The 58,158-nt window shown below is 39.2% G+C and overlaps 2 protein-coding genes across 2 annotated transcripts; one reads left to right on the plus strand and one right to left on the minus strand.

Moving 5' to 3' along the window:
• Positions 1 to 4,911: 4,911 nt before the first annotated feature.
• golph3a (golgi phosphoprotein 3a) lies at positions 4,912 to 13,176 on the plus strand. The gene is made up of 4 exons (XM_054610706.1): positions 4,912 to 5,567; positions 7,407 to 7,538; positions 9,242 to 9,356; positions 10,750 to 13,176. Exons 1-4 carry the CDS (start codon positions 5,358 to 5,360, stop codon positions 11,172 to 11,174), a joined length of 882 nt encoding a protein of 293 aa, XP_054466681.1. The 5' UTR covers positions 4,912 to 5,357; the 3' UTR covers positions 11,175 to 13,176.
• Positions 12,884 to 19,626, minus strand: si:dkey-3h3.3 (uncharacterized protein LOC100144568 homolog). The gene is made up of 5 exons (XM_054610705.1): positions 19,564 to 19,626; positions 16,783 to 17,772; positions 16,059 to 16,276; positions 13,190 to 15,965; positions 12,884 to 12,966 (listed from the first exon to the last, which is right to left on the minus strand). Exons 1-4 carry the CDS (start codon positions 19,567 to 19,569, stop codon positions 15,896 to 15,898), a joined length of 1,284 nt encoding a protein of 427 aa, XP_054466680.1. The 5' UTR covers positions 19,570 to 19,626; the 3' UTR covers positions 12,884 to 12,966; positions 13,190 to 15,895.
• Between the last annotated feature and the right edge of the window lie 38,532 nt (positions 19,627 to 58,158).

Genomic DNA, 58,158 nt, shown 5'->3' on the forward strand with positions numbered 1-58,158 from the left:
ACTTCTGTTTAACTATATTCAGTCTGGTTCCTGAAGGTGGCAGGCTGGGAATGATCACTACAGCCTGGATGGCATGCAGCCTCTGGATGTAAAAGCGATTTCACATTATTTCATAGTGAAGTCATGGTGAAGCCGCAGCCAAAAGAGCTTGAGGAAAGCACTGAATGCAGTCGCAGAGAGCGGAGATTTCCTCGGCTGCAGGAATGCAGCAGTCATACTGAGCTGAAAGCAAGTCGCCTCCCTAATCTGGATCATGACAGAAAACAAACTGTGTAGAGTAGGGAGGGAAAATATTGAATTAGTTTTCTATCTTTAAGGGGAGACACTACAGGTGAATAGAGCAAAAATGAATCACTTATAGTTATAACCATGAAATTTCCCCTAATTGATTGCTTACATTAAGAAATGTACTTTTTGTATTACAAGTATGTATGTTTTAATATGCAAATTAAGGCATTGTCTCATCAAACATGTGCTAATTTGCATTCTGAACATTGGATAAATATAGGTTCAAAATTCTTGTTTCATCTTGTTGACATATTAGTCACCATTTTTTTTCTTTTCATATCACAATAAATAAATGGAATATACTGTTAACAACAATAAAATAATCATTTTTTTCTATGTATTTAGAAATAAAATTATGAAAAAATCTGTTTATGAATGATATATCAACAAACCCCTCTGTAAAAAAACTTTTAGAATATAGATAGGCATGAAACTGGAGAGTTTGGTGTTTGTAAGTGCTACCGAAGTGGAGATATCTGGGGAAAAACTAATACAATTACTTAATTGTAAAATAACTTACATTTTCAAGACATTAAAAAAAACAACTAATGAATATCAACATGAAACTTCCCCAGTATCAACATTAAGAGAATAACATTTTGTATTACAAGTTTTCTGAAATGTAATATTTGAATATGCAAATGAGGCATTCACTAATGGTAAGATTAGGTGAATTGTAAAAAATATATAAATGTTTTTTTCCTGTAGTGTCAATAGAAAACACAGATGTGGTCAGGGGAAGTGTACAGGCTGACGTGACACATAGCTTTAACGTACATTGTAATCTCAGTCGGTGCTCACAGACGAGACAGTCAGCAGTGGGCTGGTAAAGCTGAATGGAACTCCCGGTGCTTTGGAGTTAAAAGTCGGGTCTTTTGCGTCCTATTTATTCATCTATGTCTCCCAGTGAAAACCACGCACTTTTTTTTTATACATGCTCTGGTAGAGAAATAGTCATTTAAGCTGCACTAGCTACACTATTATCATACAATGTATGCCAATATAAACAACTGCATCACAAAGTCAGGTCTCTAACAGTGGGCTACATTAAAATACAATGCAGAGTAACGTCGGTACCTTTGGGCTACATGGCCATGCACTTCGAGGGCTCCCAACTCCGGGTCAAAGCACTAGAAGATTCCATGTGTCCAGGTTGGGAAAAACAGCAACAAAAACTTGACACCGAGGTTCACAGTGTATTTAAACGCGTCTTAACGGTTTAAATCCGCAGCGAGAATAAAGTAGCGTACGTTGAGATTAAAAAAAAAAAAAAAAAGTGGCAAGAATTCAAAACTCCATTCAACCAATATCCAGTGCAACGAAACCCCAACCAAGAAGTGACAAAAAAAAAAGAAAGTACAGTATTAGTTATTGTGGTGCTGCGTTTCTCTTTCTCCTCAGGTATGGATGATATGCTTCGGGGAGTTGATGAGCTTTCATTCGGCCGCCCTGGTCTCGGCTGCAGGCGGAGGGCGGAGTCAAAATGTCCATATTTTTTTGTCGAGGCGGCTGTTTTGCCCTGAACTCCGCCCTCCCCGGCACCACTTCCTCCCACACTGTACGCCGCCTCTGAACTCCCCGTGTGTGGACAGCGATGTGGCGGAGCCTGGTGGGTCCGAAGTGAACCACAGGGACTACGGCGTTAACGACCAGTATGAAGAGTATGAAGAGTGGCGACAAATTCTGAGCATTACACATTCAAAAATATGAATTTTAGCCAATGGGACTAATATACATTAAGAAGACATCAGGCTGTTTCAACATTTCATTATTGTTAATAATATAAATAATAATACTGCTATTATTAATAATATGGGACTAATATACATTAAGAAGACATCAGGCTGTTTCAACATTTCATTATTGTTAATAATATAAATAATAATACTGCTATTATTAATAATAATACAACTAAAAAAAAAACAACTTAAACAATACTTTAAGTATAATCATTATTATTATTATTATTATTATAAAACTACTACTACTACTAATAATAACAATAATAATAATACATTTTATTATAGCTTATAGCTATTTATAATTTATTTAGTATAGCGCTTTAAAATGTACTCTAGAGGCACTTTACGTAGTAAAAACAGAAACAGTTCAAGCAATAACATCATAAACAATGCAGAGATATTATTAGTATTTATTATTATTGTTCTGAATAATAATAATATTGATAATATTATTAATAATAATAATTACAAAACAATATAAACAAGACAGAGATATTACATAATTATTATAAATAATAATATGTTTTAATGTGGATATACCAGTTAGATGGGCATAACGCCAGCAGTTGTACCAACTTAAGCACCTGGCTGCCACCAGGAAGCACCATGGCTCGTCTAAAGATGGGCAGGCAGGAGTGAGTGAAGACCCACAGGGTCTGTTCCTCCCGGTCTCCTCCATCCCCGCTGCGATACCTGAGTGATGGTGGTGAATCCCAAATCCTCTAACCAATTTCTGGTGAGGACCAAAACCCACGAGGGAAGAGCTAGTCAGTACAAAATAAGCGTGTCCATTTCCTGTGAGGTTTTTGTTAGTGTTTTATAAAGTTAATCATAAATAAGTAATAGTTTGAACTGGTACAGACACATTTGAAATACAGGTGTTATTTTTGAAACACGGAAGAATAGTGACGTAATGATATGAAAAAAGCTTTGTGGCTAGAGGCAGAAGCCAGCATTGTTTGTCCAGACAAACACATGGCCAGAATAATGGGAGGAAATGATATGACCTCGTTCGACCTCGTTGTAGGCCTTAGCATAGGTTATTGAACCTCCTTTTTGTTGTGTGTGTGTGTGTGTGTGTGTGTGTGTGTGTGTGTGTGTGTGTGTGTGTGTGTGTGTGTGTGTGTGTGTGTGTGTGTGTGAGAGAGAGTCTTTAAAAGTTTGACAAAAAAAATGACAAAATGTCATCCTGAAACTAGGCGGTCAACCATCAAAACAGATTTATATTCAGCTACATGTGCAATTCATTCATTTGGCAGATGCTTTGTCCAAAACGACAAATAAGCAGACTTGCACTTCCTGTTTGTTTTATAGACTAGCCCTGTTCCTTCAGGAGCATCTAAAATTGTAGGGGATGCGTCTGAAAATTAATCTAAACGTACTTTTTATTGGTGGAGAATGCAATAAAGAATGATTAAAACGTAGTGAATATGAGATCATTCTCTTGCAGGAGAATCTGATCTCGTGATCATGTCATATGTAAATCATAACACAGAAAATTCACAGTGCAGAATTTTTTTTCTCTCTTCGGTGATTGCATTGCGATGCACTTTCCTAAAAGTAAAATTTTTAACAAGATTGTGTTATGCAGCATTTTTTTCTCTAAAATTACAATATTCAAACTTCAAAACAAGTATGCCTTGCAGGAGAGAAAGAGATAAGATAAGATAAGATAATCCTTTATTAGTCCCGCAGCGGGGAAATGTACAGGATTACAGCAGCATAGGTTATAGTGCAAACAAGAGACATAGTAAAAGAAAAACAAGATAAAAGAAAATAAAAAACAAGTATTATAAATAAGCAATAAAAAACAGTAAAGAATCCACAATAACTGAAATATTATATGTACGGACAGAAAAACTCTTATAACTATAATTGCACAGTGTATTGTATTGCACAGGTTTTTAGTTTCATGTGGTCTACTGGGAGCAGAGTTGGTTGTGCAACCTGAAATACCCAAAAATAGTAAGTTCTCCACGGAACAAATAGTGCAAGGGTGCCGTTTTTTTGGTGCTTTTTTAAAATACTGCGTTACAGAGTATCTTTAAAGACACATTCAGTTTTCCTAAAATTCCTAGGGGGACTGGCACAATTTTCAAGAGACAGACAACTTTTTAGGATAATTATCTAAGGGAATTATAGTAGGCCTTATTATTTATGTACATTGCACATCCTAATTTAAAAGTTTAGATGTCTACTAACTTTAGTAAAATGTAATTTCTGCCAGTTTTAACTTGACTTATTTACAGATCAACACAAAACATCATAACATTTAAAATATTGATTTAAATAAAACTAAAGAGCAGGCACGGACAGATATACTTTATTTTACATATGGGCACCACCAATTAACTACTGTTATGTCAAATGTTGTATTTTTATAGCATATCAGGTTTTGTGGTCCATGGTTTTGCAGTGAACTGGTTGAAAACTACACATTTACTACTATATTTTTCTATAAATGGCCCAAAATGAAAGAGAAGTATGGCCACCCTTGAAATAGACCTACTTGAAATATAATATATTTGACTATATTGTACAACTATAAGATGGAGATAAAATAGAACTTTATTAATCCACAAGGAAATTCTTGAGCCAGAGTTTCATTAAAATGAAAGAATAGCAAAACAATAGAATACAAATATAAACATGTATGAACAATAGAATAACAATTATTAGCAATTAAGTGTAAAATCAATAATACTGACACCATTGCAAAATAAAATACTATAGCAATAAGGGTAAGGTAAATAAATACAGTAAAATCAAATGAAATAGAACAAAAGTAAAATACAACAACAAAGATTAAATTACAGACTGAAAATATCAAATGTATAAGAAGTGATACTAAACTAAAATAGAAAAGTTATATTGAGCACGATATTGAGATAGATATTGTCAATGATATTGAACAGTAGTAAAGAGTTATATTGCACATATGATGTGGGTGACATGATGCATAATAAAAGTACAACAGTGTGTATTCGCTTATTACATTAGGCTGATAACCCTAACTCAAAGTTACTTGGGTCCTGTTTGCGAGTAGCCGGGTTGTCTCGGCCTCTACCTGCTGGATAAGTTCGGTACCACATTCGCCACACGGCGCCATATTAGATAAGACATTATACTGCTGCTGACGAAGTCAAGGAAGGGGGGGGGGACAGTGCTCCAGATGACAAGGGTACCCGGGCCGCACTAGTCAATTCGCCCAAACACCAGAGCTAGCTGCTATATGGTTGACAACGAGTAATTGGGCTCCAACATCCCGGGCAGCGTAGTCCGAGGCGCGTTGTTTTCGGTCGTTGTTCAGCTAAGTTGCCGGGAGACATGACTTCCTTGGTCCAGCGGAGCTCGGGCCTCGTGCAGAGGCGGACCGAAGCCTCGCGCGGCGCCGCCGACAAAGACCGTCCGTCCGGCGAGGAGGACCTCGAGCCCCGGCGGGGAGACGAGCAGAACGACGACGAAACCGGGGACTCCAAAGAAACGCGTCTCACCTTGATGGAAGAAGTGCTGCTGCTAGGACTGAAGGACCGAGAGGTAGGAGCGGATACATGCTCGTGTCTAACGCGATGAGATGCAGGTACATGTTGGTGTTGGTCGACGGGGACGTTACCCGAGCTAACGTGAGCTAGCTGTGTTTTCCTACCGACACAGCTTTAGTTAGCGTTAGCATTCCGGCTTGCTATAAGGCTAGCGCTAGCTAACAACAATGCTGGGCCCCGGCGGCTGCAGACCTGGCTGGTCACTGTATTCTGGTGAAACACGGTTATGTCGAGAAACCACACGGAACATTTAACACCGTGGCGGGCCGTGGATTGGATATCGTCTAGTGACAGCTCGCCTTTCTCGAGACGGTTGTTCCTATCGGTACGCTAACTGCTCGTGAGTGAGCTAGCTTAACAGGATACACAGAAAAACCATGGTTAAAAGTGAGCACTGATCTTCAGGCAGATGGGTTAGCTAATAATCTGTTATGATACGTATCCAGTGATGCTGAATGGCGCACAGTGGAGCGATCAATCGGCTGCTTCAGGGTCCTTCTGTAATGTGACCTTATCACTGATTTCAACAGTAAACTACAGAGAGAGGGAGAGTGTTAATCGTATCATTGAGGATTGCATCATCACTAGTGCACTCAGTTACTTGTTATAATCATTTGAATGGAGATGATCTGTGTCTTACCAAGGTGAGGCAAGTGATAGTCATATTGATACACCTATGTATCTGGAAGTTTCAACAGGTGGCTAACTGGTTTCCTCTCCAAACCTGTAACAAAACAACACAGCTACATCATGGAGACAAATAAACATTGAAACAAATCTGTGGCAGGTTAACTGCAAACTGTCATTCGAGGAAGTTTTTATTTTTTTGTATCAATGTCAGTCTTACAACAAATGCTGATACTCCATAGTGAGACGCTGACGCTTTATACCTTAACAATGTACGTATACTAACCAGCACTTCTGCATTCTACAGCAAGACGTCTCCACCCTTTCTTGACTTTTTGACCCATACTGGTATAAGTTTTCGTTGGAATGCCTCACATTTGAAGTCTAATGTACTGCTGGATGTTTGTTAGATGGAGAACAAAACTCTTTTAAACTCAGCGTTATGCTGCAGTTCCACAACTTGTTCGATTGGTTTAGAAAGTTGCATTCCTGTCTGCATGTATAAGGCTGTAGTGTCAAAGAAGAAGCCCTTTAAGCCGTTTGCGAATAGCCATGAATTGCCTTCCAACCTGTAGTAGTCAGTTTCCATTTTGTATTCAGTCTGTGGACAGAAGCCTTAAGGGAACACACGCACATACAAAGGTGGTGATGTGAAAATGTTATGCTAGCTTTTTATAAATTTGTATTTATGAAGCATTTATTTAACAAGGATATAGCCCGTTGAGATTCAAAATCTCCTTTTCAAGAGAATCTGTAAAACAGCCAGATTAAAAGGTTCACATAATTAGCAAAAAAGAAAAGTTAAAACAAACGATAAAATTCCAGATTCGGTGCCATACTTCTTATGCAAAAAGTGTTTAAATTCAGGCTCCAGACATCAACAGCCTGATCAGTTATTTGGCGCGTATCCAGGGCAGCGGGGGTTCAGCAGGGTACTCCAGACGGCCCTCTCCCCAGAAATGCTTTCCAGCTCTTCCTCAGGAACCATGAGGCATTGCCAGGCCAGACCAGATGTATAATCCCTTCAGCCTGTTCTGGGTCTAAACCGGGACTTCTTACCAGTTGTTTCGCATGTTTATCAGCTTGATCAACAGGAATTATCCTGTCTGGGTCCAGTGAGCCCTCTTGTTAGTATATTCTTGACTGTTGTAGTTGCATGGTAGCCTTCTAACAAACCAGGGTTCTGACTTGTGTTTCCATGATGTAGGGCTACACCTCGTTCTGGAACGACTGCATTTCGTCGGGGCTGCGAGGGTGTATGCTGATAGAACTGGCTCTGCGAGGACGTCTTCAGCTCGAGGCTTGTGGCATGAGGAGGAAAGGTCTACTGGCGAGGAAGGTAGGACACGTGTCTCTGCTTACCTTTTTACTAAATTAATGGTTCTGCTGTTGCCCCTTTTTTGGGGGGGGGGGCATTCCATGTTTTTTTTATACTTTTATTTATTTCTTTACATTTCCACATTTCTTTTCTTATTCTTTTACAGATTTATTCTTTAATATAGTGCTCCCATGACTTCATATAACAGGTCTTATGACATGTTTATTAAGCATTAAGCAGCGTCTTATTAAATAGGAATCCTCTACAAGCACGGTTTATTCTCCCATTACATGTGCAGCTAACACTACTGCCAACACTACTGCACTCTCTGAGCCAAAGAACTACATGCTAACATGTTATTTTATAACCAGTTATTGGAGTGAACATATTTCATATTGTTTTATGATATCTCATTTAGCAAAGTGCACAGTATACAGCTTTTAAATATCCGATAGCTAGCGATTACCATGTGGGAAATAGCTTGATTCAGCATGCTAATTGAGGAGTTCTAAATCATCTGTTGTAAAACATTTATTTTATAAATGAGTCAGTTTGCCCACGGCCCAATGGAACGCTGCAGGGTGTTGGCATCGAAACTGGTTCCCTGGACCAAAAGCCTGTGGGATTTTTCCATTGGATTACTGCAGAAAATATGCTCTGTGACATATTACATTACATTACATTACATTACAGTCATTTAGCAGACGCTTTTATCCAAAGCGACTTACAATCAGTAGTATATTACATATCATTCACCCATTCACACACTGATGACAGGTTACCATGCAAGGTGCCACCATCAGACTCTAACTAACATTCATGCAACATCCAGTCCACACCGATGGCAAGCCTTCGGGAGCAACTTGGGGGCCCATGGACACATCGACTGCCGAAGTCGGGTATTGAACCACCGATCCTCTGAATGGAGAACTACCTTGCTCTCCACTACGCCACAGCCGCCCATATAAACTAATCTAACCAAAAACCCAATCAAAGAGGGAACCGGAAGTGCAAACATGCTGACTCATTTCCTGGTTTTAGTACTCATTCCTGCAGGACTCTATTAGTTAACTTACAAGCTGTCTAACTCACCACATGGCATATATCACATTGAATGTATAGTCACAAATTAATACATTTATTTGGCAAATTATTGGATTATGTCAGTTTATGATATTGTAAAAGGTGTGTTTCTCTCTACATATGACATTATTAATACAGCTGGAGCAAACAACCCCAATATTTCCATTTTATTTCCTGTTAATTCCATGGAGAGTGTCCACCTTGAACACCTCGAAAACTAAACACTCATCTGTTCCTTATTCCTTCACTATTATGGGCTACATACAAGTGAAGAGCAGAGATAAAGTGAACCTGTTTTGGAGCAAAGTCATTCTTCATTTAATACAACAACTTCCGCAGATCAACCAATCAATCAATTAATTCAAGCAAAACGTCCCACGTACTTTTGTTGTAGCATCTGCAATGTGAGGATTTTCTGTTTTTCTGTGTTTGATGTCATCATGAACTGAATATCTTTGGGTTTTGCACTGTTGGTTGGACAAAACAACACATTTCAAGATGTCGCCATGGGCTCCTAAGTAACCATGTTTGACAGACTAAACAGTTAATCAGATAAATCGATCAAATTCGGTGTATTATTTCAGCAAAATGTCCTCTGGTAACTACAACTCGTAACTGTCTGTTGTCTCTCTGATTTACAGGTGATTTGTAAGTCAGATGCTCCAACAGGAGACGTTCTCCTCGATGAAGCCCTAAAACACATCAAAGACACCCAGCCACCGGAGACGGTGCAGAGCTGGATCGAACTGCTCAGCGGTGAGTCCGGCTGCTTCATCGGCCTCATGCCGTTTGTGTACGTGTAAAAAGAGACGACGGCATCAGACGTTGTGGTGATTCTCAACGTGATACAACAATCAAACCCTTCTGAGGCAAAATAATACTTGACTGATGAAGAATAAACAACTTTAAATTTAAAAAAAAATGCTACGAAGCTTCTGATCATTTTCCTGAATAGAAGCTCGCCATCCAATTGCCAAAAAATGCATTTCTTCCAGAGATCTCCAAATGTCACTAGTTTAAGATACCAAATCACAGCATGGAGTTTTTATGGTATTCCTCAAGGTGTTGGTGTCTTCATGTGGTATTTTGGAGGGGCTTTTGACTATTTTTATCAGTTCTGAAATGGTCAAAAATAAAAATTTGTACCAAACCTGTACAACAAATGATATCAACCCAAAAATGCCACAACAACTTATCAGACATAATTGAGCATGTGAATGTTCTAAGTCCTCATACAGTCTTCTTAAAAATGTTGTTAGGCGCCCAACCAAAACACAATTTGCCTCGTGCAAGAACCCCCGTACCAACAGATTGGTTCTTAAGTGGCCTATATGATTGACTTACCACATTTAGTAATTTTCTCGTATTTCGACTTTTCTCTTAAGAACAAACACAGTTTTTAAGCAGCCCAGACCGGTCGGAGCACTCGTGCAGTTAGTCTGCTGTTATCCGTCCTATGTTTTTCACTAATGCATTGTATATTTCCTTACTTTGAAGTAATTTAGAGATTAAAAACCCAAATAAATTACACAACTATGTTATATTATGATCTGACATTATCTTGTTTGACTCAGGAACTCTGAACCTGCATCGGTCGTTTCGCTCTGGTCGAGGCATTTTTTTCATATGGAAACATTTTTCTTAATCTCAGTGAAAGTTCGACCCTCAGGTGACACGACAATAACAGCTCTTGTCCCGATTCCTTGTCTTCAGCTGGTCACTTTATTCTTCTTCTGATCCTTCTGTTAAAAAATGACAGACTTTCTTTTATGGATCTCTAAGAAGCAGGACTTCAATATAGAACAAGATAAAGTATTATTAGTGATTTTACAACTCTCTCTCAAACATGCGCTCATTTACGCCCAGGTGGCATTCGTTGTGTTTACGCGAGTCATTTGCTAAATACCCACCGTATGATAAATAAAAAAGTTTAGATAAGAATAGCAAAATGTTCTTGCATGACGTCCATTTTTATTCACAGTTTTATGCCTAGAATCACTTGACACGGTGCTGAGCTCCATCTCAAATGAATCCTGAGGTTCCCATCTTTGGGACGATGTACACCACTTCTATGTGACATATACCGTTGACCCAACCCATCTCCCCCCTAAATATCACCTGTCTTCTGTTTTATTGGCCTCGTCTTTAGGAGAAACGTGGAACCCACTGAAGCTTCACTACCAGCTGCGGAACGTCCGCGAGCGGCTGGCCAAGAACCTGGTGGAGAAGGGCGTCCTCACCACGGAGAAGCAGAACTTCCTGCTCTTCGACATGACCACGCACCCGCTGACCAACAACAACATCAAGCAGCGGCTCATCAAGAAGGTCCAGGAGGCCGTGCTGGACAAGTGGGTGAACGATGCGCAGCGAATGGACAAGCGGGTGCTGGCGCTCATCTTCCTGGCGCACTCCTCCGACGTGCTGGAGAACGCCTTCGCCCCGCTGCTGGACGACCAGTACGACCTGGCCATGAAGAGAGTGAGACAGCTGCTGGAGCTGGAGCCCGAGGGCGAGAGCGTGAAAGCCAACGCCAACGAGCTGCTGTGGGCCGTGGTGGCCGCCTTCACCAAATGAGGCCGCCGCTGAAGAGCAGTTTCGGTATTCTAAGTGGCATTGTACTTTTGGGGGGGTGGGAATCGGGGCACGGACCCCCGACATGGTGACGGGACTGAAATACAGTTAACCCTCTGCCTGGACTTATGGAACGGGCCGCCCTCTTTTCTCACCCCTCTCCCTCAGTCATTTTTTCTTTTTCCTTCCAGATGACTATCCGCGTCCATCATTCACTTAATGGCCCCGTCCTCCAAAAACCCATCCCCCCCCTCGTGTGTTCACTTTTGCTAAAAAAAAAATAACAACTCTCATGGAACTTTTTAAGAAGTGGTCGGGATCATGCTGGCGATTCATATCCTCTATGCTTTTCTATCTTCGGAACGGTTTCTTAAAAGGTACAGTACGTATGGCACAGGTTGCTCCAGGTGACACGCCCGAGGATGAAGCCGTGACATACATGTACACGTCACATGTACAGAGGTCAGCTGGTACTCCTGTCAAGTCTGTTAAAGGATATCTTATCCATCAAATGGGATCGGAGCGTGTGGATGTGATAAGTCTGGTGTCGCCGCGTTCTTTGACTTTCAAATCAAGTCCTCGGATGATGCCTCTTAATCCATCCATTATATATATCTATACATAGATATATATATGTATAATAGATGGATATATACCTGCTTATCCTGTGCAGGGATGCAGGGGGGCCGGTGACCGTCCCAGCTCACACTGGCCATGGCGGGGGACGGGTACATTCTGGTCATGTCGCCAGTATATCATGGGGAGGACAACGACACACAGACAGAGTTTCCAGTTCACCTGATCCTGCATGTCTTTGGACCGCCTCCTGGATTGGAAGTGAACCTTCTCGGTGATGGGCGCCGTGCCACCCCTACATTCCATTCCCCTCCAGCCTGAAAGTCGCATGGAAGATCGCTCCTTTGTCGCTGGGACGATAAGACTGCACATGCATGGACACGTCTGGGGGAATATGGAATGGTGACTCGTGTGGCCTATGAGTTTGTTAGACCTCGGCTCCATTTATTATTTTTGGGGGAGACTTAAAAAAATGGAAAGCCAAAATATGGAGAGCATCATTTGGGTTAAAAATAGTATACAAGTTTGGCAAACTTCAAATTGATGGGGTTGATTAGCAAAACAAAGTTTGAGGATGGAAGGAAAAATAAAAAACAAAAGATATTAACAAACTTTCTGTCATAAATACGTGAGATTTATGTCCTCTGGTCAGTAGTTGCTTTATTCAAAATGAAACATGAATATGCTGGAGGACTCGGATCGTGCGTCATCTAGGTGCCCTGTCTAAATACAAACCAGGCTACATTCAGGATTCCAGTGTGTAATAGTAGTCTGGGTTTAGTGTCATCTGCATGATAGAACCGGTGTGTGATTTATGGGGTTTTAGCATGATGATGCTGATTCTAACCAGGGGTTAAATAAATAAATAAATGAAATTGAAACATTTTTGTGGCAAAAACAAACTCAGGAAAGCAGCCCCATTTGATTCCGACTGCCTTGTTAGCAAACTAAAATACACATATTAGTGAATAACCAATTGCATTATGATGATCTTCTCCTCGGGTATTTGGGGGGGTTTGCGTGTCTGCTGCCTGGAAAAAAAAAAACCATCCAAGACATTCACTCTATGAATTTCAATTTCCAGGGCGCGTTGAGTCGCTCTAAAACAGATTGGATCACATGTTTACTGCCAGCACAGCGCCCTCAAACACGAAGGTTAGGTCATTTACTGGATTGGAAATGTTATTTTGTCTGCTTTTTAGAGCCAACACATCCAATCCTTGAGTCTAGTGGTTGACCAGCGGGCACTCAGTTTATGATATGTAAATCATACAGAGCTGTTGGTTGTAGTTTTGCTCCTAAAGGGATAGTTCAGGTGATTTGAAGGAGGGCTGTGGGGGCTACACTAGATGGAGCTTTAAAAAAAAAAAAACGACCCGGGGAAAAGAGACTTGCTGCTGTGGATTTATTTTAGAGCCCCCCCCAAAAAAAAAACGGCGAACGGAAGCCGTTATCTATGCGCTCTTCAAAGTAACCAGACTCCCATTAACTCGCGGTGAAACAGAAGTTTCTGGGAGTATTATTGGTTAAAATTGGTTGATGCTAGCTCGCTTAAGAACACATCATATTTATTTATCTATTGTTTTTACAGGAAGACAAAATGACTGGAATGACATAAAAATACAAATACATTTAAAATAAAAATAAAAATTGTTTATTCATTTTCTGATATTGTTAAAAAGGTCCACAATATGACCGAGGAAGTGATTCAAAAGGGTTAGGCATGCAATCTCAAGACGGTATAGATACGTTTCACTTTTAGTTCAGTTCCCCATCGAAAATATTCTAAATATAGCGAATACTTAAACTGATAATGATTTTTGTTTCTGCTGCTGCCCCCCCTCCACAGCAGTACATCACCCACGACCCCACCTTAACACACCCTAACTACCCCTTTAATGGAGCTCAGCTAGCAGTCTGATGATGTCATGGATTCACAGCGCTGAATGAAGCACTGATCTTATCATGGGAACGAGTGCTTTTTCTAAACTGTCAGCAACGCTTAAATGCGCTGACGGTGCCAAACCTCAAAGGATCTGATGGATCATCCAAACAAAGTCTAATCCGAGGAATCTTAAAGATGGGCTCACATTCCAGATGTTGATGTATATACTTGGTGTGTTTGTATCAGGCACAAATTCTAAGGACATTTTAACGGCTTTCCAAAAAAAATCTTCTCATGGTTCAGCTGGTTGGACACAACATTCAACAAAGCCTTTTCACCACGAACCATACCTTGCTCTTAATTTTTTTCATATTGCCTCTTATCTATATGACTTTTATTTTCACATCTGTTGTAACTGTTCTTTTTTTTGCTACTCCGCCTCATGGATCTTGTGAAGGACGCTGCTTCATTACGGATGGCCTCCCTCTGGACGTTGTATGTAGCAAAACGGCTGGGAGCGATCGGTCAGTGATCGGGGAGAGGAGAGGTGACTAAGAGGTTTATGCATCAGAAGAAACCACCTCGAAATGTGGAGAGAAATATATATGTTATCTAAAATAAAGGGACCTCTAGTCTGTGTACTTTCTTTGACCCTAGAAAATAAAAACCAAGAGCTTGGAAGTGCCTAATTATACAACGGGTTTTAAGTTTTATTTGACGTCTTTGAGGACTTTTTACGGTCATTGACAATAATCTATGTTCATTTGTGTGTGTGTGTGTGTGTGGGTCTTAAGTATTTTCCTGAGTTTCACTGGTGACATATTTACCAGATGGACACATTCATTTAACATTTCATTTAATTTTACTGTACGAGTTACATATTAATGAACTTTGAATTATCGGGCAAACGACGCCGTGTGTAGCAATCAGGGGGCGGGGCTTCAGGGCTCCGCAGTCTGAAGATGGAGATCCAACTAATTTGTTGGCGTATGTAAAGTCGACTTGATTGCGTTCATTTCTTCCGTGGAGTCAACAACCAGATAGTCGACACTGGAACAGCGCCCTCAGCTACTGCCTCTCAAATTGTGGACATTTATGCCATATTCTAAGCTCAGCAGAGCCTGCTCCATTTCCTCGGCTGTGTGCGAAATCTCACACTGCTGAATACTACAAACTCAAAAGTATGTATTACATAATGCCTTTTAAATCAACAATTAAGTTTAAAACCGTAGCAACTTTCACATCACCAAAAAAGATCACATTTCAAAACGAGCGTTGGATGGATAAATTGACAACATATTTGGATTATTCCCGTTTACTTTCTCGCAAAAAAAAATTAACTAGTAGCTTTTTTAACAGAACTCAAAACTTTCTCCTGGAATGAGTAAAAAAGAATAGTGAAATTCTAGACACTAGATATCTACTAAATTTAGTGAAATGATCTGTTTAACCTCTGTGCACAGACACCGTCATTTTACCATTTCCGCCTTTACTGTTTGTGAGATTTTATTATTAGCTTTACATATTTACATTAACCTGTTTACATTTACATTGTGATTTCTTAACTGGGCCCTTGAACATAAACTAATATTTGGCTATTTCTACTTGTTTTAACTTCACTTATTAACAGATTCACAAATAACATATTTAAAGTGGGCACTGTATAAGAGTTTAAAAGCATTTCAATTTAATTTAAGAGCATCAGCTACAGAAATACTGTTTGTAAGATATGTGGGCACCACAGATTTACTACTGTAATGTAAAATGTAAAACGTTTTAGTGGTGTTTAGTAGTTATTTTGATAGAAAATAAATTTGGTCTAGAAACAGATTTTCCTGCAGTGCAACTGGTTGAATCACTACTGCACAGATAGACGGCCTAGTCATGGCTTTGCCTCGCCACAGAATTAGACTGCTTACACATCATGACGTACAAAGAACGTTCAACAGACAAATAAGAATTGGCTTATTTTTCCAAATATCATATGTAGTGAGTTTAAACAAGATCATTCAAAACATGACTAAAACAAAATAAATTGACAAACACTGATCCATTAAAACAACAGGAGGAATGATGGAAGGGACTTGGAAAATGAATACAACTTTAAAAAAGGAGGCAGAGGCTATTAGTATCGTTATTTAGCACATTAAAATGAGTTATCCCTCCTGGTTTGTGGTCCTCTGTGCCGTAACCCCTCCCCTGTTTGTGCAGAACTACTTTGATCTCAGCTCGCAATTTATGTGTTGACGAACCTTAAAGCAACTTATTCAATTCCCTTGACTTTCAGTTCATCTTGAACTCGGCTGAGATAATCAGGATCTGGGTATCCATAGCTGCGAACAGGAAAACAGAGCAGAAATTCAGTGACTTCATATCTCCAGATTTGTCGTTATGAAGAACATCAATAAAATGAGTCTCCTCCTTACTGAGTTGGTCCTCCAGTTGTTGAGGTTTTGTGGTGAATGTCGTTCCACGTGACCATGTTGTTCCTGCCGCTGGTGGTGGACCGACCGACGGTGAAGATGAGCTTCTGATTGAAGGCCTGCCTCAGCAGCGTCAGGATCCTCCTGCCCTCTGAGGAGTCTGGGAGATAGGCCGTACGGGATGCCCCTTCATACGGCTGACCCGGGTTGGGATGCTCCTCCTGCGGGCAGACGGGAGAGGTTTCTCTGCTTAATGCTTGGAAATGTTGTTAAGGGCTCTAAAGACTTTAAGGATTGGGTACAGTTCATGGTTTGTGTTAATGAAAACAAACTAAAGTTAAAATAGCCTAACGGCCTAATTTGCCTCCAGGCCAGGAGGTCGACTGTTTGCCACACCTGCCAATCCGGATTTCTGCCACTTCCGATTTTTGTTCTAACAACAACAATTGACAGCAAAGATGTCTAATCAAGCAGAAAGCAAGATTAGCTTGGACAGACAAACAGAGATGCACTGACACACACAACCAAATACATAACCTCCTGGTGAAGATAACTAACTTGTTGGATTCTGCTGATCCCTAATGGTCCCTTGTTATCTTGTGACCAAAGTTCTAGTCTTCAACCATGCCACTCCTGGAAAATCTGGTAAATACCTTGAATTAAGATAATTTTGTCAAATTCTGTGTATGAAATTTAAAATGTGTCAGTGTTGTAACTGCAGTCTTACCTTTTGGATGCCACTTGGAATGTTATAATGGATTGTTATGGTTCCATATTTCTCATATCCCGGCAAAGATGAAATGTTTTTGGTGACCTTCATTTTGCCTCCGTCGGGTTGCGTCCCCGTCAAAGCTCCGTACAGCTCGCCGCACGTCGGGCACACTGGCTTGTAGTCGAAAGCTCTTTTCAGACAGCCCTTGCAGAACGAGTGCTTGCACCGCAGAGTCTCTTTCTCTGTGGCATCTATCTGCTCCATGCAGATTGGACACGGGTCCTCTTCGGGGCCTTTGTCCCGCGTAGATGACGGACCCGAGGTCCTGCCGCTTCTAGAGTCCGCCGGACCTTTGTCCCCCGGACTCTTACTCGAGCTTGCCGTATTTCCTGAAAGGAATTCTTTCAATTTAGCAATGTGGATGAAGGGCCCAGTCACTGTTAGTTCACCTCTGTTGCGGCCAGGTTCAAAAAGGAGGTGTGGGAATCTCTTCCGCAGGTCTTTGTGGTCGCGCTGTGGACTCGCCGGGATGGATGTGACCTGCAGGTCGGAAGCAGTTCTCTGATAAAATGTGATGAATCGCTGCCTCACTAAGTCAGTGCGAACAGGGTTCGAGGAGGCGTGGCGTGATCGGAAAGTCACCTGTACCGTGCTACGATGGTCGTGGTGAACTGTTCCGGGATCAGGCTGTGTTACAATGTCAAAACTGCTCCCTTGAATTTTCCTAAGTTCTTCTGCACGTTTTTGCTGAATGTAGTCCATGACAACCCCGGATACCTCTACGGGTTTAACACGAAGCGGACGGGTTTGTCTATGTGCGACAGGATCAGACCGATCCCTCACCTCCAACAGTCTGATGGAGAGGTTGTCCAGCTCATCAAAGGTTCCTCTCACCTTGTAACAGGAGGCTTTTTTCTCACAATGGTAAGATTGAAGAATCTTCACTAATCTTCTGGGGTCTTCGAAATACGCCTCGTCAATGATAACGGTCATGTCTGTGATGAACTGCAAAGAGACATGACGGTCCAAGTTAGCTACTAGCCATCTAAATCTGCTACGTGCTAAAATGCTAGTTCTGGGGTTGAAACAATTACTCGAGCACCTGTTGAAATGTCTGCATCAGAGCTGTGTTTCAAAATGTGTTTCATAGACCTGTAGAGTGCTGCAGGAACAACTCCACATTTTTGCACTTCTGCAACTGTTAATGTTTTGTTTCTACGACATAAAATCCGTCAGAAAATATCCCTCTTGTGAATTTTGAAGCTTTTAAGTATCTTAAAAAAAGGACGTTGCTAACAGGTTGATAAATGAGACTAGATCAAGTTTGCTTATAGCTTAGCGTTAGCTTTTTTACTCCTGCCAAATGAATTTATGCTATAAAAATAATAAAAGTTGTGTTCATTTGTCAATATTATCTTGCTGACCAAAACAGGGTACGTATGTTTGCCACAGAGCTTATTTTCTGCAATAATCCAAAATCCAATGTAAAAAATCCCATTAGCTTCTTGTGGAGGGAACCAGGGTGATGCTAACTTGTTTTCCAACAAGATGACATCATCCCTGCAGCACTCTATTGTACAGCAGAAGAGTTCACGGACAATAAAGGAATACTTCACTATCATGAGGTCATAAACAGATCTTTTGATTAGGGATAGGTCAGGATTTTCGAATAGTCATTGGATCATAAAAAAATCAAATAGTTTATGCCACTATCATCTTGTCTTAAAAAACATATATATTTTACCGTTACAGTACCATTTGGGCTGAACGAAATGATTCGACAGGCTCATTACAGTCCTGCAAAAGCAACAGTTACCAGAATTTCTTTCTTATTTTTGTCAGAGCATTTGATTTATTTATTGCCGTCTGGATGTAATGAGAATTGCATCAAATATAACGAAAAAAGTTTCTAAAATACATTACCTACCCTAGCTTTAATGTGTTCAAAATCATAAGTGACTCCATATTAGATCCAGATATTTTGAAAAAAAGTTCTGTTTAGTGTCGCCTTGATATCTTGTTAGGATGTCTTAAAAAAACTGTTAGTGACAGCAATATTGCTTCAGAATGCAGATTTTACAATAAAACCTTTTTTTCATTTTTAAAGGACTTATTTTTGCTACTGAGTACACCTAAATTGAGACTTGTGCAGATTGTTGTTCCTGTTATCCACAAATAAAAAAAACTGTTACTGTTTTTCTGTCTGTTATTGTTTGTATGTAAATTGTTTTACCATCTAGAATTTCCCATCAAAACATTTTAAAAAGTCCTAAAAACCTGAGATTAGGCCTACTCTGATAGCTGATAGTTTACTCTTATAACTATAATTAATAACAAAAACAGGTCATTGTATTTATAGAGCATACTCAAACATGAAAAGTTAACAGTATGAGCTATGGCCCACGTTGGGCCACATAAAAATGTATGAGAATAACGATTATTTACTGAAGCTCTCGTTAAAAACTGACGAGCTTTTATTTTGAAAGGCAGACGCCCAAAACTGGAAACCTCATTTCGATAATTTTCTGGCTAACTTTGAGCACTTTCTTCCCGTAGAAAAAACTTAACATGTCTTTATAGTTTGCTTTAGCAACTGAGTCGAACAGAGTGAGGTCAATTTGCAGCAATATTCGGGGTCTTTTTCAGAACAATGACGAAACATGAGTTGGGTGAAACCTAAAACCAAACCTTCTCCGACGAACGTTAACTATGAGACCTGTTCCTGCTTTGATATCTCCCTTTCCGTTAGCCTGCTTAAGCTAGGCTATACTTAATGTAAACATATCTGGGACCTACCTCCATACTGCAGGCTTCTCTTGAAACTGTGACAACGACAGTGTGTTGTTGACTCTCTTTACTCTCTGGTGACTCTGCTGCTGTTTGCTTTCACTTTCAGGTTCAGCTGGTTTGTTTGTGGTCTTTTAGCGAACCCTGCTGGTGACCGAGTGCATTACACCCACCATAAAAACTACTGGTTAAGAAGTCAGTTATAGAATATTATTAACAAAAAGCCACACGTTCGCTCTTTAAAGTGTATAAATGAGTATATATGTACACACTTACTTCCATGCTAAGGTACTTTACACTTACAAACATATGTTTTATACAACATTTCAGAGGGAAATGTGCTCTTCACTGCACTACGTTCATTTGTAAACTTTCCTGCATTGGATGTTTTAAACATGCATATGGGTAATATTAGAATAATAATAAGATTATTTTTTGTTTGCAATCTCTAATTATCAAAATACATCTTGCAAAAGCAAACACATTATACAAAACTATACCAACTCTTTTACATTTTTTTTTATTTTTGCTTCACAGCTGTACACAAAATAAATAGTTCCTTCAGCATTTCTGCCGCACATTGTTGTACTAAGTATAAATTACTTTTATCTAGTGGCTTTAGCATTTTTAATCTCAGCGTGCTTGAAATATCGACTATGAACACATGTGCAATGTGTTTATTCTCAATACTTTAACAGTATGAGACAGTAACTTTCACAAGCTCTCTTCAAAATTGTCCTCAATTGTTGTGCACACCACAGAGAAAGCCTGAATCCTATTTATAATCTTCAAGCTCTGATTTCTAAGTGATCTAATTGGTCACAGGTGTTTTCACAGGTGCATTCTGGGAGGCAATGTGCTTATGGTTTAACATACTTGGTTAAAGATAGATAACATGAGTTTGTACTTTCAGCAGTTGTCAACATGCTTGACTAAATAAGGAAAACGTATATGAATTAATAAACAAGTTGAATAGAATACAAAGAATGCATTACACAAGATGCAACATCCTGAATAATGTGTTGGAGAAGTAATTTACATAAATACATGCAATGTCATTTATTTTTAGCCAAACTGTGTTCACATACAATTAATAACTAATTAAACTAATTAATAATTAATAACAGTGGTGCTGGAGTTATTAATAATTAGTGTACCAATGCTGCTTATGAGTGATGTTAAAGTACGCAGATTGATTCAGTGATCTGTAGCCTTATCAGATTGGAAACGTGCTTATATGTTAATTTTAGATTATAGAATCAGCAATTTGTGTTCAAAAGCCAGCAGTTTGGCTCTTTGTATATAAAACGATTGAGATTTTAATTGATAACTGAGCCAAGTCAGATATGCAGATTGATTTCTAGAGTTTGATCTCAGGCTGATTGGAAAGAACTTTACAGATCGGAGAGGTGAGAAGTGACAGTAAAAAACAGTTTTTAAAGCGGATGTTAAGGATAATACATTTATCATTCACAGCCTGATAGATATATCATTTTCTTACTAAAAAATTGGAGAGAATAGATTATTTTATGTCTGATTTCTGGAGTGTTACAAAGAGATATCCCAAATTCCCAATGTCAACAAAATGAAACAAGATGTCGAACCATGGTTCGACATCTTGTTTCATTTTGTGGCTTCATCCAATGTTCATCCAATGTTCAGATTTCTGTTGTCGAAATTTATGCAAGTCAGCCTTTTAAAACATACATTTTCCAAAAACATTCCAAAAATAACTGTCCAACGAAAGCAATGGGTTGGGTGAAGTTTCATGGTGATATCTAAAACCTGTTACAATTATGAGTTACTATATTACTATATTATAAAGTTACTTGTAATAAAGTTTTTACACATAATGTAAATATAAAAGAAACATAAACAATCCGCTTACATCTTCCTCCTATTTTCTTTTATACCCAGCTACAGGCATTGAAAAATGTATAGATTTAATTAGGCAACAGAAATCATTATCACAATGTTGTTGCAGAACTATTGACATTTAAATCTAGAAGCCTATAAGCCATGTATCATCATAATTTGAGTGCCCTGTCGTGTTAATATATTCTATATGGTTATGACGGTATCAGTTGTATGACGCCGGGGGGACGTCGTAGAGACACTGAGAAGAAATACATGACTTATCAACTGTGAAAGTGAAGTTTTCCGAGTTGCGCATGAAGGCAGCGTTCCCCTTTGATTTTTTGTTTTGTTTGCAGTACCGGTGTTTGTCCAGCAGGTGTCAGCGCAGCTCCACGCACCGACTCCGTGCTGTCCGGAGATCAGCCACCATGTGACCGTCTGATGCCGACACACCAACCGCTGGGTTTTGACTCCTTTCTCTGTTAGTATTATTCATCACACGGCTTATTTTTCGTTCATTTCCGACTCTCTGCCGGCAGAACAAACAGAGGGGGCAGCTGGCTTTGGTCGTTCTTGAAAAGGGCGGGCTGTCATGCTGCCGTCTCTCCTCCGTCGGCGACTTCTCCTCAGCCGATACAGACTCCCGGGCATCCCGGTCTCAGCACAGTATGTACGGATAGAGGACCGCAGTCATACCGGCTGTTACAGAGGGTTGGATCCAGAATTGACGCTTTAGAAATGTTGTAATGTGTGTCTCTTTTGTTTATTATATTTGTGCCTTATGGATTTTTGAACATTATTGTCCAGGTTGTGTTTGAACGCATTCCGTGAATATAGTGCGTGGATTGATATGTTAGTTGATATATGTTAATTTCCCTCTTTACTATACCATAAATAAGCCTATTTAGACCTAATATATATATAAATATATATAATATATTTAAAATCTATAAACATGTTATGTTAGTTTATTTTATGGTTAATTATTATGGATAAGGGAATTAATTGGTGCAACTAATGATCGTGATATTATTGTATCAATTATGTTTCTTTAAAAGCTGAATAAAGAAAGCTTTGCAAGTAACAAAAACGCCAACAACAATTCATACGATATTATTAAAATAAATGAATATTTTTCGCAAACTATACAGTGAAATATATTTCTATATTCTGATGCTGGTGCTTCAAATATTAACAACCGGCGGGAATAAAAAGAAAAAAGTAGGCTATGACCCGAATTCATAGCCATCCTCCTCCTCGCGTATCAACCTGTTTCCGCCCTCAGCCTCTTTTTTTTTTGTAGATAATATCCAAAGAGAGAGGGAGAGCTTTAGAGCATCAGTGGAAGTATCACGCGGGTCGGGATGGACGAGGTTTAGACATCTGTCAAATTCAACCAATAGAGTGTACATTAGTAATATTGGAAAAAAAAAAAAAAAAGGAGCGCGCTGCGGGGCGGCAGCAGATTAAGTCCACTTTCTAATCTGATCACACAAGTCAGATGGAAGCAAAAACAACGCCTCCAAAGCGTCATGGATAGCACGAGAAAGATCAGTGACGCAGTCTTCACACGAATTTCAGGGGAACGTTAGAAGAGAGAGAGAGAGAGGGGGGGTATTTCAGTATTTTGGTATTTAATCGAACGTGAATTTAAAATGTAGGCCGTTGAATCGTAGAGCAGAGCTTCCGGCCTTCACGCGAGCCGGTGGTTGACATCTGTGTCACACGCGCCACCATCCTCAGATCTCAAGGTCAAGCCGCGTGCGATGGAAACCCCGTATATATGTGTCCGGCTTTGTCAGCTACGTGTTGTTCACGGACACCCCGGAGTTTCTGTAAAAAATCACAAAAAACAAAGTTTAAAACTAATCATTTTACTTCCTGAGAAAAATTAAAAGTTCATAATTATAATAATGATTATTAATTATTGTTTACAAATTGCCTGGGGTCACAGTTGCATAAGATATGTATCCTTTTATGTAAAAATACATACTAACTAACATTTAATTCTCCGATGTTTGATATACTCAAAATCTTATTAAAAAATATATATTTTAATAGTAAAACACAAATAGCATTTGACTATTTAAGACACAAATGAGTTTATATTTTAGCTGATGATTTGAAGTATTTCAGCTAATAATGTCAATAATAAGAGATAATGCATTGATAATTAATGTGGTATCCATTTGGCCCACTAAACAGAATAAAGCCTATTGTTTGTCAGGCTCTTTTGGCCCGTGCTCACTCAGTCAGCTTCCCTGAGCTCCAAATGACGTATATAGTATTGATTCATCATTTACTACTTCCATCCTTCCTCCTTATATCTGCTGCTCCTGCTTATTCAACTCAACCCATTCAACCCCTGTGCATAATTTAATTTCTAACAATCCAAAATGATTTGCTCTTACTTCTTTGCTTTTTTGTGTGTTTTGTCTCGTGATTTGACTTTGTTGTTGTTGTGTTTTATTTTTATTGGACCTTGCTAATTATTGACCGAGGCTCAGAGATGTGTCCACGCTTTTTTTTGTTGACTGGGGCCAAGTGTTAGCATGCTCACACAGACACACACACACACACACACACGGAATATCATTAATTCAATTCGTATATACTCTAATTACTAACATTACAGTGTCATACTGTTTGTTTCATTCCTGTTGGCATCATTCTTTCAGCTTAATATCTTTATATATATATACATATATATATATATATATATATATATTTTTTTTTTTTTACTTTGGTAAGCTGCTGTGGCATAAGAACCAATACCACGACACAAATCATTGTCTGCTATTAGCTTACACTGTGACAAAGCTCTGCTGGTCTCCACCCATATTAAAAGTGAGAGCACAAAAACTACACTGCGTGTAATCCAGTTATTTCCAAAAGCATTTTATTAGCCTATGATGGACGAGATGTTTCCCCTTCCCTCAGTTTAGAGCTTGATTAATTGATATTATTCAATTGTATGACGCAAAGACCATATCAATCCTACATTATTTAGGTTTGTAGATCATATAATTCTCAACCGATCACAGCTGACATGTATTACTTCTGACATGATTGATTTAAACAAGACATCAGCTGTGTATATGTTTTGAAGAATAAAACAAAAAAAGTTATGTCTACCATTCACATTTTATCTCTATATGTAACATGCTGCAAAACATCTAATTTATTCACTATTGTTAGAAAATACAATACTCTTTACTGCCGTACTAGCAATTATGTAACAATAGTTTTCTTTCTGTTGTTTTTTTTGTGGTCAATAGCAGCGGAGACAGGGTGACTAACAGGCTGCTGTTTGTTGCCGCAGCCATTATTCTGAAGTGTGGCTGTGCTCTTTCACTCACAGCTGCTCATTAACTCGTATTCATGGAGCACTAATTGATGTTGTATGGGTATTTGTTTGCAGTGTGGGCCACATGAGTGCTTGTACACGCTTTTCAAACTTGGTGCCCTCCAACCGAACTGCACGGCAGCGCTGGAATCGAAAAACCAGAAGGAGATGTGTTTTTATTGCAGCAGGCTGGTTCTAGATATGCTGCCTGAGGTGAGGCTGGCTGGACATCGTCTGTCCTCGTAGAGAAGTGTGATGCTTTAATAGTGTCTGATTCCCTACATGTTAAACTGATGCCAGTGTTACATTGGTTTGGAACCTTCGCGACGTCCACCTGGCTGCCGAGGGCCTCAGGTGCGGGAAACCCTCTGGGGCCGGACCGGTCTGAGGCCTTAGTCTATTAGCCACGTTCGTTCACAAACTTCTCTGACATTGACTGTTTATAACATCATCTTGGTTTTTGACCTTCACCATCTTGGTGATGGTCCCTTGACATCTTTTTTTTTGTCCTTCGCCATCTTGGTCTTTGTCCGTCACCATCTTGTTTTATTCGCGATCTTATTTTTTGTTTGTCCCTTGACATCTTTTTTTTTGTCTTCGCCATCTTGGTTTTGTTTTCACCATCTTGTTTTATTTTTATTTTTTGTTTCACCACCTTGGTTTTTGACCATCTTGGTTTTTGTTTCACCATCTTGTTTTTTTTTTTTGTCCTTTTCCATCTTGGTCTTTGTCCGTCACCATCTTGTTTTATTCGCGATCTTATTTTTTGTTTGTCGCCACCTTGGTTTTTTGGTAGTCGCCATCTTGTTTTTTTGTTTTCACCATCTTGTTTTTTTTCATCACCATCTTGGTTTTTCAAACAATGGCATCTTGGTTTTTTGACCGTCGCCATCTTGGTTACCAACTGGTGTCTGACAGGATACATTTTAAAAACACCTTGCGTGCATTGAATGGGACAAAGACATTGAGGAAATTGGCAAACAAAAACAAATGAGCTTTTGTGCATCCCTCCCAAATGTATTGAGTTATTACTATTAATAAACAAACAAACACATTTTGATCTGGTGGGCTGAGATTCAGCAGCCCCAGGCGATTAGAACTTCGGTGCAATTTAAATAAAAAAAAAAAGATTACTAGATGTCCAGTCACATAAATACTTAAAAAATATATATATATATATATATACTATATATCACACAGAACAAGTAGTTCCAAAGGCCAAGGATAGTACGATGATCCTGGTGATGGATGGACCCGTCAGCAGCAGAAACACCCCCAGCCGAACCCACGACTCCAGCCGGTCAGAGGGAGGCACCGCAATTGATAACAAGATCCCCACAGGACAGAGCGCACACTCTCCCACAAAACACAGCCACACAAAACACAAACAAAAATAATTTGTATTTGAAATTCAGTGTTATAGAAACGTCAGGAGACAGGGTTGTGAATCGATGTGGTTGTGATGGAGCAGGTGGTGTTTTGTGTAACTGCCTCCTTCCTTTTTATATGCATGAGCTTTATTTTTTCAGTTGTTTTCAGCCTAGAATTCTTAGCAATGTCGAGCAGGCCGATGCAGTAAGGAATCAGCTTTGCGCCAATGCTACCAGGTGAGCTACGGAAGAGCTCCAACTCTTTATCCTTTACCAAACCCATAGTGTAGTGCTCCTTACTGTATTTTACCATCATATAGTAGGTTGATATATATATATATAGGTTGTTTCTTAGAGTCAAGGAAGGATCCTTCAATGGCAGACATTTTATAATTAGATATATCTTAGATCTACAAGGCAGACCTGTTCAACGAGGTATTAATAGCACTGAGAAAGCAGTAGAGGGTTCATTTTGACCAAACTAGAGTGAATGATTGTTCACAGGAAAGACTAACCAAGAGGGGTTTCACAAGATTTATTCTGTTTTTGTCAAGTTTCAGTAAAGTTTGAGTTACAATCAGCAAGACGTAACATAGTTTCACGCATGCTACTGTCCACATTTTGATCACGCACACGTAGCCCCAGCTCCACAGGCGCACACCGCTACAGCTTTAATAATCATATGCATTACTGTCCCATAAACATTGGATTTCTTAACCATCACACAGTGTGACCTGTGATTTTTCACTGGTCTGACATCCCAAGTTGATGGAGTTTATGTTCCACAGACCTCCGCCTCAGGAGGAGATGGAGCAGTGCAACAAGCAGCTGCTGTGGAAGTGGGTGGGCCAAGTGGGCTAAACTCATTTTGCTGATTGGAGCCTCGCTGGAAGTTGGGAGCGAAGAGATCGCCTCTCGTCTGGTTAATGAGTCAACACCGTGTTAATTACCGCTGGTTCAAACAAACAGCCTCCGTCTGGCTTGTTGTTCTCCTAATGAAGCAACGACCAGTTATTACTCCATCTACATAAGCAAATCACCCAAAGGACTTCAGCAGGTAAACAGCGGGGGCTCAACGTGTGGAGCATCAGCCCTTTGACCCCTGCACTGTGATTGGATAACAACCATGGAATTCAATATTGTGAGAGATTTAGCGCTTTTCAAAGAGATATACTCAAGATCTGATCAAACACTACGAATTAAGTAGTATTTCAAATGCAAGGAAAAACAGAATATAAACCGTTTTTCAAAACTGAGCAGTAGAATTGAGCATGTGGAAGTTTTTATTGGACTTCAACATTCAATAATAATAATACATTTTTATTTGTATAGTGCTTTAAAGGGTAATAAAAGGCACTTACATGGCACAAAGAATACAAAGCTATAGCATCACAGGTTAAATATATTTGTAACCCACAGAAGAATTTATGTTAAAAACACAGACAGATTTGCAAATATTTATAATTTACTCTGCACGTTATCCGTATTTCAATTTCGCATAGGTGTGCATTTTTTGATCCATTTCTACAAGTGAAATTACTTTTGCACATTCCATGGTCGCTTCCAGGCAACACGTGTTGATTTCGGATCGTAACATGAATAAGGTATTTTCAAAATAAACTGCAGTATCCACAGGAAAAAACTTGTTGTTAGGTTTAGGCCACAAAACTACTTGGTTATGTTCAAGAAATGATGGTGAAATACTTAGTAAGGTTTAAACAAAGATAGTGATCGCCGTACTTAAGTTTAGGAAAACATTGTTGTTTCAGTTAAAATATCTACAGAAGTGGCGATACTAAAGTACGCAATTTAGGTGACAAATAAATCACTGTGACATGGGGAACGATCAGCTTCTCCTGGGTGAGAGAGTCGTGATCTGTGTGGTCTTTAGACTTCCGGGTTCATAATGATCCGCATAACATACAAAAAGGAATCTTGACGTATACCCACGAATTAAGGGTTTCTTTTTTTGTAGGTACAGCCACGAACGCTGGATGTGACCAGCCTCTTTATGACCACAATTTTTTCCCAAACCTTCTAACATCCCATAATTCCCGTTTGCAGACCCTGGCCCCTAGCTTCCAGACTCCATTCCGTTTGGACACTAAACAGACTGGTCATCACTTACCACAGGGTTTCCCTCAGTTTAAAGAGAAGCCATTCCTCACCATCACTAAGCCTCTGCCTGAGGAAACTTGAAGGCATCACTTAGAGGTGGCAAAATGACAATCTGACGGATGCCCTGTTTAGACTAGCGGTCTGCATGCACATTTCCTTAACAGGCAGAAGATACAGTTACTAATGGACCGCCGTCAGGTGACTGCTTTCGCAAAGACCAAGGAGATAGTTACCATGGAAACAGGCATAAATTAAAGCCCTCAAACGACCAGGGGGGTGTCCCAATCCTTTATGCTCTACTTGTTCCCCCCCCCTGTCTAAAAGGCACAAAATTTACGACGGTCAAACAGAGGAAGTAACTTCTCAAGCAACATTTGACATTTCGGGCTTGGGTAGTGTATAAAGATGCCAGGAGTGACAAATTGAGACAACAGCCAGCGCGGACCTTGAGGGAAGCCTCAAACGCGGCACGGCACTCTCTGCCATTTCTCAACTCAACAAACACTGCGAGAGCTTCAAGAGCCCCTTTGGAAACCGCAACAGATAAAGTAGGAAGTTTGGAGCGCAGTGTAAATAGCTCTCATTATCGAGGCCGCGCTCCCCGCCAAAAGGGCAAACAGTGTTTTTGTGTGAGAGAGACGAGAGCGTTGTTTACATGAAAGCTGTCAGCCGCTGGTGTTAATCATCTCGCCGTAGGCAGCAGGATGTGCATGTTTGAATGTGCTGAGGCGGGTTTTCTTTTTAACTGTGTCAACATGGAGTGAAATCTCTACAAATATACATTGGCTTTCAGCTTACAAACCGCTAACTGTGTACTCTGGGGCCATTGTAAAGGTAAAAAAAATTAAATATTACAGATATGGGGAGGGGGGGAATATTTTGCGTGAAAAATAAATAGTTTAAGTCACAACTTTATTAGCAAAAAACAACGCAACGCGATATTGTTGGAGGTTATAGTGGTAGATTTACAAGAAAAATTCCCAAATTTAAAATAAATATTTTCAATATTTCAATAAAATCAGATTTTTGTTCTAAAGTAATGTTATTCTGGTAAGGAAGTCCTGAAAGATACATTTACATGCTTTCTTTCATGTTCATTCCATTTTCTTTTATGAACATACAATAACATACAATAACAATAATTACTAACATAATGAAGATATTTTTAATTCAACCGCTCGAGTTAATGCAGTGTTTAACAGCGTCAAATCTGCGAAGTGAGGCATGCGGTTTCTTGACCCAAAAAAAGTTTTGGGGGGGGAAATTTTATGACTTAACAATGTCGGAGAATATTTCAGTATTTTCTTGTACATTTATGACTTAAATATTGGAAATTCAGAGTTCTTTTCAGAGTTTTTTTTATAACATCACTTTGGACTAAAACATATGCTTAATGAAAGTAATATAACGTTATTTTAAAATTGTCTGTGCAGCATAGATGCCAAAGAACATAACAGCTCTCTGGAACTCTTCAAATTACGAAATAATTAATTCATAAAAAATATTTTCGAGTTTTTCAAGTCAGGAAAAGATTGTTATGCCATCAGTTATGGTTTATTTCAGGTCTAATTCATGAATTATATCTAAATAGTGGCAGACTCTTACATAGTCTCATCGCCTTTTATTAATATATTGTTTACCAATAAGATGATTTCATATGAAGAATCTTATGCCAAAATAAACTTTTATTACTGACTAAATTGAGGCAACCTGAACATGTAGTCATGCCAACGCAGACAGGTTTGACAGTCTCACTGTATTTTCAAAAGTTAGACCTGGAGAGATTAACAAGCTTGATTGAAATACAAACAGCATCAATTACATTTTAATTTAGTAAAAAACATAATATATAATTTATGTGCTTTTCAGTAGAGAATTTATCCTTAAGATGTTTATTTTTATTTATCACCTAATAAAACACATTTTGTACCAAATGATCAATCAAGATTATGAGGACAACTATTTGCACATGAAATAGTTTTTTTGACAGATGTGTAGTAAAATAATTTAAACCTGCTTATCAATGCATGCAGCAGGGCCTCCTCTGCTCGTTGTCTTTAGAGCTGCTCCCTTTTGGAGTAGAGTGAACTCCAGAGAAGCATATCATTATCTTTTTTAATCGTCTAAGAAATGTCAGGCTGTGTCCTTTGTTGGCTTTTTTTTGCGAGAGGCTCTGCAGCTCTGCTGGAGACACCGCCATGCAGAGCCGACCTGCACCTCCTCCAGCATGGAGCACGGAGGCTGTGGACTCCTTGTGGAGACTATGTCAGCTGGTATTGTAGTAAAGACAGCATAAAGGATGTTGAAGGACGTCTCTCCTCCTGTATGTTTTGTAGCTATTTACAGATCGTTTCTGTCTGTTACAGTGTATGAAAGAATGTGAGCATATTCACTTTGGGTTGACAGTATAATAATAAAGGTTTACTCATCACCTTATTCCTCAGTTGCTAAACAATTTGTAATTTGTGATTTATACTTCTAAATTAATGTGACTGTTAACATAATCTCTGGCTTTGAAATTATGATTTTAAATATCTCCGCTGGAAGATTATGTATTCGGACCTGTGTGTGTGTGTGTGTGTGTGTGTGTGTGTGTGTGTGTGTGTGTGTGTGTGTGTGTGTGTCTGTCTGTCTGTCCATGGCTACATACTGCTGGACCCATTAGTCCATTAGACCCAACATTTTTTTTCTGCACATTTATTTTGTTTATGACTGTATGCTGAAAGACCTCTGACAGTGGTGCTAATTCACACTTTTTGAAAAAATTTTGGTGAAAATATGTTTAAATTACTTTCATATATGTTTAATACTGTTTTCATTGACTGCTGACTCCTCACAACTCTTATTTGGTCGGTAAGGACCGCAACAACTGCTTTAGTTTGGACTCTTGTTTCCACTATGGATTAAGAATAGCTTATCTCTTGATTTGCTCCCCTACAACACCATTACATGTATGCAAAGTATGTAGCAAATGGCAAACTGGACTGAGCGTTTTCTAATGCCGGTGGGCAACAGTGTCCTGCGGGGTGTTTGACTAACAGAGTTAACACTTCAAAGGAAGGGTTAAACAGTAACATTTTTAGAGAATTTGAGAGTGCATCAGTTGCGCTTAGACCAGGCGGCAACCTGAAGCCAATGCAGAAGCACCTTCATACTTGCTTTAAACCAAGAGTGACTCCTCTGGTTGCAAAAAGAAGTCAGATTGTACAGTCAAAAAAGTCAAAAAAATTACTCTACTTCTCTCTTGATTTATTCCCTCAGTAAACATGTTGAACATGAGTTTATGGACTCAATCTCTAGTTTCAAGTCTTCTTCAATACAGCATGATGTTCATTTAGTAAATTATGGTCCATTTAGAGTCAAACAGACCAAAAAGCAGGGTATGCTTTAGGGCGGGCTAACTGTGATTGACAGGTCGCTGCTGCTAACAGCCCGAATCGGGGCTTCAAAACAGCAGTCCACAAACCAATGGCTGACATCACAATGACTACATCCGCTTCTTATAACAGTCTAAGGCTTAAACATGCAATTGAAAAACACCTCTGATAGGCTTGCCGTCTAGACGAGGGCAATTGCTGTTTGTTTTCATAAATCAGCATTACAGCAGTGGAAATCTGGTGGAAATCTGCACTCCTGAATGCACTTTTCTAGTTGGTTTTGTGCATGGTTTAGCTATGAATATAATATAATGTGATATCTGTGGTTGTTTCAATCTGAAGGTCTTGTGACTTTCAGAGATAGCACTTAGACAATATGACGAATGTCTAAGTGCAGACAGTGTGCGAGTTCATCACCTCTTCCTGCTTAATTAAAACATTTTCCTGATAACAGATGTCATGTTTATTTTGCAGTTTCAACGAAAACATGAAGACATTTTTTTTAAAGCAGCATTAGTGTAGAATGTCTTAACAGTAGCCCCTCGCTGGCTCCTCGGCTTTGTTCGGCAGCGTGGACTTGTCCCGGCCCCGTGAATAAGCTTGCCCTCGGTAACAGTGCAGCCTGCTCCCGAGGAGGAGAAAGCGGCCTTGGCCGGCCGCCCTCAGCCTTTCACACAGACGCGTTGCCGGTGATCCCTAACCGGAGGCAGCAGAGCAAGACACCGCATCTATTCAGCGTGGGGAGCTGGGCTTTTGATGCGGTTCACGCGGATCACTTCTACCTGCAGGCAAGCATTAACACTGAGTGGGTCGTCATCTTTGACTTGATCAACCAATGATAGGGGAGCAGCGGCGCTCCGGCTTCAAAATGAGCCAAAGTAAAAAGGGTCTCCGTGCCACTAGCGCCCGGCTGAATCAAAATGTTGTCTTTTATTCCAAACCCATTAGCAACCTCCCGACACATGCTATAATAAAAATACACATTTATTTTGGTCGAAATGGGATGAAAACAGCACTTCAAAGCTCTTGGAGATTGAAGTAGCAATTTGGATTTTCATTCCCCCCCCCCCCCCTTTCATTGCATTGGTGATGTTCTCGGCCATGAGGAGACCTATTCACAAAGCCCAGGATTGTCCATTCAGGAAGACGATTCTTTAATGAAGAGATATCATATCTTCTATTAATGTACAGACTTGTGTGAGTGCGCTCCCGCGTGTGTGTGTCTGAAAGTAGGCTAATGGAGGTTCAGGCTGCTATGGACCCAAAAAAAAAAAAAAGCAAAACATTTTTATAAAAACATAAAAACTTTTATTTTTTTCAAAAGTAGAACTGTATTTTAGAATCATACTCAAAAAATGTGGTAGCATGCGCAAAAATTTAAATGACAAATAACACACCATGAATGGAACATGCTATCAAAGGGGCTTGTGCTTTGCATTTTCAGAAAAGTTTTAGTAATTAATTAATCATAGCTAGGTTTTCATGAGTGTATAATCATCTAAAACTAGGAGTTGTTGTGTTTTCGTTAGCTTAGAATGAGTCCTTCATATACACATAGTGAGACAGTCCTTTACACGGAATTCGCCATGGTTCTATGGTAGTTTAGAACGGCCAATGAAGCGGCAACCTCCCGTTCTGCCGAGTGAAGCCAATGCAGAGGTCTATTAAAACTTGCATTCTCTCTACTGACCAGCAGGGGGAGATTCCTCCAGTTGCAAAAAAGAAGTCAGATTGCATAGAAGTCTTTGAGAAAATGACCCTACTTCTCACTCGATTTATTACCTCGGTAAACACTGTAAACATGAGTTTATCGTGGAGCCGCCAGCTGCCGTCTGACTTCCTTTGCACCTTAAATAGTGTAATTACTGTAAGGATGGCCTCTGAGCGTGGTGAACGGCATTAACGCGGGTTTTTCACTGCATGTCTTGGTAAAGGAGGAGAGAGAGCGAAGAGGAATTCACTTGGTCGCATCTGCAACCACACCACTAGATTTCACCAAATCCTACACCCTGTCTCTTTAAGATTCTCCTATGAAGGTACAACTGCCTTTATTAGTAACTACACATTCCTTAAGTAATCCCAAAGCATATGTTTCTGATTTATCTATATCATAATACTGTATGTTGTACAGAAGTACAAGACCTGAAATCTCTTGTGTTTAAACATTAAAAACGTTTTCATCTTGTTCCAAAAACGAGAGTGAATCTGGGGTCCCTAACCCTAACCGTGGTCAAGGTTTGGCGTATACTTTGGACGTCGTCAAGCCGGGATAAAGGGACAACTTTGAATATTGTGTTTACAAACCATAACTGACTCATTGGGACTTTAAACAATTACAATGATCTGCCTTCGTGTCCCAACGTATTATCCATCCAATGAGACACTGAAGTTTGGTTGAACCTGCTTTGAATTTCTGAAAGTACAAGCTCGTATTTATTTTGCTGATACGGTATACCTTACTGATTAGCAGCTATCGCTATTGTACCTACGATACTTGAGGAAATCAACGTTTGCAGCGCAGTTTTCATCCCTGGTTAGAACACAAGGACAGCTCAAAACTGGAGTTGTAGTTTATTTTCCTTTTAGCATTCGCAGGCACTTGCCAGTTGCATACCTTTGAGTCCTGATATGAAGCAGTTTTAACAGCAGCAAGGCGGTGTTAGCGTATGTAGCTTCAAATCCCAGCGGGTCTAATTCAACACTTGTTCGTGGCACCGTGGCACCTGGAGACCGGCGGCCTGATGTCTGACATGCTGTTGCCCATGGCTGCTTTCCAGCTCGGCATCAATCGAGGGGATCAGCAGCCGTGTAAAACAGGCCCACGCGACCTGAAACTTTAATGCCGACACAAAGGCTACCAGGATCCAGCTCATCCCTCCCCCTACCCGATGTCACGACGTGCTGTGGGACTTCCTCTACGTCGGTAAACCCGAGTAATCAGCATCCCAGACCTGTGTGATGTATGTCACGATGGTGTATGTGGGAGGCGGGGTCCCATCTAAGCATTCATCAGAGGGACACGGTAATGAACACAAGGGACTCATTTTCAGATGTCGCAACAAGTAAGCCATGCGAGGGGTGTGTTGACCGCCACACACACACACAAACACACACCCTGCTCCTTGCTTCCGCCTGACTTCCCCCACCACACCACCGGCACTCTGCGAGCAGCGCTCAGTTAATTATTGAGCACCCCGAAGAGCAGCACAGCTCTCAGAGTCTGCTGCTGGTTTGGTTGTTTAAAATAGCTCTCCGCTAGGCACAGCGCGCCGCAATACAACACACAGTTTGCACTGAATCACACATGATGATGTTGCATTTTCACAGTGTATGACTCTGTTATTTTCTGTTCTTGTTCGACTTGATATCAAAAATCGGCGTGAATTTTGCAACTCTGGATTTTCTGGAGTGAGAGGTCGGTGTTGAAAATATCAAATTACAATCATTTTATCATTTTTCTATCAACTTGCCAAGTAGGCAGAGTGTGATGAAACATTACCAGGTCAGGGATTCATAGCAAATAGTGAAGCTATGTAATGTATCTGTTGAAAAATAAAGAATTTGTCCCAAGAGTTAGTACAACAATACAATATACTGATGACGAATGAAGAAAATGTCTTTTCAGAATTAAAGCTCACAAAATGTCTTAAAAAGCCATATTTTAAAAGTGTGGTGGTGATACATTTAGAGGTGATGCCTTGTTGCGTGAGCAATATCTCCCCCACAGGATTCACTTGTTGTTAATTGTTAAAGATGGTGGTCTTCTGTCTTGAGAGACCTGCCATACAAACATCCCTTTGCTGCATACATCCATGTTTTCCCGAGACTATGCACTGGGCAGTATGTATTTTGTTCATGGGATTTATTTGACTTGTGAGGACTTTGATCTGAGTACACAGTCACATTGTGGGGATTCGCCTTTTTTTGGGGGGGGACAAAATGTTGAAAATTGCACGTTCCCATAATGTAAATCATAACATTTAAGGGTAAAGACCTGGTTTAAAATGAGATTAAGGTTAGGTTAAGGTTAAATTAAAGGATAGGATTAGGTTGGTAGGGGTAATGGTTAGGGTTAGTCTAAGGATAGGGTTATCCAGGAAAATGAATATGGAAGTCAATAATGTCCAAAAGAAATTCATGAAAACCAACCATTTGTGTGTGTAGAAAAGGCCTACCTATGCAGCATTTGCATGTATACATTACATTACATTACCTTACAGTCATTTAGCAGACGCTTTTATCCAAAGCGACTTACAATCAGTAGTGTATTACATATCATTCACCCATTCACACACTGATGACAGGCTACCATGCAAGGTGCCACCATCAGACTCTAACTAACATTCATGCAACATCCAGTCCACACCGATGGCAAGCCTTCGGGAGCAACTTGGGGTTAAGTGTCTTGCCCAAGGACACATCGACTGCCGAAGCCGGGTATCGAACCACCGACCCTCTGATTGGAGAACTACCTTGCTCTCCACTACGCCACAAAACTGTGACTTCAAAAGAATGTGGGACATTGTGGGTGGGCCCCTATGACTGCCTAGTGCTGGCACCCATGGCAGTACCTTTGTTGCAGTGAAAGCTCAGGCATTCTAGTCTCTAATTTGTTCTTTTACTGTCAATCGTTCTCACTCCCTACTTTTCAGAACCTCCGATTTGTCACATCCCTTGGTGTGTAATACCAACGCATCTTTAGCTTCTGTATGTGACGCACTGGCATTTCTACTAACTTCAACGTGAACCCATCCATATCAGTATACGAGCCAGACTACTGTTAGTATCCCGTGTGAAACAACATTGACCTATTTTACCCTGGTTTTGTTACGTAACTTCTGTAGTAACAAACATATTTTTAACACAAAACCACAATCTTTTCCTATATGTAAGCAAGTACTTTTGTTGCCTCAACCTAACCTAGTAAATTTAAAAACAAAGAAAACCTTCTTTGGAAGTTTATTTTGAGAAGAAACTATATACACTTAATTAGCAAATATTGACCAAATTGACACATCCAAAACTGCTACTAGCGGGGCACCTAGAGCCAAGCGTCGGTAATTGACGAGTTGGGAGAGAGAGGGTGTTGTTCCTGTAGGGACATGTACTTATTATATCTGCACTAATTTTCTATTGATTTCCTACAAGAGTATGGATATGCATGTTCAAAACATTGGGCCAACTTGTCGTTAGAGGTTATCCAAGTGTCCAGACACCAAGTCCATAAAGGAAGAATTAATGTGTGTGACGGTCTTCACGCAGGTATTGACTCTGTACCTTACCCTGCAGATACTTCACCATCAGTATGATAGTTACCTCATTCCTGCTAGTAAATCATGGCCATCCAACTCAGCACTCAGCTTTACTTCAGTTCAGGCTGAGGGCCTCTGTTCAGTGATCAATAACATTACTCTTCTGCTTGATGTATTATAGAGAGAGCCATAACAAACTGCTGAATGGTGTCCAACATGGAATGTCTTTGACCTCCTGTTGTGATACTGCGAGACAACACCAAAAAAATGAAACAAAACATAGTTCAGATACAGTAAGAAAGTCCATCTTAGACGGTTATTATTTTATTACGGTAGTTTCTTTGTTTTGGTGCGTTGTGATATGTTGTCCGGTTACATTGGAGCAATAAGATGTGCCGATATGATGCCGTGTTACCTTGCGCCAATACGCTGGGCGGAGACGTTCAGACGATACATTGAGACGTTATGTTGTTCCGCTACGTTGTTCCGCTACGTTGTTACGCTACGTTGTTACGCTACGTTGTTACGCTAAGCCGCTACGCTATGCCGTTACGCTATGCTGTTATTCTATGCTGTTATGCTACGTTGTTGAGCTTTTATCTAAACACAAACAATGCTTTTTTTTTTACCTTTACCAAGTAGTTTGTTTTTTTCTTAACCTAACCAATCATTTCACAGCGTTAACCTCGTAGTATTGTGCGTTTCTGCAAATGAAACATGTTTATATGTGTTTAACGTACAATTGTTTCTGAAACATCGACCCTCAAAGTTTCCCGAGGTTTGCAGAAGTGTACAATGCCAAAATATTTTTATGGTTGGTGGGTAGGCTAACCTTATCGCAATTGTGATGTATAGAGGTTCACGTCTAAAGACAGACAGTGTTTGTGTCCGCTACTTGCTCTTTTGTGTTTTCTTGTTTGTTTCCGAGATCTTCTGTGTGGGTCTGCTAGCTTGTGTGTGTTTGTCTCTGTGGGAGGTGCTGTCTGTCTCATGTTTTAACTAGATATGACACACAGTCTATTCCAATCAGTGTTGTCATGAGCTACTCTACTGAGATCTGAGCAGATGCCCCACACAACACAATGATCCTGCTTTTGATGTGTGTGTGTATATATATAGTGATAAATATATAGCGATAAATATATAGTGATAAAAGACAGCATCATGCATGCAGCCATCGAAGGAAAGAGGATCTTTAATGTTGCATTTAGAGTAAATCAGGCAGGCAGGGAAACAGACAGACGCTCCCCAGTGACCTGAATGGGGAGTCACGAGAGAATACCCATATGAGCTGCTCTCCGCTAAATGCACTCTCATATTAATATTTTATAACCACCCATAATGCTGCTGGAGGAAGGCAAAAAAAAAAGAGGAGAGATCCAGAAAGAGGAGGAGGAGGAGACATACATCAATTTGCCCAAGGTCCCTCACTCCAGGAACTTGAAATAAAGGGATATTTTACCGTTTGATGGAGTAGCTCATTGTGCCGGCTTCTCAGGAACTACCTTCTCCCTCTCTCTTCCTCGGTCACACAAGCACACAATGCAGGGATGGCATTATCTGCCACGGCTCGATGAGGAGTGGAGCCACACCTTGGTGTGAGGAGGAAAACACTGGGGCTGCTCACCGGAGCAAGGGAAAGACGGGGTTCAAACAGGGGTTTCCGAAAGAGGAAAACAAGGGACCCTACAACACTCAACCAAGGGCTGAAACGCTAACAAAATGCCAGTAGCTAGCTAAAAACACTAGATTTAAGCATGTCAAAGGATTAATTTAGCACCCCCATGTCTACCAGCGGTACTGCCGATAGTTAAAATGTTGACGGGGCAAGTTAGCAGGCAAATGTTAGCTATTTGTTAGCGAACTACTGTCGTTAGCTTACTGTCAAAATGCTTTAGCTCAACTTACAGAAAAATCTTAAGCTTAAAATTGGACAAAATGCTTGCTGCACGTGAAATGTATAAGTGAAGTGACCCAATAAGTCATTACAAAATGCTTTATATTGTGTTATGGTTATTTTTACAAGGCATTAAGGATATTTATGAGTGTTTATAACTATAATATACAGTGTTTTAAGAACAGTATGACGTGTTATGTATGTTTGTATTGCATTAAAGACATGGGCTGTACATAGAAGGTGTTACCAAAAGTGCTTTACTTCCAAAGCACAGCACATAAGTTAGGGAAAGTGTCGGGTTAAACAAGAAATGATTATAATAATAATGAACAGAAGTCTGAGTTTTGCTCCATTGCACACGTCTGACTGTACCATATAATTCCCCAAACCTTAAACGTGCTTTGAGTAAACGGAACTATGAAAACTTTGATTTAGTGTTAGTTACCAGGAGATGAAATTAAACAACATGTGAAAAATTATAGTGTCGAGCGGAGACACCCAGGTTGATTAAAAAATGTAAATACTAGATATCACTGTAGCTTCCCCAGCTGGTTACTTACATTAAATTAAAAAATAAGTTTAAACATGCAAATGAGCCATTATCCTAAAAATAATGTGCTATTTAGCATCAAATTGCAGAGTAGAAATCTGAACATTAGATGGAGATAGGTTGATTTTTTATTTTCATTTTGACGACATATTAGAATCAAAGTTTTTTACTGAGAGAATTTTGGATATCTTTTTGTATCACTAAATAAATCTGAAAACAGTCATAAAAATACATTTCTCAATGTTTTTAGAGAATAAACTGTTATAATCCTGAATAAATCAGGATATGAATTATATATATACAATACCCTCTGTAAAAAAACTTGAGAATATAGAGAGGAATGAAACTGGAAAATTGGGTGTATGCAAGTGCTACTGAAGTGGAGACTTCTGTTCTAAGAAAAAACTAATTTAGAGAAAAACACCTCTAAAAATATGTTTTGTAAAACTACATACACTTTGAACAGGGTTATACTTTATTTAAAATCTTACGAAATATGCAAATAACGCCGTATTTAATGGTAGCTTTTGGTGAATTTAGGCGAAATCTACAGACCCAAAAAGACAAAGTAGTAAAATAAACACCTTAATGTGAAATTTGGATGTTTTCTTTTTCACTAGTCTGATAGAAGACGGTTATGAGTTATGGAAGCGAAATAGAGCAACATTTCTAAATTGACCAGTGCATTAAAAACCTTGCCTCCAACAATGTGCATGTATACATGTACACGTGTTCTTTATTAAAACAAGCATATTTTTTAGAAGACAGGGTTACCCAATCATATCCCTGTCAACAGCTACTTAAATGTAGTATTTATTATTATAAGTGATAATTCTTTATAACTGACACTGCAACTATAACACCTTTTAGTTTTGGCTGAGCCCAGCTCTGTCATGTGAATGTAGGAATAAGTCCTAATTAAAGCTATAATAATAAAAGGAAGTTAATCATTAATGCTAATAATGTTTATTATTACACTAACTACTAGTGCTAAAAAAGAATGCTTGATAAGATCCAGTCCAGCTCCAGAGTGTCTGGCCCTCCATCCATCACCTCGCTGGTTAGTTACTTTTACACATGTTTCATGTGAAATTCATTAGCATATCATCGACAGTGACCGTAATTGTTTAATGAGTCGTTAATAAGTAACACGGTAATTAGCATCAGTGGCATAATTATGTGTAGTGGGCGCTGCATTTTTTTTTGTTTGGAATAATTATTGCCATTGACAGCCCTTTTCCCCACAAACAAGCAGAACCCTGAGAGGCGGTGGAGGGCGTTCACACACAAACAAACGGCTGCTGGAAACACACAAACAGCACACTCCATCCGAGGAGCAGCGTGACGAGACATAACACTCAAATAAAACAGTGATCGCAAACACGCTGAGCCCAGTTTGGTTTCACGAGTCCCCAACCCGTCATCCCCCTTCACCCCCAACCTCAATGACTTTCACCAGAAACCAAAGCTGTTACAGTTTATCCATCAATATGTTTTTATTTATCTGCAATTAATTATCCATTTAAATGCAGCAACAACATAAAACACTTAGTCCTAGTACTATGTATGCATATTCATTTAACGTTTTTTTTTTAATCAAATATACAAATATCAATATGGTATATATATATATATGTGTGTGGCTTTATTTCAAAATGAAAAAAACATTTTTACTTTTCCAGTGAGGATTTGTACATTTCAAGTTCTGGAGTAGATGCTTTCTTTTGTTATGTTTTCTAATAAATGTAATGGGGGTATTCTTTATTTGTTAATTTGCATTAACAGATAAAATGTAGTACATAATTAAACCATTTACATGTGATACGCAAAATTAAGGCGAGTCACTACAGGGGACAACATTGTTTTTGATGCCCTGGTCAATTCAGAGATTTTGGGCTATTTAGCGTCCATAACACGTCTACATTCAGACTAGTGGGAATAAAACATCAAAAATGTACATTTAGGTGTTTATTTATTTTATTATGATTCTGTCTATTTGCTTGTGTAGATTTCTCCTTAGTTCACCAAAAGTTATCATTAGATAATTCCTCATTTGCATATTTAAACATTACATTTACATCTTACGTTATATCTTTTAGTACATTTTTTTACCCAATTCACCCGTAGTTTCTTCAAAATTAATATCATTTTACAAAACATATCTTTAAAGGTCCTTTTCTCATTTTTTTTGTATTATCAGACTCTGATCCAGAAATCTCCACTTCAGTAGTGCTTACATACACCAAACTTTCTAGTCTCATTCCTATCTATATTCTGAAGGTTTTTACAGAGGGATTTGTTTGTATTTCATTCATAGACTGAAAAAATTGTTTTATGGTGATATCTGTTAGTTGTCTTTTCAACTCTATTCAAGTGTCTCCCCATAGGGGAAAAAAAGGAAAAAACTGAATGTGCGTAATCTCATAAATTAAGATTTAAGTATGTAAGGTATAATAGCTTTAAGTAATGCAACATTGTGAGATCTTTGATTATCATATTTGGTATGGTTGTTATGCTCAATGTGATATGTCGTTGTGTGTATACTGTTGCAGTATATGTCCCATCCTGCACAGCTCTGAGTGGGTGTTTGAGTTGGGACATGCCAAGGGAAGGCACATAAAAAAACAGCTAATTCTCTTACATATGGCTCCACATTAATAAAAGATGAAACTATTTTTTCTACCAAATATCACAGATACATCATGAGAAATGTCCATCTAGCCGAGGCAATCTGGTATGATATTTCTTTGTGAGGAAAATTTAAATCAGTAACATCAAATAATTTAATAATGTATAAAAAAAAAAAAATACAATCTTGAAATATGATGTTGTGTCCAAGATGGAAGAGAAACTATCTCACCTATTTAAAAGAAAGAAACAAATATGTAAAGGAGCACTGCGGTGGTTTTACACATGAAGTTGTCATGGGCCTTTTTAAAACAGTAGCAAAAATGATCTCTTTGGCTTTTTAAAGTGTCAGAAATAATCTTCATAATAATCTTAAATCAGCTTTGAGACTTAAAATATTAAACTCAAACATTCTGCATTACAAATTTGAATTTGAAATACATTAGCATACACCATTGAGGGGGAGCTGAATGAAAAGATGCTACTGAGTTGCATTGTGGGAATTGTAGGATCCAGTGTGTTTGGAGTTTGACGCATACTACTGGGACTAAAAGTCAGGATATCTCTGCCTCTGCTCCTTCGATTGAGACCCTTCTTCTTTTAATGTGTCTCTTGCGGGTCCCGCAACTTAATGAAAGCGCATCGCTAAATAGCTGGAGTGACCCTTTAAACAACCACATCCTACCAACTTACAACAGAGGACTCATTGGCGGTTCATACAAATATGAGGACAGTTCAAGCATTAGAAAAAAAGTTGATTTGCCTTAGAAAGAAAGGAAACAGAGCTTTACCTGTTGGGATATTTCCCCCCTACCTATTTAAAAAAGATATTCACCCTGAATATACAGACTATAATGAAGCTCCTGGTTAAAGAACATGTATTTACAAAAGAGAGGGGGACAATCATCTTATTATTTGCCATGTAATGATATTGAAAACAAATCCATCTGGCGTCTAATGTTAGTACATAAATATCTTTGTGATAAACATATGCACAGAATGATAATAAACATGCATACAAAAGATGAAATATCAAACATTTTCGACTCATATTTAGTTTCTGCCACACCGTAGTCTGCGTATTAAAAAGAGCCTGTTTATAAATTTCAGACCAATAGCAGCGTTGAATCTTTTGTCCCAAAGGACTGTGCCTTTAAAAGAGCCTGGAAGCAGCCTTGTGTTCACAATGATGAAGCATATGTAGCTGAAAACATTGGGATGTGGGGGGGGATTGGCGCACTGCGTTGCCTGGTTTATTTCAATGGGCGAGCAGCTCTGTGGATGTGAAATTTATTGACTATCCACAAAAGCATTTCTTGGAAAATATAAAATAAATAATAAAAAAAGGCATTTAGTGAAGGAAGGCCCTACTGTAGACGGATGAATACAAACACCAGGATGTTGGCCGAGTAGACAAAGACATTGGAAACATTCTATAAAAAACCCCAGCGGCACTTCAGCTCGGCCTGTCTGCTATCTGCCTCCTCTCCTTTGAAACACAATTATGTGACCATCGGCAAACACTGGCGCCTAAACACGGCCATTTTTTCCCCTCCTTGCCACCAGATGGTTCCATTGAGGATAGACGCGGCGGCCACTGTTTGTCTTCTACTTAGAGCTGCCGGTCGTAATGGAGTTGCTAATGATTATAAAACACCTGCTCTGGGGGAAATAAGACAAACAGAGACATGGGGCCGTGGGCCTGAGAGCTAAATACCTATGTGATCAGGTTGAAAAGGTGCTGGGCTCGTGCTCGGCTGGTACTTATCCAGGGAGGACACAAGCCCCCTCAGCAGATGTCCCACCTATAGAGGTAAGAGGCTGAAACCTCATCCAACAAAAAAAAAAGCAGACACACAAACGTATCCACGCAGTCAGTCTCCATAATAGCTAATTGCTTGTTTGCTCAATGGAGAGAAAGGCTTGTTTCCACAAAGGGGTCATGTCTGTGATGGTCTGTGGTCTCTCTTCAGATGCCAGGCTTGGGTTTCATGTGGTTTGGAGTTATCAGTGCCCCCAAAGCTGCCTTACAATGGAAATGTTTGTACAGTGGCATGACGAGGACACAAGGGCGGCTCGTGGCAGAGGGACATGGCGTGTAATGACAAGCAGACGGGTGGGAGAACAGAGCGTCACGCTGCGACCCAGCAACAATTTCATATTCGGCCCATCTACTTGTTGTTCTGTTAATATGTTTATATGTTAATCAATGCGAATGGAAAGCCTCGGTCATTTCACTGTTTCCGTTTTGTTTTCATTTTTAGTTCACATCAGTACCTGCTTTGTCAAACAGCCTGGATTTGTTACAAGGTTACCAGGGTTTTTTTTTATTTTCAGGATGTTTATTTGACATTGTACGACAGGGTTGCATGACGAAATTTATTTGTCATTTGATTGTGGTCCCAATTTGCTACATAGGAAATATATATTTGCGAATGTGATAAGATGAGAAAAGTGTCCACCTATAAAGAAATCTCTTCAATTGTACATGTGATCGTAACTGTAATTAATATATTGTCATAACATATATCATAAAGTTACAAAGGCACAATCCATAATTAAAAAAAACACCTGAACCCTCTGTTATATCCTAAATGTTTAACAGCTTTGCTTATACACACAAGGCAATAACACTGAAGATGAAGAAACGCCAAGTATCAATACATTGTAGTAAGGCTGGGTTGCAGCAACAAAGTTAATCAATTTAATCTAAGATAAAAAACTAGGTTTGGCAAAACTAGGTTTAAAATCAGTAAATCCAAATTTTAAATAAGGTAGAGCTCATTTGCACATTAAAAGATAATCTCAGTTTAGTGAATCCAAGTTTAAACCAGAATTAAATAGAGTTTATGTGATATGAGGCTGCAGGCTTCACAAAATGAAAGTAATAAATTAACTTTAGGAAGTGAGTAAAAATGGCTGCTCTGTGTTCCTTAACAAAACGTTACATCGTTTGCTAGCTAGCTAAAAAGTCAGTTAGCTAGCCTAACGTTGCTCTTGATGGCACAGCAGAAAAGCTCTAATTTCTCCTCCTTTGAGAAAAAACTTGTTGGCCTAATTAATGGAGCAATGTGGCCGAATAATAGAATATAAAAAATGGACAGTAAGGAAAAAACGTTTTGCGCAGTAAGGAAATAAAGAGACTGTCTTTTGGTATCTTCCTGTTCAGCTCTAAAACTGTTTTCTATGTTGGAAGTTATTCATCAGCAGAATCAGAAAACTGTCCCTTACTTTCTTTAAAGAACTTCAATATTTTTGCTCAAGTCATCTCAAAAAGGCAGCCATTTTAAAACAAGTGAAATCTCCTCATGTGTAAGTTTAAAGGATCACATAATTAATTGGAGTACAGTATTAAATTTAGGTTTTGGTGCAGCAGAATTCCATTTAATCTAGGTTTAGAGTGAAAACTAAACCTAGACTGAATTAATTTAAAGATAGTTTTAAAGTTTGGCGCAACAGGATTTTAAGTTCAAACTTGACTTCGGGTTTTAAAAGTGTTCCTTTTTTGTCAAACCAGCCTGAGACAAAACACTGTTGATACTGTGACAAAGTACCCACACCAAGCTGCAAGGAGTAATTCACTGAACTGGTTTAAAGTTTCAAATGTCTTGACCTTGTGACTCCCACCAATGATGTCACAGTGCACAGACATACCCTGCTGGACACATATACATCACAGCAAAATCAAGATTATAAGATGGTTATATCAAATTGCAACTACACGATTATCGTGGCCAAGTGAATTCACAATAACTTTATTAACGCGATATCTATCCCAATTTTAAAAAAGAAAATACCGGTATATCACGACCCGCATTAAGTTTGCTATTAAGTTTCTCTTAAAGATAGTTTATATTGGTAATAATCATAGTTATGTTCAGTTATGATTAAAAAAGACGCAACATTGCTAATTTCCATGCGTAACTCTTTAGTTCAAGTCTTTACACATTAACTGTATGGGGGCCTTATCAAATTCAAGGTTACTTTTCTATTTTTTAATTACTTAGATTTTTCCATCATTGTTTTGGTCTCTTAAAATCAAAGTGAAATGAAAAATGTCTTTTTTTTATTTTAGCCTTTTAGATCACATTCCCCGTCATATTCTGCATACATTTACCAATACATGCAAAACATGTTTGACAAAAGAAAACAAACGCATTTTATTAAAATACACTCGTCTTCACTTCCTGTTTCATAAATTATGATGTTTGTTTACGTAATCTAGTACCAACCGATAATTGGTACTATAGACAACATGTAAGCCCGCCCACTTATTTAGCAGTCTAATCAGAAGCGAAGGATTTGATTTAAATCCCGCCCTCGCAACTGTACACCGCTTAAATGTTAAAGTGTTAAAATATTAACATTTGTGCACTTAATATAATATACAGTCCACTCTTTGTCACACATATGTCAAATCATGCCATTATTTATTTACCATTAGCATATCAAGGAGTCAGTGTTTAAGTATATGTTCAACCACATATGTTTTTGTTGATATATTCTGTATATATATATTGTTTTATAAAATGTTGTTGACTGTTTAGTACATATGTTTTGAATATTAACTCAATAATTGTTATGCACTGGTTGAGTCTGGACTTTCTAGCACTTGATTATGTCAGCACATTATTATGTGGCATGTTTTGCAAAAGAGTTACTTGTAAATTCTGACAGAAACTAAATAGCTGGATGATGAACAATATGCCACCCAAAAAATTATATGACATTAGAAAAAAAAGAGGAACCCCCTTTGAATCCCTTTCGTGGATGAAAACAAAAGCCTCCCAGTCACTGTAAACCATGAAACACACAAATTAACATGCTGCAAAATCTGCATGTGGGTGGGAGGGGGGGAGATGTTCAGAGGGGTGAGGCGGTGCTGGAGCTTCCCCTCCCCTCCGGTCTTCAACATCTCAATCACGTCTCTGCGGGCTCCGCCCCTTTGTGTCAGCCCCCAGAAAGTGATGGACATCCTTTCACTGGCTGCCTGACCTCTGGTAATCCTGTTTCACAGACCAGCTCCCCGCTGGAGCCGAACACAATGGAAGGCGCTCAGCCTCCTCCCAGTCGATACTCCGACAGACTTGATCGAGCAAATTAGTATCCTTTGGTAAGGGCACGACCAAAGACCTTTTCAACACCCCTACCCGAATCAATAAAGACCAGCGAACAGCGTGTTTCTTTCTCTCTTTTTTTTCTCCTTTCACTTCCCTTCCCTGCCACCGTGTGTGACTTCTATCCGGGGTTCAAGCTCCTGTGTGTGGTTCCCTACAAACGGCCCCTCTGCTGCTGGGCGGAGATCAAAGGTTACAACTGCTGCAGTCAGTGTGTGTAATCAAGATTTCACCCCCGCTTGTAAAAGAGTTGTTACATGATGTATGCCTGAGGCTGGCGAATGGCCCAAAAAAAAAGAATGTAATGTGAAGTAAAATTAGAGATATACTGGGCATATTCTATCCTGTCTTTATTAACACAAACACACACACAAACTGTAGTTTATACTGATTCCTGTAAAATATTCACTTCAGCACCAAATGTGGATTCATCCGCAGCTTAAAATAGTCCCCAACAAATGTGTTATTTTCCTCTTGATTTAGTCACGCTTCCTAAAAACTGCAGTGCCCAGCTGTGTAATGAATTAGTGAGCCTTTCTTTAAAAATAAATATATATATATATATATATATATAAAACTGTGGACTTGTTGACAACTAGTGCACTGTCCTATCTAAAGGGGCCCAAAACTGCTACAGAGAATAATATTGAATTATCTCGTTATTCCAATTCATCGTACCCTGAAATAACTTACAAAGCCCTTAAAAAATATGTATATCAACTGTATACTACCTACTATGTCCTTCTAACTCAGAGGAAAACATCGTAGTAATGCATCTACCTGACAGTGAAATGTTACTGGTTATGTTGCAAATTCAGATCCGATACACAAAATATAACAATGAAAATATGATGCATTATCATTCATTAAAATGTGAAGAAGAGGAAAATGCAAAATTGCGGTTATTAAATTAGTTGGTTTTTTTGGACATATCTTTGCTGTTAATATAATGGAATCACGTCCCTTTAATATGCATGTTCAGGCATAGTTACTTTTTTGAAAAGATTTTTACGTACAAGGAATTTGCTTTGTGAATTTGTGCATAACGTAAACAAAGAAAGATATATTAAAACAAAAGATAACAGCAAGTATTGCAAAAATCAAGACACCTCAATATTGCATAACAGAGGAATACACGATTTTTTGGGGGAAAATATACAATAAAACCTCAACTAGAAGAATAAGGTTATAATAAAAGGAAAATACAATAAAATTGTTGAAAAAATATTTTTAAAAGATGTTCAAGAAACATGAATAAAGAATAAAAGTAAACAGAAACATGAAAAGAACTGTAAAAATATCAGCAAGAAACGGCATTATATATCCCAAAAGAAAAATACGTTGTTTTTTTATATATGCACAATACGTCTAAATTATGTACAATATATATGACTTTAAAATGGGAGAGCTGTCTTGTTTTAAGGAGTGGTTATTTTGTGCAGAAATGTGCAACGTTGTCCAAGGAATTACAAAGAGTCACTGTATGAAGTATAAAAAGAATATTCAATGCTCAGAGAAATTGACCCAAATATGTTAATGATACACATTAAGACAGAGAGTGAAAGACAAAGGCTGAAAAAAAACCAAGATCAAAATAAATCAAATATATTTAATTCAGATAAGAAAACCCCCAAAACAGCAACAAAGGAACACTGTGAGGTTCTGCCAGTCGTTCATGAGTTAAATTTTACGTCGTCGTATTCATGTGGAAACAAATTCAATGATGGGACTTTCACCTCTTTCTTGGCGACAACAGTTATCCGTATCCTTCTAATGAGAGCAGCACAAATTGCCTCGAAGGTTGAGCAACAAAAACATTTATTTTATTTCATTACAAAGTTAAAGTGAATTAATTCCCAACAAGAGCTAGCCAAGTCTGTGCATATTTATACAAAAAGTGGGGCTGCGGTGTTTAAACTGATAACACAGGATAAGTACATGCTATCACCATCAAACCAGTGGAAGGGTATTTATGCAGAACCATTGAATAATAACTCAGTCTGAGTTATTAAACTTTTCTGATGCTGCTGAACGTTTATTTGCTTCAGTGATGTTTGGAAACAAAGTAGTAAAACTGATCATATTTCAAACTTTATTATTTGAACAACACCGTACTGGAAACTTAAAATTGTACAATAAAGAAAAATTCTTATTGTTAGTGTTGCAAATCTCATATCCGGCTGCAAATACTGCGAGAAATTACTTATAGTAACCATTTAATGAGCTCAGTTTGTCTGACATCGTCAGTAACAAGCGTAGATGGCGATGCAGACCCTCAAACTGAAGGCAATGCTACTTCATTTATGTTATGGTAAAATATTAGCTCGCTAGCCCACATGACATAACAATATCAACAACCCAGGCGCCAGAAAAAAGTTGGCATTGTACATTTCTGCAAACCACAGATATGTTCACCGTCGCATTTTTGACCAAACGGCCACTTCAAAATGACAGAAAAAAACTGAATTCCAGTCTTTTTGAGGTACTTTATAGCGCCTTCTGCGTAGCATCTTGTGGCTGACGTTCACCAGTGGTTAATGTGATGAAACGACCGCGATAACCGTTAACGCAGTGAACAGTGGCGGTTAGGTTTAGGTAACCAACACCACTTAGCTAGGGTTAGAAAAAAATAAGTAAGCTTGTAACGTTAAGGATTTAACGTCATGTGACGGTGGCATAATATCATGTGAGATAACTTCGTCAGTATAGGGCTGGGTTTTGTTTAAAAATGCCGATGCCTGTACCAATATCAGTAGCCTTAACCATATGCACATACCAATAGAGAACACTAGTCGATACCCAATCATGTGAATTGAAGCTTTGTGTGTGCGTCCCACTGGCTAGCAAATCATCGCCGCACTACACAGCTCTGTATAAGGTTACCGCTGTATAGGTTAACGCTGATAACGGCGTTGACAAACCCACGGGCATTGTCGTGAAAGAGTCCATCCTCCGTTATTCTTTCAAAGTTAATACTGTTAGCTCTGTCAGCAATGTTGTTGTTGTCAGCTCTGTTCGCGCTGCAAGCCCAATCACACGACCCATTACATCCAAGATCGCTAGCACTGTTAGCTGCTAGCCGCCGGCTCAGACAACACAGTGTTCAAAGTTGTGTGCGGGCAGGAATTTCCTGCTTTAAAGGGGTTGGAGCTGCTGCAGTAGAGGGCCGATCACAGGACCCCTTACATCCAAGAATGCTAGGATGGTTAGCTGCTAGACTCCAGCTCAGAAATCAGAGTGTTCAGTGTCTTGTGCAGGGCGGCAATTCCTTCTGTATTGGGTTGTAGCTGCTGCAGTAGTTGGCCAATCACACAGCCCATGAAATCAAAGAACGTTTGCAGTGATTGGCTGCGAACAAATCCATACAAATAGTCTTTTTTGATTCAGATATGGGAACAAAAAGGATTCAATGCAGGTATCATTTCACTGGAGTAGTTTCAATACTCCAACCAGTACTGGTTTATTAAGGTAACTTTGTTTTCCGCACTGGACGTGAACACTGGTCCCCTGAGTAAAAGTCCAGTGTTTGTCCCAACCCGCCACACCTACCACCTGATCTTGGCTATCTTCTTTCTACAATGTCTGTTGCTATGAGAGTCTAAAAATTATGCAGATTGATTTATGTTGGAGTTAGTTGAAAACGTAGTGCGTCTCATACAGACGCTAAAAACACCTGAAAAAGTTGTGATTCTCTCTCTAATGTGTTAATGTGCCAGTGTTAAGTCCTTTGCACGCTGATAAAGCATTACTGCCGCCTGCACATTCATCTGCAACTCCCTCTCCCCCATCTGTGTGGGCCGATCCATTTTTCACCCGACTCTTTATGGACAAACCTAACCCTACGTAAATTAATGGTGCCTGATGTAAATTATTATTGTGATTATTTATACATTCTGCTTATCACCACCATTTTCCTTGGCAGAGATTTAAAGTAACATTAATTACATCGAGCCTACATAACCAACACAAACCTCTTCAGCATCGCCAGCGGGCCATAATTGTACATTTTTAAGTGCGGCGCATGCATAATTTTAACTCCGTGTGGTAAATAGCACTCTGTCAGTGGAAACCACAGCTGTTGTTGCAAAAAAATGTTTCCGTGTTAATTAACACTCTGAACCAGTCAACATGCAGCGGTTATCGTGTGTAGACAAAAGGTCCTCTGCGTTGTTGTGAGAGAGATGGCGAGGTGATACGATGCAGCATAGAGAGCAAATCACGTTTCTGATGATGTTTCAGCACAATAGGGTTTCATTGCTTGGGTGAGAAAACGACAGCAAAAGAGAGACAGGTGTCATAATGTAGTTTTTGTGCCGTTAGATCGAACCCCTATGAAAAATACGGGCTTCTATGATGTTCTGCTTGTTGTCCGTGAATCTAAATCATCATCATGTGGAAACAAAATCTTTTTTTAATATATTTTTCAATTTTAAAGTACCCTGTAGGTGTTTTTGCATGTTTTATTCCATTCATTATCAAACCTGTTCACATTACTGCTAATACTTTTCCAAAGCATGTAGTTGTTTGTGTCTATTTTTAAATTTAAACATTGCCTGCCATTTATTTCCATATGCCATAATAATCAACCTACCTGCTTGATGTATGTATTATCGGTTCATCTCAAAAAGCGAAACAGGCGCAGTTTTACGCACACGGTTAACGTTTTCGTGAATTGAAACACAACCAAACAAAATGCAACAAAAATGACTTGTCTATGTTTAGGCAACCAAACTAGTTGGTAGATTTAGTCAAACATCACAGTCTGGCTTGAAATAAGTATGTGTTTTTACATTACTTAGTAAATAAAGTTAAATAAGTTCTTTGATTGGAGATGTAAAAGCAAAAAAAAGGGCAATCCCGGAGAATTGACAATGCAGTTTCTGTAGTGTGTAAACATAATTTCAGGAGACCAATATACCTATGTACATATATGCATATGTATATCCCCTATAGATCTTACTATAGTTCTATTGAAATTGTGTTTCTTATTTATTGTGACTATCTACATAAGGTCTTCCTCAATGCCAGTGTTCATTTTGTAAAAAGAAAAAAGCTAGTTTAATGAAATCTTACACCAAAGAATGGTTTATATTTTTTGCTACCTTTTCATTTGAAGGTGCCTTAATCATTTCATGTTTTTATTGTAAAAATAAATATAACACACACACACACACACACACACACACACACACACACACACACACACACACACACACACACACACACACACACATATAAAACACCACCCGGTTTCTTGGATTTGCAGAGAATGTTTACATCAGATACATGCAGAATCGACCAATGTGAAAATATTTGTTGGGATGAAACACATTCTGAAACACTCCATGTTCTGCAATACTAAAAAAACATGATCATGAATTTCAATTTGAGCCAAATAACACATTGTTCTTGGGTAGAGGGGCCGCCGTGAAGCCAGTTTTCAAAGCCAATGATGGTTTCAGGGGGACCAATTACACGTACTTTGGGCTCCCTGACACATTTATGACACCCAGACACTCCCCTACCGTTGTTCGGCTCTTTTGTCCCTTGAGGAATGTCTCTCAAGTGTCAATATTCAATAATCACCAGCAGGGCCCCGCAGAGGGCTGTCTTGTTCAGGCAGATGTTAGGACACTCCTCAGCAGGTCACTAGCTCACCAGGCCCTTTCCCTCCCAATAGACAGCTTTGTCGCTGCAAAACTACTTGTGTGATAGAACCAAAAAAGCCAATGGTATAACGTCCCCCTATCTTAATTGTTGAGTATTTCTTATAAAGTCTCTCTTAACTGTGTCCTCAGACCTTACAGATGAAAAAAGAAAGGAGCAGTTCAACATGTTGATCCATTTAGCATCTATTATTACTGTGCTCCCAGATCAATACGCCTAATAAGCAGCTGCCAGTGGTGGAGTGAGTGCCATGAGTATTTTTTTCTGCCCTGGGTTTTTAACTCACTGACACATTGAACAGTGTACATCTTCCTGCTACAGCTTATTGGGAGCCCACACAACAGTTTTTTATCGTTAAGATACACTAGAGTTGAACATTAATCAAACTAGCGCAGGGCCAGTTCGGAAGATTGCCCAGTTTGGAGTGGGCCGATCACTTGGCCCTGAGGGAACTATAACTACTATACTTTTATATGTTCCTTGCTTGGAAGTGCTGCTTGCAGCGTTGTCGAGAACCGCACGTCGACTCAAGGGAGGCGAGGAAGAGTTCATCCTTGGGTACCCAGCGATGCATCCGCCAAGTGTTAAGTATATCGGATGAACGGTTCTCGAGATAAGTGAAGGACACAAATTCCTATAGTTATAGTAAGATGATACTGCTCCAGAGCCACCTAGTGACCAAATGGCACCGGATTTATCATGTTCATTCAGACATCATATCTTCACACTTCCACCAAATGTGGTTCGAGTAGCACAAAGTGTTTAGTAGATAAGACATTTAAATTTTTCCAGCTATGGCAAAACTATGGAAAATCTGGAACAACACCAATGGCTCAAAATTTGTAGGAGTGAAAAAGATTTTGGCAAAATTAAAAACGGTGGAAAATGGATCTTGATGCAAATGGTTGTGGCAGAATCCAGAAAAACAATTTTTAGGGCTCAAAAGTTAGGGGCCAAAACGTGAAGTCAATTGTCATAGTGCCATCATTTGGCCAAATTCCTCCAACTTAGGCACTGCATGTGTATGAGAGAAATGTGCTGCTTTGGTGTTTAATTGTTCAATATAAACAATAAAAAATAATAATAATTCTGGATGCATGCCCTGGGAATTCCGGTCGGGTTACCCACGACAGGAGGACTGTGCATTTGGTACGTTCAGAGGGAACCAGGTTCCAGGTCCTCAAGAGTTGTGTTCCTTGTCTTAAATGCCCTTTGTTTTTCACGAAAACTCAATCTACATCCACAAACACCTGCTTTTTGTATATACAATATTTTTAGTTATTGTGGAATTTTTTACTTTGACTTATTTAATATTCTTTCCTGTTTTTATCACTTTTATTACTTATTTATAATAATTGTTTTTTTACTATGTCTCTTGTTTACACTATCTCTATGCTGCTGTAATCCTGTAAATTTCCTCACTGCGGGACTAATAAAGGATTATTTTATCTTATCTTATCTTATCTTATCTTTACTTCACTCTGGTCTTGACATGAGAAATTAATTCAAGGCCTGCATCTGTATTCAGTTTCTATTCGACTACATTAAGAGTTAAAATAATATACAAATCCTAAATTATACTTTAAACATTACATTTTATTAAAAAGATGAAGTATGACAGTTTTGAATTAACACAACAGTCTTTAGAATAAATCCTAAAATAACCCTTTCTTATTGTTGTTGAGTTTGACCTTTGGCCTTCTAAAGAACAGAGGTATGTATGCACGCATAGTTGAACTTGGCCAATTCCTTCGTGTGGTGAATGCCACTGGGTCAGATATTTGTGAAGACGAGCAGCAGGACATCGACGGTGTTTAGTGGCTGTACTTTGTCACAACAGATAAATGACACCTTTCTCTGAGCAGCCGGCCTGTGAACTCGTCCGCTCTGATAAAGAATCAATAGTGTCGCTGCTCCTCACAGGAGGCCCGCCTATAGACCGATCACTTGTCTGTTTGTGGACAGCCATGCTCTTAGCATTCATGTCAGTCTTAGGCTCTGCCTTTGTGAGTCGCACAATAACAGTCATCCATCCATCTGGCTGTTTTCCGAAGCTTTTTAGGGGTCTTGGTCATGTTGGCTCTAGGCAAAAGAAACTAGACCAGGTCCAAGGTTTCCAGTCTAGAATGGATATGTTATTCCTTCCTCTCATTGCTAACATGACAAGTCCATAATCTGGGTCTGCCTGAGGGTCTACACAGTGTTGGACGTGCCAGGAAAACCTCCCGAGGGAACACACCATAACTGTCTCATTTCAACCAGAAAGAGCAACAGCAAAACTCTCTAAGCTCATAACCCTAGTTTATTATACTGGCAGGTGTTTCTATTATTATGCCGACCTCATTTATATCAATGAGGATAGGCTAAATAACAGAAATATAACCTTGTATAAAGTAATATAGTTAAAAGGCACCACAAACTGAATCAGCCAGAATAATCGAACAGTTGAATCAACACCTCTCTAAAACCAATGTGTCGTCATACAATGGTTCGTATATATCATGAGAAGTTATTCTTCAATTTGTGCGTTCATGTGCAAATGTCCGGCAACAAGACTATTTCCACTCATTACATGCATGAGTCTTTTCAAAGTAATCTTTACATGAAACAAATTGGTTAGGAAAAGATTGTGGTTGGGTTTAAAATAAAACAAGTCAACGTTTGGCGTAGAATTTCGCGGAAGTAGCGTAACTTAAGTGTGGAAGTCACATGACAAATAAATCAACGTTTGGCATAAAATATCTAAGGAAGTGGCTTTTAGTATGAAGTACGAGACAAATAAGTCCACATTTGCCTTAGAATAACTACGGAAGTGGTGTTACTTAAGTACAAAAGTTGGGTGAGAAATAAGTCAATGTAAACTTCTGGTTTCACACGGGACACTTACAGTGGTCTCCTGAGTGAAAGTCTGGTGTTTGTCGCTACTTATACTTCCTGGTTCACGATTACGTGGAATACATAGGAATTGATTTTGTGTGGTACAAATCACAATGCATTACTTTCCGTGGGTATAGCTATGTAAAGTGAATGAGAACAGATTGCAAAAAAAGCTCCAAACACAAACTGAACATTTGAAGGAGGAATTTATTGAAGTTGTATTTGACTGCATCTGGCAACTGACTCTATATGCAGATTAAACTCTTCAGCAGACATTTTCAATAAGTCTGTGGATAATCGCAACAATGCACCAGTATTACCTTGGCCCCACCATACAATGTGTACTATGTGGATGAATCTAATTCCCTGGTGTAGCACAGTTAAAGCTCTCGACTGCTCTATATCTGTTTGTATTTGCTTCATGAATAAAGCTGAAAAGCTGATGAGTGCCCGGGGACTCTCTATGTATGTCAGTGGCAAAGGTCAAGCACCTATTGTTCACTGGGAGCACTGCTAATCACATACTGGGCCTCGGTGAACAGCAGCATGCTCACCACCGGTAGCTATGGACCAAAGCTAATGTAGAAATTGATTAAGGTACTCTACAAACATATATAGTGTGGCACCATACTTCAGCATGTGATTTGGTTGTATTCAGAACTAATCAATTGCCTCCATGTTAGTGAAGACTTTTGTAAAGGTCATTGCTCTCTTTAAATGGCCATGCACAGGTGTTCTGTATATAGGGTTGGTCATATTATTTTTATTTATTTCATTGCCAATGTGGTACAACTACCAAACTATTACTTATTATATCCAAACATATTTCACTGACTCAAACAAGAAGCCAACATTGTCCAACTGCTTATAAGAATGTTGTATCATTAAAAAATGAAAAATGTTGTTCAATTCAATCTCTGCTATATGGGAAAAACGTCAGTTGATACAAAAAAATGTATACCCAGCACTGCTTGCACATATTCTATACAAAATATAAACATTTCAGAATATATTCTATTAAAAGAATGATAGCTGTGTTTATTTTAAATCAATCATTTAGATCTATTTTGAATCACTTAAATCTCAATTTTTTTTTGCTAAATTTGATATTTAATCTATATTTTGTTTAAATATATACAGTTGCCTACTTTGGTTTGGTAAGCTCTGGCTTTTTGGTTCAAGTTAGGTTGATGTAATTTAAAACTTTTTTTTGTATTATTTAACTATTTACACTTCATTACTATCTACACAACAAAATATGCCATGGCTTGCCCACCTTTTAGTGCCCTACGCAAATATTCATGGCGATAAGAACAAAATTGACCCGCGGGCACGTGTCGTGAAGCCGATTTGTGCACAAAGTAAAAACATTTCAACGCACTTTTTAAGTGAATGAGGCAATCCAAGCAGCAGCTACAAGTGATGCTAATGCAGTTTTAAAAGACACAGAAAAGGAGCCCCGTCTCTGGTGATACCACAAGGTAAAATCTATTCCCTGTCATGTCCACAAGCTGCAGTTACAGAACTAAAGGACAAAAAATATATAATAAAGAACCAGAGGAAGCCCCTCAGGAGTTTCCTCAGAGCCATTCTCTGGACTTGTCTTCTCCCTTAAGAGGGTCAAGAGTGGCGAGTAGACACTTTCCTTTCTGAAGGAGGGCAGCCAAACAAACTCAGCTAACAGAGGGGAGCTCTCCAGGGAGCTGAGAGGGAAACTCGAAAGGGACCCCGGATTTATTGTCACACCCTGAATAATCACTGTTTCGGCAGCTACAACAATGTGGAGAGTTTTGGGATTGTGTTTGCGTATCTTTCCTGAACATATTTGTGGACAGAGAAGGATCTAGATATCCAAAAATCTCACAAGTTCCCATCCACAAATGTTCTGGTGATGTTGGGATTGTAGACTCCAGGCTGGCTGTGTATTCATTTAAAACCATGTAAAGTGGGAGTCTAAAAAATAAACAAAAAATCAGATGGTGACCTTGGGTCCATATTCTGCAGGGCAGCGTGCAGTGCCGGTGAATGGCCGGACGCAGCGGGGCTTGCAGGCACCTGGCCGGACGGCCCGGGCGCTCCACAATGCTGTCTGGGGGGTAATTACCACAAGGTATTCTTTAAAAAGACCAGATGGGGATGAGGTCTTACCCCACCCCATCATTTACAACAAAACCCCATTCAATGACATACTTAATCCACCCACCGGTTAGCTCTTTCAGAGGCCGCTGTTGTTGTGCTTGTTCCTTTATGCTAATCCAGACTCACCCTACACCTCCCTCCCAAATAGGGAGAGGGAGAGAGAGAGAGAGAGAAAGAGCGAGAGAGAAAGGGAAAGTGAGGAAGACATAAGTGCCTCAAGGGACTCAAAAAGCATTATTCATTTTCAAATCGTTTCCGCCACAGCAAGTACAGTAACGTTTGTGCCCCGCCTCCTCTCTCTCTCTCTGTTTCTGGCTCTCTGCTGCCCTGAAGTGCCATTCGGCTCTTTGAGGAAGACTCGCTGATGGGAAGCTGAGCGACAGCGGGAGGAAAATAAAAGGGGGGAAGG

Source organism: Anoplopoma fimbria, chromosome 13, assembly GCF_027596085.1.
Source record: "Anoplopoma fimbria isolate UVic2021 breed Golden Eagle Sablefish chromosome 13, Afim_UVic_2022, whole genome shotgun sequence".
Taxonomy (NCBI): Eukaryota; Metazoa; Chordata; class Actinopteri; order Perciformes; family Anoplopomatidae; genus Anoplopoma; species Anoplopoma fimbria.

Coding starts and splice junctions, on each gene's coding strand:
- golph3a (XM_054610706.1), top strand. CDS start 5,358: ATGACTTCCTTGGTCCAGCGGAGCTCGGGCCTCGTGCAGAGGCGGACC. Junction 5,568..7,406: donor TAGGACTGAAGGACCGAGAG/GTAGGAGCGGAT, acceptor TCCATGATGTAG/GGCTACACCTCGTTCTGGAA. Junction 9,357..10,749: donor CTGGATCGAACTGCTCAGCG/GTGAGTCCGGCT, acceptor CCTCGTCTTTAG/GAGAAACGTGGAACCCACTG.
- si:dkey-3h3.3 (XM_054610705.1), bottom strand. Junction 16,277..16,782: donor TTCCAAGTGGCATCCAAAAG/GTAAGACTGCAG, acceptor GTCTGCCCGCAG/GAGGAGCATCCCAACCCGGG. Junction 15,966..16,058: donor ACAACTGGAGGACCAACTCA/GTAAGGAGGAGA, acceptor TCCTGTTCGCAG/CTATGGATACCCAGATCCTG.